General features: G+C 39.3%; 2 pseudogenes; one reads left to right on the forward strand and one right to left on the reverse strand.

Moving 5' to 3' along the window:
* Window positions 1-19380: 19380 nt before the first annotated feature.
* Window positions 19381-24225, reverse strand: LOC113900693 (annotated as a pseudogene).
* A 3462-nt stretch (window positions 24226-27687) lies between these two features.
* Window positions 27688-28362, forward strand: LOC113900694 (annotated as a pseudogene).
* Window positions 28363-72089: the final 43727 nt, after the last annotated feature.

Below are 72089 nucleotides of genomic sequence, written 5' to 3' on the forward strand. Positions count from 1 at the left end.
AGCCCAGGGATCAAACCCATGTCTCTTGTGTCTCCTGCATCAACAGGTAGATTCTTTACCACTAGCATCACCTGTGAAGCCCACAGTTGCAAAGTCCACATATTAAGTTATAAACAAAAGACAGAAAATGGTATTCAACTTTTGAAAAATAATGAGTTCATTTTTCTTGGAAGAAATTATGCAAATCATAAGTGGTTAACAGCAAAAGACTCATGGAAGTAATAACCTAGAAAAAAATTACTGACCTTAGACAAGCCACAAGAAGAGGTTATAGACTGACTGTTCTTTAATGAGTAAGCCTGATGAGATGACCTGTGAGGCTAGTCATGGAGTCTGAGAAATCTGAAGCTAGAAATAACCTGAGGCAATTCTGATCCATTTCTGAAGTAGAAAGTTGTCTATGTTCCCAAAGAAGAGAGTGTACCAAAAAAAAAAAAAAAAATTTAATGATAACATGCTAATTAAGAAGAAGAGGGAATTCATTGAACAGAAATGATCAAAGTAGAGTTTTGCTAAGTTCCTGATGAAGAAAAGATAGTATGCTATTCCTTAGGAGAAAAATTATATTGCCTTGTATAGCAGAGAGCAAAGGAGTCTAAGACTAGATATTGTAACATGACAGTAAAATTTTAATAATGAGCATAACTTGGTTGTGGCCCATGACCTAAGTAACATTTTAACATGTTTAGGTACATTTTCAAATATTCCTGGACAGGCTAGATGAATATTTTTTACATATACTCCGTTCTTCCAAATCTCCAAACCAATATATAAAGTATATTGAAATACAAACTTAACAACTCTCAGTTCAGAGTATGACTCTGAATCATAGTGCATTTCTTTGCTGATGATGATATTCATAGAGCATTATTTTAAATATTTAGCAATAGTACTATGCTGAATCATTCTAGTTCTAGTTCCTCTTCCCCCATCTTATAGATTCTTCTGTAAGCCAACATTTGATATTTGCTCTAATAGGCCGTACTATTGCTTCCAACATATCTCCCTTTTCTGCATCAATTAAATGCAAGCTGATCTCCTAACTAGAGATCACATGATCATACATAGAAATAAGAATTTTATGATCTGGATAATGAAAAAATTCAATTTGCCTCCTAATTTCTCTGTATCACACCCTGACTCAAAGAACTATGCTTACTATGTAAGGATTTAAATAATATTTTTTAAAAATTAAAGATCATTTAAGAAATTGATAATTTGTTGGGAAAACTAGCACACCTAACATCAAGCATCACAAGGTCCCTCTCTTTAAGGCAGGCTGTGTAGCAGAGTGAGATACACATGGACCAAGATTCCAGATTTACCTCTTCCAGTTATTAACCTCATGACCTTGGGCAAAACCCTCAATTTATCTGAGCTTCAGCTTCCTTGGTTTATAAATGAAGATTGTAATGTGCATGGGGTTCCCAGGGGCTGCATTATTCTTGTTCGTGTAGAATCCTGGATTGATCCCCATTCTCCTGGAAATTCTTCAAGTCACAATAGGTATGAATTACAATGATAGTTAAAAGGGACAAACAGAAGAAATATAAGTATTTTTGAAAGAAAAGTGATAGGACATGATGACTATTTAAAAAGACAATGGGGGACAATAAAAGAATAGTTTAACATTACTAATCGAAGTCTAGGAGCATGGTGTCTCCTTGACAAAGGGAGGGAATTTATATATAAAGGCTAGCAAATGGAGACTCAGAAAGGAAGAAGATATGTCCTTATATGAGTCTATTTAATCTGAATAGGCTTAATTCAAAATATAACATGAAAGTTTAGGAAACCATTTACTGAAGAGAGTTAAATCCTGTGTATGGCCATTGCTTTTGGATGAAGCACCATCATAATAAAAATAGTCACCATATAACTATTCTCTATGAATGTGAAATCAATAGTATCCAATTTCCACCTACATTATAACATATCCCTAGTTAGGTAAGTTTATTTCTCTTTTTTAAATGGACAGTAATTACCCTCCACTCAACTTTGGAAACAATGCATTGATTAAAGTAGAGAGAGTATAAATATTGTTAAAGTATATAAGCTACCACTGGTCCATATACATGAGGCAGTAAATTTTGTGAAATGTTTTTGTTTCATGGTGGCATATGAAAATAAAAGTATATATATCACTATTGAATTTGAATGCAGAACATCAATTAATTAGAGTTTCAGTTCAGTTCAGTTCAGTCACTCAGTCGTGTCCAACTCTTTGCGACCCCGTGAATCGCAGCACACCAGGCCTCCCTGTCCATCACCAACTCCCGGAGTTCACTCAAACTCACGTCCATCGAGTCAGTGATGACATCCAGCCATCTCATCTTCCGTCGTCCCCTTCTCCTCCTGCCCCCAATCCCTTCCAGCATCAGAGTCTTTTCCAATGAGTCAACACTTTGCATCAGGTGGCCAAAGTATTGGAGTTTCAGCTTTAGCATCAGTCCTTCCAATGAACACCCAGGACCGATCTCCTTTAGAATGGACTGGTTGGATCTCCTTGCAGTCCAAGGGACTCTCAAGAATCTTCTCCAACACCACAGTTCAAAAGCATTAATTCTTCAGCGCTCAGCTTTCTTCACAGTCCAACTCTCACATCCATACATGACTACTAGAATAACCATAGCCTTGACTAGACGGACCTTTGTTGGCAAAGTAATGTCTCTGCTTTTGAATATGCTGTCTAGGTTGGTCATAACTTTCCTTCCAAGGAGTAAACGTCTTTTAATTTCATGGCTGAAATCACCACGTCCAAGGTAAGAGAAACTCAAGTAAGACGGTAGGTGTTGAGAGAGGGCATCAGAAGGCAGACACACTGAAACTATAATTACAGATATTAGAGTTAGTGATATTAAATTTAATGTAGGGTGTGGTACAGGGACATAATATATATTTAAGACAGAAGATGAAGGGAAAGACATATATTTTGCCAACTAAAATATGCATCCAGGCTTTCTGGTTCCTTTGTTGGCATTTAAATTCCAGTAAGAAAGAAAGAAAGAAAGTGAAATTGCTCAGTCGTGTCCGACTCTTTGTGACCCCATGGACTGTAGTCTACCAGGTTCCTCCGTCCATGGGATTTTCCAGGCAGGAAAACTGGAGTGGGTTGCCATTTCCTTCTCCAGGGGCAAAAAAGTACTCTTTTATTAGCCACCTAAGAACTCATTTTTAGTTATAACAGAGGATGAGATGGCTGGATGGCATCACTGACTCGATGGACATGAGTCTGAGTGAACTCCGGGAGTTGGTGAGGGACAGGGAGGCCTGGCGTGCTGCGATTCATGGGGTCGCAAAGAGTCAGACACGACTGAGCTACTGATCTTATCTTATGTGTTGGATGTTATACAACTGGAATTCAAGAAATATCAAATGGAGAAAGAATGATGAGGGTCCATATTTGGAATAAGTAACTAGCTGCAATAAAGGAATGTGTTGGATATCTTCTGTTTGTCCCCCCATATCCACTTTCTATCAATCTTACTCTGCTCTTAGCTTCAGAGGTTCATCTGTTTGGAATGAATTCCCAGGCTTCCAGTTGGGTTTGGCCAATAGAGAGGCACCAGAGGGGATAAAGAAAGTGAGGTCAGGTGTTTATTTCCCTGCATCCTTCCTCCTCGCCCTCATTTAGCTGTATCTCTCTACTGAAGGCCAGTGTACCATTATGTGGTCCTTTCCTATAGCTCTCAATTCTCCATTCCTTTGCTTCTTCGGAAGTAGGAATTCACTTACTGCTGCGGCTGGACCTAGGGCATTGAACTATCCCTTGTTAGCTTCTGTAAGCCCTATTGCTGCATTTTGAGACATGTGCAAATCCTTTGGCACTCCTCCCATCACTCAGTGAAATACAGGACATTTTTGCTTGAACCTGGGCTGGCTTGGACAACTACTTGTAAGTAATAAAATGCAGCAGAACCAGTATTTTTTACTTCGGAGGCCATATGAAAGGGCTGTTCTGCTTGTGCCTTATTTCCTCAGAGCTCTGGGCACAGTATAAAAAGTCCCACTATCTCATCACAAGGTTGTTGTGAAGAAGCCCAGCCAAGCCACGTGGAAAGACCATATATATATATGTTCCATTCAACAGTGCCAGTCCAGGCAGTAAACAGGTGTGGGATGATGCCTTCAGATGAATCTAACCCAGGCCATCAAATTAACCCCCAGCTTCAGCCTTCTCAGCTGAAGCCACAGATATCACAAGGCAGGGAAAAAAAAAAAAAAAAAATTCATCTTTGTGCCCTTCTCTGTTTCCTGACACACGGAATCCATGAGTATATTAAAAGGCTTTTTACTTTATATCACTAAGTTTAGCATGGTTTGTTACACAGCAGTATAGATCAGAGCACCTGCTCACATCTTTGTAAATAGTCCTTTTGTTGCTGCTGCTGCTGCTGCTAAGTCACTTCAGTCGTGTCCGACTCTGTGCGACCCCATAGACAGCAGCCCACCAGGCTCCCCCGTCCCTGGGATTCTCCAGGCAAGAACACTGGAGTGGGTTGCCATTTCCTTCTCCAATGCATGAAAGTGAAAAGTGAAAAGTGAAAGTGAAAGTGAAGTCGTGTCCGACTCCTAGCGACCCCATGGACTGCAGCCTACCAGGCCCCTCCGTCCATCGGATTTTCCAGGCAAGAGTACCGGAGCAGGTTGCCATTGCCTTCTCCTTTACTCAACTCTTTACAAATTGTCCTAATTCGATGAGTTGCCTGTTTCCTAACAGAACCCTGAGAGATACAAAGGGAATTCCAAATAAATGCCCTATGAGCAGTATAAACAAACTCCTATAGAAGTGTGAAATAAGAAGGATTAACCTTCAGTTGGCTTAATCAGGGAATCCTCCATAAGAGCAGGAGCCATGTCTGAGATTGTAGGAAATCAATAATATCTGATGAAGTTTGCTGAATTGGGAAGTGAGAATTTTACTGGACCTCAAGAAACAGCTGTGATTAGGATGGGAAGAAACGGGGTGAGGTGGAGTATTGTAGACAGAATAGTAAAAATAAAGAACACAGCAGCAAGAATGTGCCTTCAAATAACAACTTCCATTATAGATCAGTCTGGCTGGAGCAGAGGCTCCACCCTGAAGCAAGGGCAGCTTCTGCAGGAAGCAAATCTCTCACCCTGTCTCTTCCTGCTACACAGCCTTTATCAGTTCTCCATAATTCTCAGGAGAAAATTCAAACTTCCTAACATTGGGCTTCTCTGGTGGCTCTGTGGTAACAATCTCCTGCCAATGCAGTAGACAAAGAGTTCAATCCCTGGGTCAGGAAGATCCTCTGGAGAAGAAAATGGCAACTTATTCCAGTATTCTGGTGTGGGAAAACCCATGAAGAGAGAAGCCTGGTGGGCTACAATCCACGGGATATCAAAAGAGTTGGATACTTCCGAGTGTTCAACAACAACATTGCTCTTGAAACTCTTCTGGATTTATATCTCTCTGCACTCATCTTTATGTACCAGGTCCCCCATTTGCACCTGTGTTTGTACCACATTACCCATCTTTAGAGTCAGACTTATGCAGCTTTATAATTTTGAACACGCTGCTTTTTCTTAACACAGACTATTCTATACATCCACCTTCCTCCTTCCAACTTGCAACTACCTTCACATCTCAAGACATAAATCCTCCCCTCTAGATAGCCTTCCCAGGCACTTATCATGTGAGGTAGTAATTCTCCCTAATTACCTATATGATTCTCTGTGCTCACAAATATGGTAGCCCTTATAATGGTCCTTTAGAGTATTTATTTTTTTGGTCCAGCTATACACCATAAACTCCTTACTCACGGACAGGAATTTGGATCTTGCTATGAAGAACTGTACAAAAAAGATCTTCACGACCCAGATAATCACGATGGTGTAATACTGACCTAGAACCAGACATCCTGGAATGTGAAGTCAAGTGGGCCTTAGAAAGCATCACTACAAACAAGGCAGGTGGAGGAGACGGAATTGCAGTTGAGCTGTTTCAAATCCTGAAAGATGATGCTGTGAAAGTGCTACACTCAATATGCCAGAAAATTTGGAAAACTCAGCAGTGGCCACAGGACTGGAAAAGGTCAGTTTTCATTCCAATCCCAAAGAAAGGCAATGTCAAAGAATGCTCAAACTACCACACAATTGCACTCATCTCATGCACTAGTAAAGTAATGCTCAAAATTCTCCAAGCCAGGCTTCAGCAATATATGAACCGTGAACTTCCTGATGTTCAAGCTGGTTTTAGAAAAGGCAGATGAACCAGAGATCAAATTGCCAACATCCACTGGATCATGGAAAAAGCAAGAGAGTTCCAGAAAAACATCTATTTCTGCTTTATTGACTATGCCAACGCCTTTGACTGTGTGGATCACAATAAACTGTGGGAAATTCTGAAAGAGATGGGAATACCAGAACACCTGACCTGCCTTTTTAGAAATCTATATGCAGGTCAGGAAGTAACAGTTAGAACTGGACATGGAACAACAGACTGGTTCCAAATAGGAAAAGGAGTTCATCAAGGCTGTATATGGTCACCCTGCTTATTAAACTTATATGCAGAGTACATCATGAGAAATGCTAGACTGGAAAAAACACAAGCTGGAATCAAGATTGCCGGGAGAAATATCAATAACCTCAGATATGCAGATGACACCACCCTTATGGCAGAAAGTGAAGAGGAACTCAAAAGCCTTTTGATGAAAGTGAAAGTGGAGACTGAAAAAGTTGGCTTAAAGCTCAACATTCAGAAAACGAAGATCATGGCATCTGGTCCCATCACTTCATGGGAAATAGATGGGGAAACAGTGGAAATAGTGTCAGACTTTATTTTGGGGGGCTCCAAAATCACTGCAGATGATGACCGCAGCCATGAAATTAAAAGACGCTTACTCCTTGGAAGGAAAGTTATGGCCAACCTAGATAGCATATTCAAAAGCAGAGACATTACTTTGCCAACAAAGGTTCGTCTAGTCAAAGCTATGGTTTTTCCTGTGGTCATGTATGGATGTGAGAGTTGGACTGTGAAGAAGGCTGAGCGCTGAAGAATTGATGCCTTTGAACTGTGGTGTTGGAGAAGACTCCTGAGGGTCCCTTGGACGGCAAGGAGATCCAACCAGTCCATTCTGAAGGAGATCAGCCCTGGGATTTCTTTGGAAGGAATAATGCTAAAGCTGAAACTCCAGTACTTTGGCCACCTGATGCGAAGAGTTGACTCATTGGAAAAGACTCTGATGCTGGGAGGGATTGGGGGCAAGAGGAGAAGGGGAAAATAGAGGATGAGATGGCTGGATGGCATCACTGACTCGATGGACGTGAGTCTGGGTGAACTCCGAGAGTTGGTGATGGACAGGGAGGCCTGGCATGCTGCGATTCATGGGGTCACAAAGAGTCGGACACGACTGAGCGACTGAACTGATGCTTAAGAAAATAAATTAATATAATGAATTAATGTTTAATCAGAGTAGCTTTTGGAGTAGTGAATAAAGAATCAACAAGTTTTGTGATTGATTTCAGACAATGTTGTTTTTTCTGTTCACTTCATTGGCCCTTATACTTCGAAGAGCACCCATTATTAATTATACTTTTTTAATGAAAAAAAATGAAACATGAATGAATGGATATAAGTAAGGAAGAGGGAAGAGTTGATGATATGACTGATATTACCATCCTTTTTTATATTAGCAGGAGACACAGACATTTAGAGTTTACATAGAAATTGTCAATCCCAAAACTCTTTGAAAAAGAAGTGTAGTTAATTAGATTGCTATGTTTCAGTCTATTTAAACCAGGAGGGAATTTTTAAAAGAACAACAGGATGATCTTTTTACTCTTCCTGTTCCCTGCTTCCTCTCTCATTGGTCAAGAACATAGTTCTGTCTCTCCAACATACATCACAGCAGGATTCTCTATGACCCACCTCCCAGAATATTGGAAATAAAAGCAAAAATAAACAAATGGGACCTAATTAAACTTAAAAGCTTCTGCACAACAAAGGAAACTATAAGCAAGGTGAAAAGACAGCCTTCAGAATGGGAGAAAATAATAGCAAATGAAGCAACTGACAAACAACTAATCTCAAAAATATACAAGCAACTCCTACAGCTCAATTTCAGAAAAATAAATGACCCAGTCAAAAAAGGGGCCAAAGGACTAAATAGACATTTCTCCAAAGAAGACATACGATGGCTAACAAACACATGAAAAGATGCTCAACATCACTCATTATCAGAGAAATGCAAATCAAAACCACAATGAGGTACCATTTCACGCCAGTCAGAATGGCTGCGATCCAAAAGTCTACAAGCAATAAATGCTGGAGAGGGTGTGGAGAAAAGGGAACCCTCTTACACTGTTGGTGGGAATGCAAACTAGTACAGCCACTCTGGAGAACAGTGTGGAGATTCCTTAAAAAACTGGAAATAGAACTGCCTTATGACCCAGCAATCCCACTGCTGGGCATACACACTGAGGAAACCAGAACTGAAAGAGACACGTGTACCCCAATGTTCATCGCAGCACTGTTTATAATAGCCAGGACATGGAAGTAATCCATCAGTAGATGAATGGATAAGAAAGCTGTGGTACATATACACAATGGAGTATTACTCAGCCATTGAAAAGAATACATTTGAATCAGTTCTAATGAGGTGGATGCAACTGGAGCCTATTATACAGAGTGAAGTAAGCCAGAAAGAAAAACACCAATACAGTATACTAACGCATATATATGGAATTTAGAATGATGGTAACAATAACCCTGTATACGAGACAGCAAAAGAGACACTGATGTATAGAACAGTCTTTTGGACTCTGTGGGAGAGGGAGAGGGTGGGATGATTTGGGAGAATGGCAATGAAACATGTATAATATCATATATGAAATGAGTTGCCAGTCCAGGTTCGATGCATGATACTGGATGCTTGGGGCTGGTGCACTGGGATGACCTGGAGGGATGGTATGGGGAGAGAGGAGGGAGGAGGGAGGAGGGTTCAGGATGGGGAACACATGTATACCTGTGGTGGATTCATGTTGATATATGGCAAAACCAATACAATATTGTAAAGTTAAATAATAAAATAAAAAATTTTTTTAATTAAAAAAAAATAATAATTCTTTTTCAAAAAAAAAAAGAACATAGTTCTCAAGCAGTGAGTTTAACACTTTGATCAAGGGCTTGATCTTTAGTCTCTTGTCTGAGATGGGATTCCTGTTTATCTTTCTGTAAATGACTGATTTAATTTACCTGAAATGTTTACACAGTTAATGTATATTTCAATCTCTGTTTGCTTTGATAATTAAATGTTTCCTACCTGTAAATGCTTCTATTCAAAGTATTAATTTGAATAGCTCAAATTAATGCAGTACTTTAGGTATCTTGCCTTCAAATACAATTTAAACACAGTATTATGTTAGAAAAATTGAAACCAGTGTTCTTAGTGCTGGTTAATTCTATTTACTTAATAAACTTTGATAGTTTGCATTTAAATTATTCTTGATTTACTGCTATTTTGATAAGGCTTTGTAATACCAAAAGCCAGATTTTAATCTTCTTTTAAATGAGGTTCAGTTTGAGGAAAAATGAACAATTAGCTTAACAATCCCATATTCCTCAGAGCAATGCTTCCAGTTTTCAGTAACCTAGTTGATCCTTACGAGTCTCGAGGATGATATTTGACCTTCAGTAAAACTGTACCATAATAATGATTTTTAAAACCTTACAAGCTACTTTGATTGTATTTCCAAGCTATCACAGGTGACTGGAGTTACTCAATAGTCAAATGATTGCTAATCAATATTGTGAATACATTTCACTTCATATTACTCAGACTGCCTCATACACAGCTGCTATTTTGAATGACTTTCCTTCAAGTCAACCTTATTTGCCTCATTTTTCTCCCAATACCTTTTGTTTCCTTTATTGACTGTATATCAATTTCCCTACAAAATTACCATCCACAGCTCTGAATCTTTGAGTTTAATGTTTGCTTCATGTAGCATCTGTTGACATTTGATTTATGATTTGTGCATTGAGACCTTCAAGAAATAATAAATAAGACATTCATTTCCTAGATATCCTCAGTTTGCTCAATTGATTAAAAATGCCCTTAAAAAAAATAGAGAATCAAAAGCAAATGAGATAGCTTGAGATAATGTCTGTTCTGCCTCAGAAGCAAAAGTTACCATTTTAAAAATTACCTGTAGCCTGTAAGCATTAAAATTTTTAAAAAGTGCCTGGAATCCAGCTGCACGCTTAACTTGCTTCTGTCTTCTACACTCTTCCAGCTGAATGTCCCACTTGTTCAGTTCAGTTCAGTTCAGTTCAGTCTCTCAGTCATGTCCAACTCTTTTCAACCCCATGGACTGAAGCAACCAGGCTTCCCTGTCCACCACCAACTCCCAGAGCTTGCTGAAACTCATGTCCATCAAGTCAGTGATGCCATCCAACCATCTCATCCTCTATCGTCCCCTTCTCCTCCCACCTTCAATCTTTCCCAGCATCAGGGTCTTTTCCAGTGAGTCAGTTCTTTGCATCAGTGGCCAAAGTATTGGAGTTTCAGCTTCAGCATCAGTCCTTCCAATGAATATTCATGACTGATCTCCTTTAGAATGAACTGGTTGGATCTCCTTGCAGTCCAACGTACTCTCAAGAGTCTTCTCCAACACCATAGTTCAAAAGCATCAATTCTTCAGTGCTCAGCTTTCTTTATAGTCCAACTCTCACATCCATATATGACTGCTGGAAAAACCATAGCTTTGACTATATGGACCTTTGTTAGCAAAGTAATATCTCTGCTATTTAATATGCTGTCTAGGTTGGTCATAGCTTTTCTTCCATGGAGCAAGTGTCTTAATTTCATGGCTGCAGTCACCAGCTGCAGTGATTTTGATTTCATTTGTAAATATATATTTTCTAATGGTAGCACCAAGGAAATACTATGTACTATATATGGAAAGGTCTATAGGTCTCAGCAAGGATCACAAAATTGCTTAGAAAATTAAACATTTGAAATAGTTGGTTTCTACTCATCTTAATTCTGGTTTTCAGGGCTGTGGAATTACTTCTGAATAGAGTAAGTGCTAAGTCATTTTAGTCATGTCTGACTCTCTGCAACCATGTGGACTGTAGCCCACCAGCCTTTGTCCATGAGATTCTCCAGATAAGAATACTGGAGTGGATTGCCTTCCCCTCTTCCAGGGGATCTTCCCAACCCAGGCGTGGAACCCATGTCTCTTAAGTCTCCAGCATTGGCAAGTAGATTCTTTACCACTAGCGCCCCCTGGGAAGCCCTCTGAATAGAGTAGCTGATTCAATTTATACAATGTAGTTTATACATAAAAGTATCTTCATGACACCCCAAATCACATGTATGAAGAAAGAAACCAAGCATTTTGGTTTCAACAAAGTTTGATCATCAAATGAAGTTCAAAGAAAGTGTAGTCAGGAGAGCTAACTTGTGACTAGTAGTTCATTTGATTAAAGAAGACCGAATAAGAAAAGTCAAGGTTGTCAATTCAACCTCCTAATTATTTGAGAGAATTATTCAGAAAATAAACTTGAAGTCTGACTTTTAACTGAATTCCTATCCCAGTCAAGTTACTTGAAAATTATATTCTGACACCTAAAGAAAATAAACATAAGGTTCTGTATTATTCAATATAAACTAACTAAAAAAAAAAAAAGAAAAGAGGCCAAATTTTTATTTCTGGCAAATGAGCACTCACATAGCCTGAAAACTAATCATCCTCCTGGAAACAACTACAAATAATGGATTCAGGAAAAGTGTTTGCTTTTACTTTATAAGAATACAAGAGATGTCCTCAGAGGCCAAAACCTAAATGAAAGCAGTAATCTAGAGAGTTAAGCAAACTCTAAAGCTGCTGGCTACTTTGAAGGCACCTGATAATCTCTGGTGACCTTGAGTCTCATTTTTGACAGCTGTGCAGGAGATGGGAGACAGGAAACAAACAAAGACTGGGACCTACCCTTGGAGTGGAAAGTGTTAGATTAGAAGAGTCCCAAATAATAAACTGTTGCATCTTTAGGGAAAAGCAGAGTAGTATCTAGGTGTTATATATATTCCTAGTCTGTTAGAAGTTATAGTAGAGTGTTTCCCATTTTTCTTTACTTCTCTGTCCAATTATTTGGCTTAAAACTCAACATTCAGAAAACTAAGATCATGGCATCTGGTCCCATCACTTCATGGCAAGTAGATGGGGAAACAATGCAAACAGTGAGAAACTTTATTTTGGGGGGCTCCAAAATCCCTGCAGATGGTGATTGCAGCCATGAAATTAAAAGATGCTTCCTCCTCGGAAGAAAAGCTTAGACAGTATATTAAAAAGCAGAGACATTACCTTGCTAACAAAAGGTCTGTCTAGTCAAAGCTAAGATTTTTCCAGTAGTCATGTATGAATGTGAGAGTTGGACTATAAAGAAAGGTGAGTGCTGAAGAATTGAAGCTTTTGAACTGTGGTGTTGGAGAAGACTCTTGAGAGTCCCTTGGACTGCAAGGAGATCCAACCAGTCCATCCTAAAGGAAATCCTGAACATTCATTGGAAGGACTGATGGTGAAACTGAAACTCCAATACTCTGGCCACCAGATGTGAAGAACCAACTCATTTGAAAAGACCCTGATGTTGGGAAAGAGTGAAGGCAGGAGGAGAAGGGGACGACAGAGGATGAGATGGTTGGATGGCATCACCGACTCAAAGGACATGAGTTTGAGTAAGTTCCGGGAGTTGTTGATGGACAGGGAAGCCTCACATGCTGCAGTCCATGGGGTCGCAAAGAGTTGGACATAACTGAGCGACTGAACTGAACTGATCCAATAATTTGAGTTTTTTCAGAAATGTTTTATTCAGAAAAATTAATGAAAAGGACAAAGCAGCTATGTCTGCTATAATTATATTGTATCATTATTACGTCTTCAAAAGAAAACCTGCCCTTGTTAATGAATTTTCTCTTTTCAGGATATATATTTTTTCCTAATACTAATATATATATATTATTAGTATTTCAGTAGTTTAGTAATTTGCTTTGTAGCAAACAATTTCAAAACTTAGTGGCTAGTAGCAACAACATTTCTCTTGCTTATAAATCTTCAATTTGGACTGAATTTTTCAGGGATAATTCATTTCTGTTTCACTTGACAGCAGTTGGCATAGCTCAATGGCTAGGTACTAAAATCATCAGAAATCTTTTTCACTCAAATATCTAGCAACTGATGTCAACTGTTGTCTGGGACCTTCATTGAGGTTGACTACCCTAACATTTATAACCTCTCATGCAGCTTGGACTTCCTGACAACATGGTGGATGGGGTCTATGTGTAAGCATTCTGAGAGACAGACACACAGAGAAGCCACATTCCATTTTATGACATAGCCTCAGAAGCCAAGTTGTATCATTTATGCAACACTGCATTCATTGAGGAAATCAAAATACTCTTCCAGATTCAACAGGAAGGGAAAAGAAATGTACTCCACCCCATAATGGGGGTGTGGGAAAGTTCCAAGAGAGGACACAGGATCAAAAATCCTGCTAAGGCTGTTTTGAGAAAAATGTAATATGTCATATTCCTCAATCTTATTATAGGATAATTATATTTGTTCAATTCAGACCCAAAACAAAGGGAAAAAGAAGCCAAGAGAGGGAATGTTTGTTGGAAAATCGTTAGCCAGAACATTTAAGTTCCACCCTTGCTTAACTGGATGCCCCTAGAAGTGGCCCCTTCCCTTCCTCTTCTTAGCACTTACACTCTAGATATGTTCCAGTCAGTATCTAGCTTCAGAGGCAGGTGTTCTTCCTCCTATCTTTGTTTGCTATCAGGGAGTAGTCATAAATGCTTCCTGAGTGCTTTCTGAGAGTCAAAGGGAAGTTCTTACAATGTGATGAAGATGGTAATAGGAAAATGTCACCATTTATATTGCATTAAAACTAGTTTAGAGATTTTTTTAAGACTAAGCCAAGGTCACAATAATGAATAAGAAGGGGAACAGAAAAGAAAGATATAAAATATGGGGCAAAGGATTTTCAAAAGGACTGAAACTGTGAAAGCCCAGTTAGATCACGGTTCCCTGTTTGAACAACTTTCTAAACTTTCTATTAGCAAACACACTACATAATAGCTTCACTTTTCTATACTTCCTGCAGTGTTCCTCCATGTCTTGCTAGCCTGGCATTCTGTGAAGCTTTCAGAAGAAACAACAAGAAAGTGATTTCAGTCATCTGAGAACATCAATATTCTTCATTCTACATGTATTCCATGTTAATTCTTTTTTAAATGGAAAAGAATTTACCCTTCTTAGAATATTTTATGGAATTCTCACAGTGGTAGAAGAAACGATAGTAATTCTTCAGGGGAGAGACCATAGTAATTCTTCTGTTGGCCCCTGAAACGGTACCTAAAAGGCGGAGTTACTGTAGGGAATTGTGTGGAATGAAGAGGACTAAGCGCATACTGATGACACAGGGAACAAATGTAAGAACATATCCTGAATCATCACATAGCAACTTTAGCACTGGAGACTAAAAAAGCTAAGGCCCTAGACTTTTCTGCTTCTTACAAGTCCATCCGAGACAAGAATCTCCTATCTACCTAGTATTTTTCCCTTTTCATTTTTCTATTTCTTAGTTGCTTATTTGCGTCAGGCAAACAGATATTCTTCTCTATCTAAAAGAGCTTTTTAGAAGAATTGGTTAAAAGAGATTTTAACTCAAAACCCAAATAAGAGGACATTCCAAAGTGACAGCGAGTAGATGGACTAGAGGAGCGTGGAAATGCAAAGGATAAGCCTCGGGTTCCCCTGCTCCACTGGATACAGTTTCCCCAGCAACTCATGCCTCAATCCATGACTCTTGCTCAGCTCCGGTTCTTTTAAATTTCAGTCTCACTTATGGAAACTCTTCTCTTTATATCCTTTCTTCCCTTCTCTTTAACACAACCATCATAATTAGACTAGTGTTGCTGTCACCAAAGATTTTTTCCAATAAAGAGCTGAAGCAATTTTCCACTGAAGTGTTTCCATCATTGCATCACAGAATGCATCTAATGAAATCAAGCAGATCAGCTGCAAGCATAAAAACAAAACAAAACAAAAAAAAAAACACACTGGGGGTAAAAAATTCCAGTAAATATTGATGCTAAATCAGATCCCATCTGAACGTATGTGTGTAAGCTTTTTAAAGCACTCAGGGAGCAGGGAAGCCCTAAAACAGAAGTGTGAATTAGGTGGAGTTTTTTTTTTTTTTTTTAATTAATTGATCACAACCCCTCATGGTGGCCTCACTCCCTATCAAGCATTCAAACCTCATGCTTGGTTGCCTTGAACTGTCCACAGTGAAACTTACAAGCCAACACTTTCCCTCTCATGCACCAAAGGACCACCTCTAAATCCTGGTCTCTGGAGCCCTACCCCTGACTTTAACAGCCTAATACACTATTTCTCGCTGGGATGTTTGAACCTATCTATGGTTAAATGATTTTTCACCCGCCCTTAAAATAAGGATTTCTAGAACTGATACTTTTATTCATTTAAGCAGACTGGAGTTTGGAACAATTAGTTAGAACACCATGAAGCACAATTCAAATCACACTGGGCTAAAAACAGGCTGATCTCTAACTGTAAGTGAAATCCTATTCATACAGCACTATATCACAGAAGAGTAAATAAACTAGTCTTTCCAAGCACCCTGTCCCCATTACTACTGACTCTGTACTATTGTAAATCAGGCAAAGTGTTGCTTTTTGACATATTTACGTCTATATTGCAATGACTTTGGCTACTCTGCCAGTATAAAAATTTCCATTATTCTTGTATTCAGCTTGACCTGGCATTACCGCCTAGGCTAATAACCAGTCTCTCTGTGCCTATCACTCCCCATTACACTCCAATCAACACAGCAGCCAGAGTTTTCCAAATGAAAATGCGATCATGTCAACCTCTCTGCTCAAAGCACTACAGTGGCTCCCATGTCAATCAGAGTCAAAACAAAGCTTACAAAGTTATAAAATCTAGTCTCTCCTACTCCCCACTATACCCCACCATTTGCTTTCAGGTCTTATCCTCTTTCTCACTTCCCTCCAGATAACCTAGCTTCTTACTGTTTCTGGAACTGTCCAGACACACTCTCATCTCCAGGCTTTCGCACTTGTTCTCTCTTCCTGACACTCCTTTCCCCCAGATATCCACATGGCTCACTTCCTTCATGGACATTTTGCTTAAATGTCATCTTCTCAGAAAAATATCCAATCATCCTACTTAAGTATGCAGCTACCTAAGCCCTCATTTTGCTCTAGTTTGTTCTATCATGCAATAGATTTGGTTTATTTAGTATGTCTATTTCTGATTTTCTTCTACTTGAAAGTAAATTTCAAGGAAGCAGAAAATGTTTGTCAATTTTCTCCTCCAGTACCTCCAGTGCCTATAAAACAGCATAACAAATAGCTGGTATACAACAGATTTATATATATTTAAGGAACAAACAAAAGGTTTTGGTATATTCTTTTCTCATTTCCTATCCTCCAGTTCCCTAAGAAAGGAAGTAAGCCTTATTTATGTTGCAAAATTAATGTCAGTTATACATGTGGACTTGGGTCAGTTCTATGGCTCAAAGCAAGTCTTGCTCCATCATGTGGTAAGAGATTTTAAAGTACATTATTTTCTCCCGTATAGCCTGTGCTCACCCAATGCAATAGAAATATATTTTATATCCTGGGCCTACCTTATGTGATTGCACCATTTCTGGGCACAGTGTCTTCTTTCTAAATGCCAGTGCAATTTATGGGTCCAGCAAAGCTCAACAGATTTGGGTCATAAGAAGTTATTTGAAAATAAGTGTGCCTGGGTGATTTAGCCCTTTACATCTTGTTCAAATATCTGCTTCATTATATACTGACATTATGGAACTGTGACAATACAGTCACAGATGTGCAAGCAAATATGAATGTGGATATATATATATATATACATATATATATATATAAACCTTTATATATATATATATATATAAATAAACCTTTATATATATATAAAGGTTCTCTCAATCCTTTAGGTATCATAGTCCTGTAGTAAAATCTTTCAGTCACATTGTTAGTTGCTGGTTGGGCTTTAATTCACAAAATCAAAGAATTTTACACAGACTTGCATGAAGTGGTATTTAGGATTGTGAGTAAGGCAGGAGACCCAGAATTGGCCATTGAAATTCAGGGATTTCAAGGCAAGCCCCACCATGCATTTCTGCCTAATTACAGAAGGCATTTTTTTATTTTGCTGAGTACAAAGACCACCCTCACAGGGATCAGTCTTGGTAGTACAGAGTTTTCAAAAGCACTCTGTCTGGATATACATTGGCATTATCCACACATAGCAGAGCTCCAATGTGTTCTCCAGGCCATTCACACCTCACTCTACTACTTTTTCACAGGAATGGATTAAAAGGCCACAAGTCTATACCTGTGCCAACACATTTAAAAGGATATCAAAGGGGAACTGAAAGCAGACACTGAATATATCAGATTCCTTTTAGGCATGATGCCCAACTTCACCAGAACCACTCCTTGAATTCCTTGAGACCTGCACTGGGGATCCCTTCCAGCTCAAAAACGCTATGCTTCACTGATTCTTTCAGACCTTCAGGATGTTGATATAAACTAATCTGCGCAGCTAAATTAGGTTGACATTCCTGATACTTACACAGTGACAATTTCACGGTACAAGAAACATAGGAATATGAGGGCTAACCTGGTGGGAAAGTGCTTATTCAGTCAGAATTTTGTTAAAAACAGAACAAAACACCAGCAGCAACTTCATTCAGGTCCCAGCAACGCAAATTTCCCCTGAGGCTGCCAAGGCCTGCACCATCCAAAGGGCGTGATCACAGGAACAGAATAAGAGATCCAAGGAAGAAACGAGGAGCACAAAAGATAGTAGGAACATCCAAGCAAGAGAAAACAAAGGGTGATGTTCTGCCACTGCATGGATATCAGTGTAATCTACTTCAATTGCTTTATCTCTCTGGTGGCTAAGATGGTAAAGAATCCACCTGCAATGTGGGAGGCCTGGTTTTGATCCCTGGGTTAGGAAGATCTGGAGGAGGTCATGGCAACCCACTCCAGTATTCTTGCCTGGAAAATTCCCATAGACAAAGGAACCTGGCGGGCAACAATCCATGGGGCTGTAAAAAGTTGGACACAACTGAGTGACTAAGCACGGTTAAGCTAAAAGTCAGTGTGGTCCAGTGGAGGAAGTATTAGAAGTCAGAAAACCTATAAGATGTAAACAATTAGTTCCTGCAAGTGTCTTAATTTCTCTGGCATTTATTCTCCTTAACTGTGAAATCAAAACATTTGATTCTGAAGAGTTAAATGGGGTTTACACATCAGAAGTACCTGGGTTTGAACTATGCCAGTTATGTCTAATGTGTGTGTGATTTTGGGCAAATTGTTTTTCCCTCTAAGCCTCAGTTTCTTCATCTGCCAGTAGGGAATAAATAACATCTAACTCAAAGTGGAATTATTTGGCTGGAATAAAAAGAATATATAAAGGTATTTGTCACCTATTGATTATTAATATTTTTTTAAAAAACAAATCTTAAACAATTTTGGGGAAGGGTCAGAAAGAAACTAAAATTACATTAAGATATAAGAAAACTCTGAAATTCTATTTTTCTTTTACTTTATTGTTGCATGTGATGTGATGCTATTAATCCATGCTAAATCATACATATGTAGCAGGTGATTTTACATGTATGAGAAATATTCCTTTTTTTTTTAAGTAACAGAAATCATTTTAATATATACATTTTCACTTTGGTCAATTCAACAATGATTTCTAATAAGCATGCATATCCATTTAGTTTGCTTCAAATATATTTATTTCTCAACATGCAGCAACCTTCCTTATGAGATAGTTGAGTTGAACTATTTATTCTTAAGGAGTAAAAATGTACCTTGTTCTCAAAGAGTTTTATCAACTTTAAAATTTTCAGTGAGCCTTATGAGGCTGCTCAATATGGTAGTTTTCCCCTGAAATTTCCTATTTGGAGGATGGCAAAACAGTCTAGGATCTTCCCCAGTCTACTGGTCGCTTGTATTCATATCACAGCTTGGCTGGCTAAGAGGTAGAAACTTAATAATATGTAGATAGTATTCAAGCCCAGTTGAGTGAGACAGCTTCATTTTTAGAAAGGAAACCAAATCATGAAAACCCTCCTAATAGTATGATTTGTTCCAGGGTTCTTTTAAGAAGGGACATAATCCTCATTCACAGGACTCTTTATGGCCTTCTAGAGTTTTCTGCTCCAGCCAGTGTTCTCTAGCCAGGTGACTTATTGCACTTGCTGCAGAATTGAAGGCATTAAGTCTCTGTCTACTTTCATAATTGGAGGTGGTGTTAGTCTTCTCATTTCTGGCCAAATGGATCAGACCACACTTTCAACCCTGGTGGCTGTACGTCTTGTTGAACAATACCAGCTCGATTTATGGTTTGTTCCTTCTTTTTCTAGTGCTCCCACCTTCCTGCTGTGTGACCCAGACTGGATGTGTATGCGATGGGAGGGAGTGTGAGCCAGTGGCTGAGGGCACCAAGGGGCCACAGGAAGTACGGGCTCCTCCCAACGCTGGGAACACCTCTGTTTCTCACCAGGGTGTGTGATGAAATCCGGGCAGCTTTTAAGTCTGTACTCTTTCAGCCGCAATAAGGGCCCGGAGTAGATGGGGTAGAAGGCGACGCCGTCATCAGGAGATGAAGCCGCCGAAAATGAGAGCAGTGCGCAGGTTCTGGGAACTGGCTCCAGCCGGGCTACCTGGTTTATCCTAGTGCCTGGGACTCTCCAAACCTGGCTCCCGCCGGCTGGGCCATGACCCGGCTCCAGAAACCTTCCTAAATGAAATGTGACATGTTGGAAGTTCTCATTAGCAAGAAATTATGAGCCAAGGCCAACTTTGAAAATGGATGGGGAAAAGCAGGCAGAAATAAAAGTCTGGTTCAATCTAGAGAGGAGCCAAGAGTATAGATTACCAAATCCAAGGGGTGTGGTGCTCTTGATTACAATCTGAGCCAGTCTTTAGGTCCAAGAGACCTGCCCTGTGGATGCAGGACAGGGCACAGCTACAGCAGGCAGAAGTTTTTAGTACAAGTAGAAACCTATACCAGAGCTAGGAATACAGGTGGGTTTTAAAAGAGGTGTTCAAAGCCAGGTCCAAGAGCCACGCCAGGAATTTAGGACCTCTAGGTCAAAGTCTGGGCCAGACCCAGAGGGCGAGTGGATTGGGAACCAGCAGCTGGAGTCCCAAGAAGAAGTTAAGCCAGGAGACTGGGCTATGTATGGGAAGAACAAATATATATGAGAGCTCACTTATCACAAAAGAAAGGAGCTGCAAAATTCCATCAGCCCAGCCTCTCGCTGGTTGAAGGGTTAGATAGTTCTGCACCTGTGGGTGAGGGAGTTTTAGGGCACACAACTGTGGAAAATGGCACGGGCCCTAATTGCTAACATCTGCAGATGCATCTGAGCACGTATTTTGCCACCAGTTGTAACATCCCCAATATTCAGCAACTGCAAATATGACCTACATCCCAGAAATCAATCTAACCATCTATAGTAGATGCACTATGTCTGGGAGCAGGGAATTCACCTCCACAAAGACCCAACTGAGATGTGAAAACAGAAGAGGGCCGTGTAGGAGGAGGTAAGTAGAAGATAGCCTCTCAAGACTTTGCTTGTGCAAATGTGCACCAGCTATCTCACACTACCTCTACTCACATGTCTCCCTGTGTCAGGTTTTCACAAATTGCAGGTAAAGAGGACATTTAAATTCCGATTCAACCCGCAGGCGTGTGCCAGAGACTGAAGGCGGTATTTGGTCTTTTAGACTAAAATGGAAAAGTAAATGCAGATGGAGATGTATCCTCTGCCAACCAGAGAGCAACAAGCAATATGGTTTCCAACCAGGCAGAGGCAGCACTTAAGCCATCATATTAAGAATTCCCTGCATAAGAGGAGACAATACCTCAGCAGATATGAGTCCTGATTATTATCAACGATAGTCCCCTGGCAGAGGGTGTGAATGATTTGCTTCTAAATGAGATCAAATATTTCACAAGCACAGTTGGAAGAACCTAGCTGTTTATGAACAATTAAATGTTTGGCTAGAAAAAAAAAAAAAATAGAAACTTTATTTAGGACTGAAGCCAGCTATGGTAGTTTGAAACAAACATAGCGTGTTTCATTATGGGGATCAGGAAGCAACATAAAATATTTTCCACCAAATTTGCCTCCAGGTAGTTGTAGTGAAATTCAGTCAGCAATTGCAGTATAATTTGAAAAGAAAGAACAGGAGTCCCTTTAGCAATTAAAGACACATCTCAAAAGATAAATAAAATGGAGTCAACTCTGAAGGTAATCCATCTTGCATGATGTTGAGAGCAGAAAAATTAAAGTAGTGGAGGAAACAACCCACTCTAGCTCTTTACAAAGGAGTTTGGTTCAGTGAGGGTGAAGAGTAGGGGAATGTGTGGAAAGGATGACAAAGTTATAACAATTGATTATCAAGCAGAATAAAAAGCAGAATAAGTGACTGGACACTAAATAGGGAAGAGTTAAGGGAAATCAATAGGTCTACACACAGATGAAAAAATACTTATGAAATTGATAATTACTGCTCCAGAGATGAAACAGGAGAACTAATTTTTATAAGGTTTAGACATAATCAGACTACCTATAGGCATCAAAACAGAAGTTCATGCAGTACACATTGAATATCTTGCTCCAAGATCCACAAAGGGGTACAGTCACAGTCCCCTGATGCCCACAAACATTCGTTTCTTAACAGTATATGGATATAAAGCAGAGATTTGAAACCACAGAGTTGGGGTTTAAACATACTTGTCTAAATTCCCAGTTATGTCAGTCAGTTCAGTTGAGTCTCTGAGTCGTGTCCGACTCTTTGCAACCCCATGAATCGCAGCACGCCAGGCCTCCCTGTCCATCACCAACTCCCGGACTTCACTCAGACTCACGTGCATCAAGTCAGTGATGCCATCCAGCCATCTCATCCTCTGGTGTCCCCTTCTCCTCCTGCCCCCAATCCCTCCCAGCATCAGAGTCTTTTCCAATGAGTCAACTCTTCACATGAGGTGGCCAAAGTACTGGAGTTTCAGCCTTAGCATCAGTCCTTCCAAAGAAATCCCAGGGCTGATCTCCTCAGAATGGACTGGTTGGATCTCCTTGCATTCCAAGGGACTCTCAAGACTCTTCTCCAACACCACAACTCAAAAGCATCAATTCTTCAGCGCCCAGCCTTCTTCACAGTCCAACTCTCACATCCATACATGACTACTGGAAAAACCATAGCCTTGACTAGATGGACCTTTGTTGGCAAAGTAATGTCTCTGCTTTTCAATATGCTATCTAGGTTAGTCATAACTTTTCTTCCAAGGAGTAAGCGTCTTTTAATTTCATGGCTGCAGTCACTATCTGCAGTGATTTTGGAGCCCAGAAAAATAAAGTCTGACACTGTTTCCACATCTATTTCCCATGAAGTGATGGGACCGGATGCCATGATCTTCATTTCCTGAATGTTGAGCTTTAAGCCAACTTTTTCACTATCCACTTTCACTTTCATCCATAGGCTTTTTAGTTCCTCTTCACTTTCTGCCATAAGGGTCGTGTCATCTGCACATCTTAGGTTATTGATGTTTCTCTCAGCAATCGTGATTCCAGCTTGTGTTTCTTCCAGTCCAGCATTTCTCATGATGTACTCTGCATATAAGTTAAATAAGCAGGGTGACAGACAATATACAGCCTCGATGTACTCCTTTTCCTATTTGGAACCAGTCTGTTGTTCCATGTCCAGTTCTAACTGTTGCTTCCTGATCTGCGTATAGGTTTCTGAAGAGGCAGATCAGGTGTTCTGGTATTCCCATCTCTTGAAGAATTTTCCACAGTTTATTGTGATCCATACAGTCAAAGGCTTTGGCATAGTCAATAAAGCAGAAATAGATGTTTTTCTGGAACTCTCTTGCTTTTTCCATGATCCAGCAGATGTTGGCAATTTGATCTCTGGTTCCTCTGCCTTTTCTAAAACCAGCTTGAACATCTGAAAGTTCCCGGTTCACGTATTGCTGAAGCCTGGCTTGGAAAATTTTGAGCATTGCTTTACTACCGTGTGAGATGAGTGCAACTGTGCGGTAGTTTGAGCATTCTTTGGCATTGCCTTTCTTTGGGATTAAAATGAAAACTGACCTTTTCCAGTCTGGTGGCCACTGCTGAGTTTTCCAAATTTGCTGGCATATTGAGTGTAGCACTTTCACAGCATTATCTTTCAGGATTTGAAATAGCTCCACTGGAATTCCATCACCTCCACTAGCTTTGTTCATAGGGATGTTTTCTAAGGCCCACTTAGAAGTTATGTGATCTTCAGTAAATCCTCTCATCCTGCTAAACTTCAGTGCAGGCAGGTGTCTTCAGAAGGAGACAAGATTTCCTTCATAAAAATGTTCTCAACATTAACAGATGGAGTCAGAGCCTATGAAATACTAATATGGATTGTTGAAAGTTCTTGAGAATATGTTATATACAAGTGAAAATGCTAAGCATTTGATGTATTTTTACATTCAGTCAACAAAGTTGTCCTGAGATTGAAGTGTGTTGTGTGATTTCACATGAAGAAAGTGAAGCTCTGTTCTCTTTCCAAATAATAACATCCTATCCGACAGACAGACAGACATACACACATACACAAAGGACTTCAAAACCACTAAGAATTAAAGGAACTTAATGTCCTGAGAAGCTCTTCTTAATCCTGGAACAATTCCCAATTCATCATTGCCTTTGATTTTCTTGCTTGCTTATTTATGCTTTTCCCTAGAAATTTGACCTTATTTTATCTTTCACTGATACCACCAATTCTACTAATCACTCACTTCAGTCTGTGTATGAAATATAAACAACATACTATTTCTTTGCTCCCTGTGGAACAATTTCAGTTTTTTAAAAATCTAGATAGAACAGAAAAACAGACAAGAAGGCAACAAATAAATGCTAGACCCTCAATGCAGAAGCAGAACAATCAAAGCACAAATCTATCAGTGATTACTAATACCCTGTGAAATAATATAATCTCATTTTCAGAGATTATATTATTTTCAGAGCTGTCAGATTTCCTTACAGCTGTCAAGAAGGCCTCTCCAATTTTTAAGACATTCATCTTTCAGATTCTTCCTTGTGGGGACAATCATTGCCATATCTGTGGAAATGGAAAACAGTTGGGTATGCTGACAGTGTCCTGGAGGAAAACCAGCTGGCTGCCCTGACAGGCACTATGTAAGTGACAGTCAAATGGGAGCATCAACATGGCTCATGACTTGGCCATGACCCAACCAGTTATTCCCATCTCACTTTATTTCTATCCTGTTTGCTCTGCCTGAAGGATATTCTCTAGCCAGTTATTAAAATTGAGCCACCATACAATGAAGTGAAGCATCTTCATTTATTACTCCCAGGAGACCAGCGTTACCCAGTCTCGTCAGAGTTACATGACCTCCATGCCACTTTGAGGTCCTCAGATGGAGTAAGATGACTGAACAGAGTGATTTAGATTCTATATCCACTCAGATACACAAGCCTTTGTTTTTGCTTTTAGTTGCATGTTTTTGGGGGTGAGTTTAGAATGTAGTCCATGAGTACATGGGCCTCAGGCCCTCCTAGATCAACAATAAAAACAAAACAAAAACTCTTAGTGAGGCATGTGGTCCAACACCACCAACAATACCTGTGGAGGTTTCTAGAACTACAGTACCTTAAGCCCAGCTCAGGCCTACTGAATTTGTATCTCAGGAATCAGATTTTAGGAGATATTATATGTATCAAAGTTGAGAAGTTCTATGCTAGAGACTCAGTCTTTAAGTCAATTGAGAATCATGCTACGAAGTCCAATTAAGTCAAAAGGGAAGAATGATCTGGAAAATGTCAAGAGTGTCTAGCACTATGGGACTCAACTAGTAATCGGTAGGAAGCTGTCAAAGGAAGGAATCCCCTTGATCTGATTCAGCTGAAGCACTGTGGCTTTTTAGTTACTCTTGCAGCCTTGAGTGGGGGGACCTCCCTGATACCTTAGCTAGAAGGCACCACCATGACCAGATCTAGGTGCTTTTTTAAAACCTGCTGCTTTCCATGAAGATGGAGTGACATGCTACTCCTACTGCCAAAGAAGGTCCACAGTCCTCTTCCACAGAAAGAGCCATGTTCCTGAAGATCAGCTCCAGGATAAATCTCTTTATTCTAGCTCCCTTCTTGGAGGATTTGTATACTACCAGGATCTGGTGTGGAGGTGACTAGTTTGACAGTAGTTGGGGAGGAATATTCAGAAGTGACTATACTTGGTTTGTAGTCTCCACAGCTGATTAATCAGAGTTCTGGGACTGAGAATCAAATATATGGCCAATCAGTCTGGAATTTAGGACAAGAAATTTACTGAAAATAGAAGTGAGGGATTCTGTAATAGATTCTCTGGTTTCACTGCATCAGTTAAAACTTTTGTTTGTTACAGGAAAACTGACCCTGGCAACCTACATTTGCTAGGATTCTTTATCCAGTGACTTCTGGTTAAAGTTAACCAGTGGGAGGCTCTGAAAGGGAATTAGACAGGACACAGGAGAGTAGGAGCTATAGACTTTCTCTTATGGCTCTAGAAACTCTTTGTGGTTCAAGCTCATTCGAGAAGCCCTTCTCAACACGTTTCCATTCATTCAAGTGACTCCTTCCACCTTGATTTTAGTACATCCACTTGCTTAGTAAAACCTCTGTCATCAGGATCCCAACTCTTTCCAGGTAGCCCAGACCTTGGGTTCTGGTAAAACCACCTCTTCCTTTTGTCCCTGAAACACTGGAGCTGGGGGTATCATCCTATTGTTGCTTCTTTGGGTCTTCCCAAACATTTTAAATGTGTTCCTCATATTAAACTTCTTCTACTGAACAATTTAAAATAGGTTCAATTTGACTTGCTTCACCCTGACTGACACATTGACCTTATATTCTATAGGCTTAAGCATCAAGGGCCTCTCTTTGGGAAATTAGACCCAGCGGGAAATGTCATTGAAATTAAACTTCAGGCATGGTATGAAGAATATAATATTTTGTTGCAAGAAAGAACTTGAGGCATCATCTAAGTCTGTCATTTCTCAATGAGGAGCTATTCCCCAGGAAGTGCCATGCCTAGTCTCACACAATTCTTAAATGGCAATGCCAGGACAAGCTGTGTCCATGTGCAGAGTATTTCCATTATTCCATATATCTTCTGTGATATGTTTGCCTGTTTGATACCAGACTCTGTATACAAATATATATTTAGCGTACTGAACAAAATTATATTAAAGAATCAATGGGCAATTTTATGGCTCTATCCTTTCTTTATACATATGTTTGTTTGTTTATTTTTACCAAATTTGTGAAAGCCAATGAAGGAGAGATGAGAGATGCAAGTTTAATCCCTGAGTTGGGAAGATCCCCTGGAGTAGGAATGGCAACCTGATTCAATATTCTTGCCTGGAAAGTTCCATGGACAGACGAGCCCAGTGGGCTACAGTCCATGGAGTTGCAAAGAGTCAGACATGACTGAACACACAAACACACACAAGTTCTTTAAGAACTAGCTATTACTATTATTATTACTCCAGATGGGCTTTTTTTTTTTTTTAATTCTGTCTGATACTGATGACTCCATCTACTCTATGTCAGTTAATGATGCAGAAATGTCTACTAAATAAAGTTTATTTCCCTAGGATAGTTGTTCTTAAACATCAGCAATGCATCAGAATCACCTGGAGAGTTTCTTTTTTTTTTTTAATTTAAATTTATTTATTTTAATTAGAGGCTAATTACTTTACAATATTGTATAGGTTTTGCCATACATCAACATGAATCCGCCACGGGTGTACACGTGTTCCCAATCCTGAACCCTCTCCCACCTCCTTCCCCATACCATCCCTCTGGGTCACCCCAGTGCACTATCCCCAAGCATCCTGTATCCTGCATCGAACCTGGACCAGCGACTTGTTTCTTATATGATATTATACATGTTTCAATGCCATTCTCCCAAATCACCCCCCCCACTCTCTCCCACAGAGTCCAAAAGACTGTTCTATACATCTGTGTCTCGTTTGCTGTCTCACATACAGGGCTATCATTGCCGTCTTTCTAAATTCCATATATATGCGTTAGTATACTGTATTGGTGTTTCTCTTTCTGGCTTACTTCACTCTGTATAATCAGCTCCAGTTTCATCCACCTCATTAGAACTGATTCAAATGTATTCTTTTTAATGGCTGAGTAATACTCCATTGTGTATATGTACCACAGCTTTCTTATCCATTTGTCCAGTGATGGGCATCTAGGTTGCTTCCATGTCCTCGCTATTATAAACAGTGCTGCGATGAACATTGGGGTACACGTGTCTCTTTCAATTCTGGATTCCTCGGTGTGTATGCCCAGCAATGGGATTGCTGGGTTGTATGGCAGTTCTGTTTCTGGTTTTTTAAGGAATCTCCACAGTGGTTCTCCATAGTGGCTATACTAGTTTGCATTCCCACCAACAGTGTAAGAGGGTTCCCTTTTCTCCACACCCTCTCCAGCATTTATTGCTTGGAGAGTTTCTTAAAACCCATTTTTTGGTCCCATCTCAGAAAGCTCTGGGCTTCCCCAGTGGCTCAATGGTAAAGAATCTGCCTGCACTCTCAAGCTCATGGCAGGGCTGTCACTCGTGCTGGCTGGATAATGCGGCTTCCGGCAGCCAACTTTGGCGTCTCTTGCCTCACGGATTCTGGGTTTGGTGCCCAGGGAAGGAGACCATGAGGGTCTTGCTGGGGCAGCTCTGCACGAAGCCAGAGGAGGCATGACGAGCCTCCGGGCAGGCTGGCTGCTGCCTGGGGAGCCACCCCCTTGACACTGTGATGCCGCCCCCTCCCAGGTCGTCAGGACCCCAGAACGGAAGGGCAGCAGAGACCCCACGTGCCCCCTTGAAGCCCGGGCCTGTTTCCTGGAAGTCTTTAGCCATCACATTTGCTATTTGGGGAGCTTTATTGGCTGGAGTGAAGTACTTCAAGAAAGAAAAGACAGAGAAACTGGAGAAGGAATGGCAGCGAAGCATTGGAAAGCCTTTATTGGGGGCCCGTTTTCCCTCACAACTCATACTGGCAAGTCCAAAACTGATAAGGACTACCTGGGTCAATGGGTATTGATTTATTTTGGTTTTACTGATTGTCCTGATGAACTAGAAGAACTAGTTCTGTCCAGAAGAACTAGAAAAAATTATTCAAGTCATGGATGAAATAGACAGTATTCCAACTCTGCCAAATTTAACTCCACTTGAGTATTTGCAATTCTAACAAGTTCCCAGGTGATACTATGCTGCTGGCCTAGAGACTATACTTTGAGATCCAGCACCCCTGGGACATGAAACAATGTTTATTCCTTGTGGTCTGCAAATCACAATAGAGAATAATAGTGATAGTAGCAGTGATCCTATGAAAATGGCAATTTATGGAATTTTAGTTATGCAAGGTGAATGTCCTAAAAATAAAATGTACACCATGGTACCTATAAGTAATAATACTATACTGTATCCTATTAGGTTCTCCAGAGAGAGAAAGAAGGGTCAAGATTTTATCATGGGGGCTGAGAAGTCTGATAATATAATATCTCCTAGATGGAGATATAGGGAATCTAGTGGTGAATTCTGTCTGAGTCCAAAAGCCTGAAAACCAGGGAAGTGGACAGAGAAAGTCCCAGTCTGACTCTGAAGGCCTGAGGAACAGAAGTACTGATAGTCAAGGGTAGGAGAAGATAGATGTCCTAACTCAAGCAGAGAGAGCAGATTTACCCTTCCTCCATCTTGTTCTACTCAGGCCCTAAATGGATTAGATGATGCCCACCTGCACTGCCAATCTTCTTTACTCATTCTACACGTTCAAATGCTAATCTCTTTCAGAAGCATACAGACACACCCAGAAATGTTTTACACACTATCTGGGCATTGGCCAATCAAGTTGACACATACAATCAACCACACATCCTTAAAGTTTGCTAAGAGGCTAGATTTTATTTCACTGTTCTTATCACAAAATAATAATAAATAAAGAGGGCAGGAAGAAACTTTTGGAGGGGATGGACTTATTTATGGCATATATAGCAGTGATGGTTTCATGGTAGGCTACTTATCTCCAAACTCATTATTTTATACACTAAATATGCACAGCATATTGTATACCAAACATTCTTCAATAAAATAATTTTTTTTAATGCAGTGTAGTTGCTTCCAGAACAATCTAGTAGCTGACAGTGCTTGGGAAGGTATTGCTTCAGCTTTATAAGGTTAAGCTTTGCAAAACTGATGACTTGTAATTTTAATAATAAAATTTTTAAATTGTAAAGAACAAATAATATTTGAATACTTAAAAATGGTAGTGGGAGAGAGGTTCAAGAGGGAGGGGACATATATATACCTATGGCTGATTTGTGCTGATGTTTGGCAGAAACCAACACAATTCTGTAAAGCAACTATCCTTCAGTTAAAAAATAATTTAAAAAGAAAAGAAAAAAATTGTAACTTATGGGCTGAAGTTCAAGAAACTACTGAAAAAATTGGAGGTGGTAAAGAATTTTGAATTTTAAAATGGTATTCCAGGTGGTGTCTATGTTTAAGGCTTCTTACCCATCCATTGCATTTGTCTGCTGTCTCTCTAGCTTAGCAAGTTTTGATGCCCCATGCTTGCTTTCATCTTATGCCACATTTTTGTTACTGAGAATGGCCTCTTAGAGCCAAACCATAGAATTCTTTTCTAAACCAGTTCCTGATTGTGTCCATCTGCATCATAGCCACAAGAGGTAATTATAAACAATTATCTGAATTAGAGTCTGGGGTGTGTCCAAGAAATTTACATTATTATCAACTTACCTGAATGGTTGACATGCACATTATGTTTAATGAAGCACTCTTCTCAATAATCCTCAATATTTCTCTCAAAAGAAGTTGTCCCAGCTCCACTCATTCTAAATTATCACAGCCACCTGGAGATTGTAAATCCTTAGATGGCCTGAACAGTTCTCATTCCCTTCACATTGCCCAAGGATACCAGTACCATGATTTATAAACACTGACACTCAAGAACAAAATCACTAAAAATTTACATGCTTCCCCAGAATGTGGGCCATTCATTCAATTCCCAAAGAAGTGCAGAGCTGACTTTGGACTTTCCTTCCCAGATCTCATTGATTTTACTAAAATTACCCTTTCTTCTGTGAGTTTCAAGAAAAGCAGCCACAGAAGACCCTGTGCGTGCATCTGGAAAGGAGAGTAATGTGACTCGGACTAATCTCTCCCTAAATACTTAAGACTTGGGATATCGTTTGTAATAAGGAAAAGTTAATAATGCAATTGGTAACCTGGATGATCATTTTTTAAAGATATCACATCTATTAGAGTCCATTCATACTTCAAGGCCCTTACAGCCACTTGATTAAATTTCCTCCATTTGCTTGTCCACACTGGGAAACATCTCACCGTGCTCATAAGCCAGTAAAAACTGTCTGTGGTCTTTACCAATCAGGAGGATGAAAGTACAGAACGACAGGAGCAAAAGCCTTGTTGCACGTAATGAAGCTGTGGAATTACAATTCTTCTCTCTAGATACCCAACTTGCTCCTGCATCACCATCACCAAGCAGCTCATTCCCTCCTCCCTGACCACCCCCTACCCTTGGCAGTGTCTCTCTCCTGTCCATTCCAACCTTCTGCTTGTCTGTGGAATTCAGGAAACAAGGATATCTATAAGACTGTAATAACAGCAATTACAGGTACACTCCAGTGCTGCTGCTGCTGCTGCTAAGTCGCTTCAGTCTTGTCCAACCCTGTGCAACCCCATAGACGGCAGCCCATTAGGCTCCTCTGTCCCTGGGATTCTCCAGGCAAGAACACTGGAGTGGGTTGCCATTTCCCTCTCCAATGCATGAAAGTGAAAAGTGAAAGTGAAGTCGCTCAGCCATGTCCAACTCTTAGCGACCCCATGGACTGCAGCCTACCAGGCTCCTCCGTCCATGGATTTTCCAGGCAAGAGTACTGGAGTGGGGTGCCATTGCCTTCTCTGACACTCCAGTGGGAAACCAATAAAAACCTTACTGTAGCATTTTCACTGGACTCAGCCTACATAGTCTCCTTTTCCCCCCAATATTGTCCATACTGCGATCCTCTATAGAGAATCCAACTTAACAAAGTTACAACCAAAACACAGAAGACAGAGGTACAGGGCAGGGCAGTGGGGTAGACAGGCAGGTTGTAAGAGAAATTTGAGCTCAGCTTAGGTTCACCAAAACTTTTTAATTCTGTTTCTTCATCTGTAAAATATGGGCATTTGCAGTGGAACACAAACGTGGAGCTAATGTAAAGCATGGTGTATTATGCATAAAAGAGCCAGCTACTGGGGCTTCCCAGGTGGCCCGGTGGGAAAGAATGTCTGCCAATGCAGGAGATACAGGAAATGCATGTTTGACCCTGGGTACAGAAGATTCTCTGGAGAACAAAATGGCTACCCACCCCACTATTCTTGCCTGAGAAATGAAATGCCATAGACAGAAGACCCTAGCAGGCTACTGTCCAACAAAGAGAGAGAGAGAGAGAGAAAGCCAGCTACTAACCACAAGGAACTTATAATTTAATAGTTTCCATAATGGGAGAAGGCAATGGCAACCCACTCCAGTACTCTTGCCTGGAAAATCCCATGGACGGAGGAGCCTGGTGGGCTGCAGTCCATGGGATCGCAGGGAGTTGAACATGACTGAGCAATTTCACTTTCACTTTTCACTTTCATGCATTGAAGAGGGAAGTGGCAACCCACTCCAGTGTTCTTGCCTGGAGAATCCCAGGGATGGTGAAGCCTGGTGGGCTGCTGTCTATGGGGTCGCACAGTGTCGGACATGATTGAAGTGACTTAGCAGCAGCAGAAGTTTCCATAATACTGAGGTAGCATAAGAATACAGAGCACATCTTGGCCTTCCTGGGATGCTGTAATATAACACCAGAGATTGGATAGCACAATACACAGAAATTTATTTTCTCACAGTTCTAGAAGTTGGAGGTCCAAGGTGAGGGTTCCAGTGTAGCTGGCTTCTGATGAGAGTTCTCTTCCCACATTGCAGATGCCTTCTCACTGCATCCCCACATGGTGGAAAGAAAGCAGGCAAGCTCTCTGGTATCTCTTCTTATACAGCTCCACTTTATAAGAGCTTTTCTAATCTTAGTTACCTCCCAAAGTCTCCAGTCCCCAAAACCATGACGTTGGGAGTGAGGACTTCACCATATGAATTTCAGGGGCCACATTAAGCCCGTAACAGAGAACCTCCATAGCCCATCTCCCATTTGACCCTAACCCTTGAGACCAGACCTGGATACTTTTAAATGGAAACTAGAACCAAAACTTCTCAGGGCAGTAAATTGGAGAAATCTGAAAATTGTTCTAAGAACATATAACCTTCTACAGTATCATATAACTCTCCTAGCCTGAGGAGCAAGCATTGTTAGTGCCTCTAATAGAAGGGGCTGGTGAGATGCTCCTTCACCATAGATTCAGGGTGAAGGGTAGGAGGCAGTTACATATCCTACTATTGTAGACGACTTCAGTTCACTTTGGAGAAAAGCCTCGTGAACACAGTACCAGTTATTTTACCCTCAGTCCATGTCCAGTCCCATCATTTCATGGCAAATAGATGGGTAAGAAAATGGAAACTGTGGCAGATTTTATTGTCTTGGGCTCCAAAATCAGTGTGGATGGTGAGCAGCCATGACATTAAAAGATGCTTGCTGCTTGAAAGAAAAACTATGACAACCCTGCTACTGCTAAGTCACTTCAGTCATGTCTGACTCTGTGCGACCCCATAGACGGCAGCCCACCAGGCTCCCCCATCCCTGGGATTCTCCATGAAAGAACACTGGAGTGGGTTGCCATTTCCTTCTCCAATGCATGAAAGTGAAAAGTGAAAGTGAAGTCACTCAGTTGTGTCCGACTCTTAGTGACCCCATGGACTACAGCCTACCAGGCTCCTCCATCCATGGGACTTTCCAGGCAAGACAACCCTAGACAGTGTATTAAAAAGCAAAGACATCACTTTGCCAACAAAGGTCTGTATAGTCAGTCAAAGCTATGTTTTTTCCAGTAGTCATGTTACTGATGTGAGAGACCATAAAGAAGGCTGAGCTCTGAAGAACTGATGCTTTCAAACTGTGGTGTTGGAGAAGACTCTTGAGAGTCCCCTGAACAACAAGGAGAACAAATCAGTCAATCCTAAAGGAAATCAACCCTGTGAATATTCATTGGAAGGACTGATGCAAAGCTGAAGCTCCGATACTTTGGCTACCAGATGTGAGGAGCCAACTCATTGGAAAAGACCTGATGCTGAGAAAGATTGAGGGCAGGAGGAGAAGGGGGTGACAGAGAATGAGATAGTTGGATGGCACCACCAACTCAATGGACATGAATTTGACCAAATGCCAAGAAATAGTGAAAGAAAAGGAAGCCTGGTGTGCTACAGTCCATGGGGTTGCAACGTGTCAGACATGACTGAGCAACTGAACGACAACATGTCATCCAGTTGTGCTGGGGCTTGCTAGGGCTGAAACCAAAGCTGCCAGAAATTTTCATATAAAGTGTTATGTGTTAAATTGTGTCCCCCTCAAAAAAGTATATTGAAGTGCTAGCCCCTTGTACCTAAGAATGTGACCTCTCTTAGAAATAGATTCTTTTTGGATATACTTAGTTAAGATGGAGTCACACTAAAGTGGGCCCCTAATTTAATATGACTGATGTCCTTATAAAAGTTGGCCATGTGAAGATAGACCACATGAAGACACCACGTGACAAAAACACCACGTGAAGACAGAAGATTGGAGGGATCCATCTACAAGCCAAGAAATACCAAAGATCGCTGGCAATGACCAGATGGTAGGAAAAGGCAAGAAACATCTAGGTTTCAGAGGGAGCCTTGCCAAAATCTTGATTTTGGACTTCTAACTGCCAAAACCAAAAGCCAACACATTTGTGTCCTTTTGAGCCACCCACTTTGTGGTACTTAGTTAAGGCAAACTGGGCAAAAAATACATAAGGAAACATGTCTGTAGGTTGAATGCAAGCAAAAGTTTCCCTGCCTCACATTGGGTAATAAAGGTACTACAGGACACTCAAAATAGCTCCTTTTCTTCTTTTAGGATGTTCTGGGTAAAGAGCAATACTAAAGACAAAGAAAAAAGGTTCAGGATTCTAGCAGTTTTGTCTTTTAGTGAGGAACACATTCAGGAGGCCAGAAGACAAATCTCAGTTCAATAGGGTCACTCACTGACACACATCTTTCGGACTCTGAAAGTCTCTGATTCTCAGAAATGGACAGCCTATGGGACATGGCTCATATTTGTATCTGGTCTGGCAGAGTGTCCTGAACATGCATCATTCCTTCAAGCAGTGCTCCTGGTAACTAAGAACTGGTGAAAGGTGGAAGGGGTATGAGATTAACTCTGATTTGGCTACACAGAACATCAGGGGTTACCTCCCAGCAGCTATCCTCTGAATACCCACCTCATTTTTTGAAGCTTGGAGACACCAAGTGTCCTTTCTGCTACCACTGGGCATTGTCTCCTGCCAAAGGAATGACCTGGGAAGACAGTTAAATAAGCCACTCTCCTCAGCTCTTGTTCATGTTCTTATTACTCTACTGCTTAACTTTTGATTTTCCATCCCCACTAAATCTCCAGACCCCTTATCTGAGACCTCAGGCTGGCTTTGGGCTTGCTTCTTCCCCTTCATTGCTTGGCAGCTCTATTCCAGTTTCCCAACCCCTGCTGTTCTCTGCTGTGGGTACCAGCAACTCTGCTGGAGTTGCTTGTTCAGCTCACCTCGCCCGCTGCTGAATCCTACCTCTCCAGTCCTACCAGTCTAATCTCCTGCTCACTGCTCAGAGGGTTCCTGGCACTCACATTCTAGCTCCTGATGTTATATCCTCCAGTTCCTCTTACTCATTTGCTTGTGCTGAAACTAAAAAAGCATCCATATCCCTTAAGAAAAGCACTCACAAAGTGGTGGTGTTTATCTCTTTAGAAGCAGACTAGCTGACCTCTGGCTGGGAAGTGCAGGGGTTTAGTACCTAGCAAATAGTCGCCTTGTCCTTGTTATACAGCTATCTGCTGGTATAGTTGAGCACAAGGACAAACAGATAAGAACCTTTTTCTTTGTTCATCAGATGGAAAAAAGACGTCATGCCTTTATTGACTGAACCCTACATAACCTGGACCAGCTCCAGACAGAAGTAAATGTATCCCAACTGGTTAAAAAAAAAACAAATAAAAAAACATTTCAGAAGAGGGCTAAAGATCTGCAAAGAGTTGACTCATTGGAAAAGACTCGGATGCTGGGAGGGATTGGGGGCAGGAGGAGAAGGGGACAACAGAGGATGAGATGGCTGGATGGCATCACTGACTTGAGGGACATGAGTTTGAGTGAACTCTGGGAGTTGGTGATGGACAGGAAGGCCTGGTGTGCTGCAATTTATGGGGTCGCAAAGAGTCAGACACGACTGAGCGACTGAACTGAACTGAATTGAAAGATCTGGTGACTGCTAAACTATCTTTCTTACTCATTTCTCTGCCCCTACCTGCTATATCACCATGACAACCTACTGGAGAAACTTCAAGAGCTTGCCTTAGAAAATGATAACTCATACACTGATTGCTATAGACTGAATGGTTGTATCCCATGAAAATTCATATGTTGAAGCTTTCATCCCAAGTGTGATGATATCCAGAGGTAAGACTTCTAGAAGGTAATTAGTTTAGGTTAGACCATGAGAGTAAAGGCCCTGTGATGATAGGATGATAGAATTAGTATCCTTGGAAGAGAAGTAAAAGAGATTAGACTGTGCTTGTTTGGCTGCCTCCCTCAACTCTCTGTCCCTGCCATATGAGGATAGTGCAAGAAAGCAGTCATCTACAAGTCAGGAGGAGAATTCTCTCCAGAGCCAGACCATGCCAATATGCTGATCATATAGCCTTCAGAACTATGAGAAATACATGTGTTGTTTAAGCCACCCAATCTACAGCGTTTTGTTATACCAGCCCAAGCTAAAGTACTAATAGACTGCCTTTATGTGTGATCAACTTATTAAAACCTATTTTCACCTAAAAAGAACAGTAAGAAGAGAGTGGCATAGATAACCAACAAGTTTGCAGGGACAGTGGAGTTGACAAGCCCTATAATAAAGCAATGGGTTGATGAACTGACACTATGGTCAAGAGACATGACTGCACTCTCTGATTATGAGAGCCCTGGGAATGCATGAAAGGCTGAGAAAGAATGGAAGGACAGTGAGAAGATAAAACATTTTGAATACATCATAGTTTTGCCAAGGGAATTATCTTTCCATATTTTTTGCACAACTTAGCTCCTTCCTTCCGAGTTATAAAACTCGGATGTTTTATAACCCAGATGGCTAGGTGAGGGCAGCCAGGCTCAGCCAGCCAAGGACTTCTGAATATTTGACTCGTGACTATAAATCCAACTCACTCTTTTTGTTTGTTTTTCATAAATTTATACAACTCAAGGGGAGAAAAGATACTTCCTCTTTATACTAAGTCTAGAGCTTCTGGCATTGATCTTTGTACCATGTGAGGAATCTCCTTAAGGGACCACATAGAGGACAGTATAAATGAAAGAATCCTGATGACATAGATAGAAACCTGTATCTAGACATTTCTGAATTCTCAGTGGTGTGTACTACTAAATCTGATATTTGAAATTAACGATGAGCATCCAAAAAGATGGGAAATTCCATGGACAGAAGAACCTGGTGGGCTACAGTCCATAGGGTCACAAAGAGTAGGACATGACTTAATGACAACCAATAACAACAATCCAAAAAGATACGACTTCAAAAAGAAGTCACAGATTTAAAAGGTTTTTTTATCAGATATTATTTTGGCTTAAAATTTAATTATTTATCCCAAAGTAATTTTGTTTCTAAAAATTTGAAGAATCAAAATTACAGTTGTGAAGTGTTGCTCACTCCCATTGAATCTATTTGGTTATGCTGCTGAATATCTGTTTTGTAAGCATTTATCACTTGAAAAGGAAAGGCCTGAAGGAGAAAAAAGGAGTACTTGTTAGGATTTATTTTATTTATTGTAAAAGTTTCTAGGCTGTCATTTCCAGAAATCGTCTCTTTAGCTCATGCTCCTAAGTCATATTTAATTTACTTCAGAAGCAATACATATTTTGTGTCACGTAGTCTATACAGCAGAGTTCGGTTGTTTTATTACCCAAGACTATTTCTTTCTGTGATATATACTCACTCACAAAATCTGAAGGACTATTCTTGTTATTTGCTGTTTTCTATGCAATCTTTCTTTCATTCAAAATGCATCTCTTTAAAATATGCATTAGATGTTTACTCCTAAGTATTTTATATCTAAATAATAAAAATATAAATATGGTAATCATAGGCCTCATGCCTATTAATTATTAAAAAATATATATTCAAAGCATTTTTCACTAATGATTTCACTATTTTTAATCATGCACATTGTGATAGATATTACACTGTTAAAGAACCTGAGGCTGTCATTGGTGCATAACCAAAGATCATGTTGTCATTAGGCTATACTCTATGCTCCCTGTCTTCTCCCCACCTTCTATAATCTTAGACTCTTGGGTTTCTACATTAATTGAGGCTGTGTTAGCTTTTTCCATTGAGTTAGAAACACTAGTTCATGAAGAAATGAATGTAGTGGGATCTTAGAAGCTGTGGTCTTACAGACAGACCATATCATGGCGGATATGCAGAACCAACTACAAGTCTTTTTAATATCCACAAAATTGTTGTGGCCAGTCATAGAAGAATATAAAAACAATCTAGCATTCAGTTAATGAGGAAGACTGCTACTTTCCTGAGATGTTGCAAACCAACTCAGAAGAAAAATAGTTGGTGAGATGTGACTGAAACCCAACAGAAACCAAGTGAATCTAAAGAGTTTAGATTAAGAATACCTGTTGTAAAAGCAACTAGAAGCAAGAGTGCATGTTATCTCAGTGGTGCAAGATGAACTGGCTTCGTTCAGTTCAGTTCAGTCGCTCAGTCATGTCTGACTCTTTGTGACCCCGTGAATCACAGCACGCCAGGCCTCCCTGTCCATCACCAACTCCCAGAGTTCACCCAAACTCATGTGCATCAAGTTGGTGATGCCATCCAGCCATCTCATTCTCTGTCGTCCCCTTCTCCTCCTGCCCACAATCCCTCCCAGCATCAGAGTCTTTTCCAATGAGTCAACTCTTCGTATGAGGTGGCCAAAGTACTGGAGTTTCAGCTTTAGCATCATTCCTTCCAAAGAAATCCCAGGGCTGATCTCCTTCAGAATGGACTGGTTGGATCTCCTTGCAGTCCAAGGGATTCTCAAGAGTCTTCTCCAACACCACAGTTCAAAAGCATCAGTTCTTCAGTGCTCAGGTTTCTTCACAGTCCAACGCAGGCAAAAAAACTCTCTCATCAACAAGCTGTCTCAGTTCTCATGGGCAGGGAAGCTCCAACTAACTTGGAACAGTAAAGCTATTTCCTAAGTGAGAAAGTGTCTTCTAACTCCAGCAAGTCATAGAATTAGGTATACAGATTATAAAATTTACTTCATCCTTTGAAAAATTAAAGGATGAAATAATTTAAACATATTTTAAAGGTTTAAAGGAATGTAATAGGTTAAGTCTAGAATGAGCCAGGTTTTTAAGTGCATTCATTTCAACTTGAATTGATTGAAAATTATCACCCACCCTCCATAGCAATCCTTCACATTTTCTAGATATAATCACATATGGACATTGAATTTAAAGGTTTAAGGAAAACCAGATTTTAAACTGTGCTTTTAATAAACTGAATTCTAATTTAAAGTGTTAAGTAACAATCATTCATTTACTTTCTGCTCACAAAAGCCTTCCAACCATCAGCCCTGGGAAAAACAAAAACTTAAACAAAAACCAAAAAGCCTCAGAGATACATGATATCTGGGTCAGGAAAATATCTGTCTGTTGTGTGTTGAGTAAATCACCGTTACTCAGGATGAGTGTCCACTGTCTAAAGGCCATCTGGAGCAGTAGGAGACAGTCTTCCTGCCCATTTTGTTCTCATTGGCAAAGAAACGGGGACAAAGCAGTTGTAACTTGACTTCTCTGAGTCCACAAAAAATGCTGAATTGATTACAACAGAAACGTGGGGGAGGTGAATGAGGTTGGATATACTCATTGTGAAAGACAAAATGCACCAGATAATTAAGACAATTCTACTCAGGCTCTTGCATTAGGGGGAAAACATCCATTAATGAAAAACATCTTAAAGAAGAGAGGGAAAAGCTGGGGTTTTATAAATGAAGGAAGATTTTGAGGAGGGGTGGAAGTGGGTCTTGTTTTGGAAGATGCTAGGGCAGGGTCTGTTGTTAATCTATTAATAACAATCTGTCAGAACAAAGAAGGGGGTGGGAGGGAATTTTCCAAACATTCTTATCTTACAGAAGCATAGGATCACTATTGTCATCATAAATACAATTCCATGAAGCTAGATTTTCAGCAACAGCTGTGACTAAAAAAAATCAGTGTCCTGAAAAAAAAAAAAAAAAAATGAACATTCGGCTTTCCTTTTTTCCTTCTCTTATTTTAGTTCCTAGGAAACTGTGTCAATTTGAAATACTTCTAGCACAAAAATACATACAATAGAAAATTTTGTGTAAAATTTCTGCATTCAAAATTAACAATACATGTCCTTTTCTGAAAAATACTGCCTTCTACTTTAAGATGATGTCCTCTCTATTTTTTTTCTTATTAAAAACTCTCATCATCTAGAGAATGATGATGATATATGATACATTTTTATAAATGTCATACTTTTAAGATAAAAAAGAAATAACTATATATTTATTGTCCTAATTTTTTGTTAATAATTCAGTCATTTGAACCCAAAATCAAGGGAGATAATTTTCTGTAAAATAATACAGTTGGAGGAGGCCAAAAAGTCTCAAAATCTACTCTCAAAAATCCCCTGGTACTCTTTTATCATGAAATATTCTAGAAGATTTAACATGTTATCATTAACACCTACAGTTTCCTTCTCAACTTACAATTGGGATGACTTGGGGCAGCTAAAGATGAAAGTTTTTGAAGAAAAAAGGAGAAAAAGAAAAGGGGCACCCTATGAAGAAGTAGAAAAATTCTCTTAATACACTTGCATTACAGTTTTTCCAAAGGTCACAATGAGGTACTGCTTAGCTACAGGTTAACATGTTAAATCTTTTACTCTTTTCTGCATAAAAAAGAAACCACCAAGTTATCCAAGCTTATTATCCACTATCCTTACTATAGGACATTTAGAGTACCTACTTGAAAGTTACAGGATGCAGTCAAGGAAAATCAGTTAAGGCAGAAAAAGTGAAAGCAGAGGTTTAGTCATCAAAAAATTAGAGGTAGATTGCTTGGGGGATTGGAGAGGCAGGCAAGATGAGTCCTATATCAGTCATGGCTAGAGACAAATAGTCAGTCAGGTATATTCATGGTGAGCAGGCTGACCCTAACATCTTACAGTAAGTATAAATACATGTCAGAAATCACTACTGGGTAAGTGAAACACAGTCAGGATGTCATCTCCCTAGTGAATTCACAGAACCCATTAGACTTCTAAAACCAAGAAATGCACTCAGGTCAAATGACATGAAAAGGGACTCTAATTGCCTGTAATATATGACCTGATAATTAGAACCACATCACCCAGTCAGACTAAGACCAACAACACAGCTGGCTTCATAGAGAATCTATAGTTCTACAAGTAGCTACCTTTTTCCCACTGGGAGCCAAACGAAATAGTTCTATAACCTAGAGTGGGGCTGTGGCTTTAAGTAAAGGTGATTGAAGTTGTACAAAATAGAGGAAACTATAACAGAAATGAACACGTGGTTTCAAAATCAGAACCACGTGACAATTCTTTTGGGTACCTGGAACAACACTATAGAGCAAACAACTGAACAAATTTTGGGGATCAGTAATCCAAAATAAAAGATTAGTATATATTACCCAAGTCACAAATTCTTTATAGATTTCCTATCCTGGAAAGGAACTGATCTCAAAATATAGAAAATTCAGACCAGAGTGGGGAAGGAAGAGGAAACATCTGAATAAAATGAGGAGATGTGACATATTCTAAGGATTTCATAATAACTCCTATGTCCTGAGTAATATTAGAAGCAAGAAAGTACAATAGGGAAAAAAAATATATATATATACTTATATATATGTATGTATATATATATATATACATACATATATTCCCTGGTGGCTTCCCTGATGGCTCAGATGGTAAGGAATCTGCCTGTAATGTAGGAGACCCGGGTTTGATCCCTGGGGCGGGAAGATTCCCTGGAGAAGGGCATGGCAACCCACTCCAGTATTCTTGCCTAGAGAACCCCATAGACAGAGGAGCCTGGCAGTCCATGGGGTCACAAAGAGTCAGACATGATTGAGCAACACATGCACACACAGACACACACACACAATATTTTGGAAAGATCTGAATGTCCTAATCATGCTGACTAAGTGGCTAAGCTAGATTTAAGCGTAACTATTTTTTTTCCCCCAATGGATGCCAAGCTGTTTCTATAAAATTTTTCTATGAAGAGATTCAACTGAAAAAATATTCGGTTGATTAAGGTTAACCATACAGCCTTTACCCCAGGATATTGTAAAGAAGTTCCTTGTATTAAAAGTTTCTACTTAATACCTGAAAGATAATATAGCCTTGAGCTGATTGAACTGAGTAGACACCAGAAGCTCTATTTCACTAAAGCAATCACTTCCATTGAAGCGGCAACTAAACACAAAGGCTGGCCTTTTAAGTGTATTAGAATATGATCTGCTATGCACAGCAAAGCACATGGACCATTGAATTAAGAATTACTCCTCCTCCCCCTGAAAGTCTCTTCTTTGACTTATTTGATACTACAGAAGAAAAATCAGTTAGATGAAAGAATGAAGGGGAAATAATATTTATTGACTGTCTATTATAGAAAAGGCAGATGTTAAGGCAGTTTTCTTTCATATCTCATTTATAATTCAGATATTCCTAGATGAACTATCTCAATTATTCCTCATTAAGCACTGGTACATGTATTATCCCACTGACTCCTTGTAAAACCCTAGATGTCAGGTGTATTTATTCAGACTATATAGATGGAAAACTGATACTTAGGTGTATTAGACAACAAGTCACAGTACACAATCAGTGAGTGCCAGAGGGAAAACATTATAAGCTAGACTTACTGGACCTCAAAATCTAACATTTCTAACATTTTGCTGTCATGTACGAATCAACTCTTCAAAGCAGGCATTTGCACACAAGAGTCAACCTGAGTATGAGATAATTTTCTGATCACTCTAGTAGTTGATGTCAGTAAGGCTACTAGGAAATATAATAATATAAATGGATTTAATTTGGAGTGTTGTCCCAACTCCATTCTTCCCTTCTTCTCCCACTTCAAACATGTCTCCTTCCTGGGGACTTCCCTGGTGATCCAGTGGTTAAGACTGTGCTTCCAACACCTGGGATGCAGGTTCAATCCTGACCAAGGGAACTAAGATCCCATATGCCACGCAGGACAGCCAAGAACTTAAAAATAAATAAATGAAATTTTTTAATTAAATAATATCTTCCCTTTCTTAAAACATTTCCTGAAGTTTGCTGCCTGCCTCCACATGTGTGACTCCTCTACATCATACTCACATATGTTTGAAGACCAGTATGTTAGTTAGGATTATGTGTAGCTACATAAAACATGAAATCCAAATGGCATGTTTACATCACACAGAAGTTTATTTAAATCTCATATAAAAGAAGGCCAGAGGTAGGGCTTCCAGGACTAGAAAATCAATTCACAATACTGCCATGTCCCAGACTTCTTCCAGAGCTCTTCACCACCAACTTTAGTGTGTACATCTCATCCTCAATATGCCATGTGATTCAGCATGCCATCTGGGGCTCAGGGTATTAGGTCCAATTGTTGTTCAGTTGTGTTCAACTCTTTGCAACCCCATGAACTGCAGCATGCCAGGCTTCCCTGTCCTTCACTAACTCTCAGAGTTTGCTCAAACTCATGCCCATTGAATCAGTGATGCCATTCAATCATCTCATCCTCTGTCAACCCCTTCTCCTCCTGCCTTCAATTTTTCCCAGCATCAGTTTCTTCCAATGTGTTGGTTCTTCACATCAGGAGGCCAAGGTATTGGAGCTTCAGCTTCAGCATCAGTCCCTTCAATGAATATTCAGGAGTGATTTCCTTTAAGATTGACTGATTTGACTCCTTACAATTCAAGGGACACTTAAGACTCTTCTCCAGCACCATCATTATGTCCATATTTCTGGCAAAAATGTACATCATTTTAAAAGGAATATTATCAAAAATCCTATCTGACTATTTTTACTTATACTTCTGTGTTAGTTTCCTAGGGTTTAAATAACAAATTACTGCAAACTGGGTGTCTTAGAAAAAAAGAAGTTCATGTCCCACAATTCTGGAGTCCATAAGTCTGAAATCAAAATATTAGCAGAGCTAGGATCCTTATGACTTCCTGGAGAGAATATTTCCTCTTTCTAGCTTCTGGTGTGACCATCAATTCTTGATGTTCTTTGGTTTACAGCTGTGATTTACTTGAATTGCTATCTCTGCTGTCATATGGTGTTCTCTCTTTTTCTATGTTTTCCCATGTTATTTTCTTCCTTTGGTCTGAGTGTCTTCTCTTTTTATGAGTATACCAATCATTGGAATCAAATCCTTACTTACTCCAGTATAAGTTCATCTTAACTTATTACATGGGCAACAACCCTATTTACAAATACGGTCACATTCTGAGGTACTAGAGTTAAGGAATTCAACATATCTTTTAGGGAAAAATAACTCAACCAATAACAACCTCATCAGACAGAGTTTAGTCATGTGTCCACAACAATATGCAAGCATGAGGGAAGTGCCATGATTGGCTAGATACTCTCGTCCCAAATTAAACTGCTGCTGTTACTAAAAGAGAAGAGATTAGATGTTGATAGTCTGTCTTATCAATTTGTATTCATCATTGAGTACCTACACACCATCCAGTAGGTTGGGTGGCATGTAGTAGACCCTCACTAAATATTTTTTGAGCAAACAAGTGAATGAATAACCTAGAAATGGCAATGGGACAAATGAGACAATAGTTATAAAGCACAATAAACTGTAAAGTCTTACCTAAAACTTTACGCAGAGAGGATATGCTCTACAACACTTGGAATTATCTTAACAATCTAGAATAAAGTGCCTGTCACAGATTTTGGATGCATTTGCTCACAATCTGGAAATACTGCAAGCCCTGGGCAAAGAAGAAGGGGGCTTTTTACCTGTATCCTATCAGCAGGCCTTAATTACTAGAAGTGTTTAGGCCTACAAAGCCGAGCACACAAGATCTAAAAGCAAAGATGGTAGATGGGAGGCCCAAGAACCAAATTCAACTTGCAGAGATCCTTGGTGGGCACAAGTGTTTTTCAAATTTTTAATTTATTGCCAAACTTTAAACAAGGAGACTCTTGCCTGGCAAATCCCATGGACGGAGGAGCCTTGTAGGCTGCTGTCCATGGGGTTGCTAGGAGTCAGACACGACTGAGCGACTTCACTTTCACTTTTCACTTTTATACATTGGAGAAGGAAATGGCAACCCACTCCAGTGTTCTTGTCTGGAGAATCCCAGGGATGGGGGAGCCTGGTGGGCTTCCGTCTCTGGGGTTGCACAGAGTTGGACATGACTGAAGCGACTTAGCAGCAGCAGCAGCAAACAAGGAGAGGTTTCAGATAGGAATTTGTGTTTCCAACTTTTTTTGGAAAACCTGAAGATTTGGTATTATTGAACCTAAATAAATATATAGCAATCATTGACTGAGTCTGAGTACCAGCTCTTCACTTCAGATGGGGAAAGCATTCCTTATTTTTCCAGTTGCCCTTCTTCATGAATGTATGCTTCTTCCCTGAACTCTTAAGGCGTTTGACTTTGTCCCTCTTGGTCTACTGCTGCTGCTGCTAAGTCATGTGTGACACCATAGACGGCAGCCCACCAGGCTCCTCTGTCCCTGGGATTCTCCAGGCAGGAATACTGGAGGGGGCTGCCATTTCCTTCTCCCACTCTTGGTCTAACATCATCTAGAAAACCTAGTGTAGGTGATTTCATGTACATAATGTCTTTAGGTTTAAAGTATCAGTATTTATGGCAAATAATCAAAAGCACTGTAGCTGTGGGTATGGAATGACATGGAAAAATAAGCTGATATTTCCAAATCATAAAATATACTGCTCAGGCTCCTTTCTCATCAGACTGCTAACAGCAGAAAGAGGTGCCTTTTTCTTCATCTCCCATTTTGGTGTCAAGAACTGTTAAGTTGGCTAATGAATAAAGGAAAACTAATGGGTTGGTCATAAAGAAACAATATATGGAGACAGAGATATAGGCAAATATATACACTAAATTGTTGAAAAAGTGCTTGTTTTTTTTCATGCATTACTCATAATGTTGGATTTTAGCAATAAAAAAGTAGGTCTGAATTCCTGCCCTCCTAGATCTTCTTGTCTAGTGTTAGTGTTTAAGAAAGAAAAGAAAAAGAAGATAATAAAAAAATTTTTTTTCAATTTTTTTTCTAAATTTTATTTTTAAACATTACATAATTGTATTTGTTTTGCCAAATATCAAAATGAATCGGATTCACCACAGGTATATATGTGTTCCCCATCCCGAACCCTCCTCCCTCCTCCCTCCCCATACCATCCCTCTGGGCCGTCCCAGTGCACCAGCCCCAAGCATCCAGCATCGTGCATCGAACCTGGACTGGCAACTCGTTTCCTACATGATATTTTACATGTTTCATTGCCATTCTCCCAAATCTTCCCACCCTCTCCCTCTCCCACAGAGTCCATAAGACTGTTCTATACATCAGTGTCTCTTTTGCTGTCTCGTACACCGGGTTATTGTTACCCTCTTTCTAAATTCCATATATATGCGTTAGTATACTGTACTTATGTTTTTCCTTCTGGCTTACTTCACTCTGTATAATAGGCTCCAGTTGCATCCACCTCATTAGAACTGATTTAAATGTATTCTTTTTAATGGCTGAGTAATACTCCATTGTGTATATGTACCACAGCTTTCTTATCCATTCATCTGCTGATGGACATCTAGGTTGCTTCCATGTCTTGGCTATTATAAACAGTGCTGCGATGAACATTGGGGTACACGTGTCTCTTTCCCTTCTGGTTTCCTCAGTGTGTATGCCCAGCAGTGGGGTTGCTGGATCATAAGGCAGTTCTATTTCCAGTTTTTTAAGGAATCTCCACACTGTTCTCCATAGTGGCTGTACTAGTTTGCATTCCCACCAACAGTGGAAGAGGGTTCCCTTTTCTCCACACTCTCTCCAGCATTTATTATTTGTAGACTTTTGGATCGCAGCCATTCTGACTGGTGTGAAATGGTACCTCATAGTGGTTTTGATTTGCATTTCTCTGATAATGAGTGATGTTGAGCATCTTTTCATGTGTTTGTTAGCCATCTGTATGTCTTCTTTGGAGAAATGTCTATTTAGTTCTTTGGCCCATTTTTTGATTGGGTCATTTATTTTTCTGGAGTTGAGCTGTAGGAGTTGCTTGTATATTTTTGAGATTAGTTGTTTGTCGGTTGCTTCATTTGCTATTATTTTCTCCCATTCTGAAGGCTGTCTTTTCACCTTGCTAATAGTTTCCTTTGATGTGCAGAAGCTTTTAAGGTTAATTAGGTCCCATTTGTTTATTTTTGCTTTTATTTCCAATATTCTGGGAGGTGGGTCATAGAGGATCCTGCTGTGATGTATGTCAGAGAGTGTTTTGCCTATGTTTTCCTCTAGGAGTTTTATAGTTTCTGGTCTTATGTTGAGATCTTTAATCCATTTTGAGTTTATTTTTGTGTATGGTGTTAGAAAGTGGTCCAGTTTCATTCTGTTACAAGTGGTTGACCAGATTTCCCAGCACCACTTGTTAAAGAGATTGTCTTTAATCCATTGTATATTCTTGCCTCCTTTGTCAAAGATAAGGTGTCCATATGTGCGTGGGTTTATCTCTGGGCTTTCTATTTTATTCCATTGATCAATATTTCTGTCTTTGTGCCAGTACCATACTGTCTTGATAACTGTGGCTTTGTAGTAGAGTCTGAAGTCAGGTAGGTTGATTCCTCCAGTTCCATTCTTCTTTCTCAAGATCACTTTGGCTATTCGAGGTTTTTTGTATTTCCATACAAATTGTGAAATTATTTGTTCTAGCTCTGTGAAGAATACTGTTGGTAGCTTGATAGGGATTGCGTTGAATCTATAAATTGCTTTGGGTAGTATACTCATTTTCACTATATTGATTCTTCCAATCCATGAACATGGTATATTTCTCCATCTATTAGTGTCCTCTTTGATTTCTTTCACCAGTGTTTTATAGTTTTCTATATATAGGTCTTTAGTTTCTTTAGGTAGATATATTCCTAAGTATTTTATTCTTTCCGTTGCAATGGTGAATGGAATTGTTTCCTTAATTTCTCTTTCTGTGTTCTCATTATTAGTGTATAGGAATGCAAGGGATTTCTGTGTGTTGATTTTATATCCTGCAACTTTGCTATAGTCATTGATTATTTCTAGTAATTTTCTGGTGGAATCTTTAGGGTTTTCTATGTAGAGGATCATGTCATCTGCAAATAGTGAGAGTTTTACTTCTTCTTTTCCAATTTGGATTCCTTTTATTTCTTTTTCTGCTCTGATTGCTGTGGCCAAAACTTCCAAAACTATGTTGAATAGTAGTGGTGAAAGTGGGCACCCTTGTCTTGTTCCTGACTTTAGGGGAAATGCTTTCAATTTTTCACCATTGAGGATAATGTTTGCTGTGGGTTTGTCATATATAGCTTTTATTATGTTGAGGTATGTTCCTTCTATTCCTGCTTTCTGGAGAGTTTTTATCATAAATGGATGTTGAATTTTGTCAAAGGCTTTCTCTGCATCTATTGAGATAATCATATGGTTTTTGTTTTTCAATTTGTTAATGTGGTGTATTACATTGATTGATTTGTGTATATTGAAGAATCCTTGCATCCCTGGGATAAAGCCCACTTGATCATGGTGTATGATCTTTTTAATGTATTGTTGGATTCTGATTAGGTAAACTGTGATGGTCCATCTAGTCAAGGCTATGGTTTTTCCAGTGGTCATGTATGGATGTGAAAGTTGGACTGTGAAGAAAGCTGAGCGCCGAAGAATTGATGCTTTTGAACTGTGGTGTTGGAGAAGACTCTTGAGAGTCCCTTGGACTGCAAGGAGATCCAACCAGTCCATCCTAAAGGAGATCAGTCCTGGGTGTTCATTGGAAGGACTGATGCTGAAGCTGAAACTCCAATACTTTGGCCACCTCATGAGAATAGTTGACTCACTGGAAAAGACCGTGATGCTAGGAGGGATTGGGGGCAGGAGGAGAAGGGGACGACAGAGGATGAGATGGCTGGATGGCATCACTAACTCGATGGACATGAGTTTGAGTGAACTCCGGGAAATGGTGATGGACAGGGAGGCCTGGCGTGCTGTGATTCATGGGGTCCAAAGGGTTGGACATGACTAAGTGACTGAAATGAACTGAACTGGTGATGGTTTTAAGAAAATAAAGCAAGAAAAGGGAATAGGGAAGTCTGGGTCAATACAATTTTTTTAAAGGTACTTAGGGAAAGTATCACTTAAGAAGACAATACTTGAAGGAGATGAGAAAATAAGCCATGTGATATCTTGGAGAAGAACCTTCAAAGCAGAGGGTAAAACAAGGGCAAAGGACTTGAGATGACAAGAACATCACTGGCATGTTCAAGGGATGTAAAGGACAGCGGAGGATCTGGATGAATGAGCAAGAGAGCAGAAGAAAAAGATGAGGCCAGGGAAGTAGTAGGAGGACAAATCACGTAGGCTGATACATGCCATTTTAAGTCTCTTGGATCTACTCTGAGGGATATAGAAGCCAAGGAATATGTAGAGCAGAGATACGATACCAGTTGATATTATATTTTTAGGCATCATCTGGCTGCTGTGTTGAGTTAGACTGGAGGAGGAAAAGAGTGGAAACAGGAATATTACCTAATAAGCCTGTCCAGCAGGACAGAATATTGGCTTGGACCAAGATCAAAGCAACAGAAATGGTGAAGAGTCCTCAGATTTGGAATGCATTTTAAAGTAGGATTTGCTAATGGAGTATATGTTGCATATAAGAGAAAGAAGTCAAGGGTGATCCTTGACTTTTTGGCCTGAGAAACTTGAGGGTAAAGTCACCATTTACAAAGATGGAGAAGATGGAATTAATTCCACTGTGGGTGGTGTGGAGAAGGGGGCTTGATAGCAAATACACTTTAAGTTTCAGATGCCTGTTTTATTCATATAAGCTAACGATAAAGACATCTTTAGCTAATTTGAAGATAAATTTGGGTATTCCACTGTATAAAAATGATAAATAATGAAACTGGAGGGTATGAACCAAGAGAATGTGTAAGATAGGTAGTGTTTTGGCTACTGAACCAGGGTACTTTAGTTAAAGTTTGAGAAGATAAATAAGAAGAAGCAAAGGAGCGGCAGTGAGTTAGGAATGAAACCAGGAGAGTGGTGTTCTAGGAAGCTGATTTAGAAAATATTTCAAGGAGTAAGGTTGACAACTGGGTCAAATGTAAAGGACAGGTCAAGAAATATCAAGACTTAGAACTCATTCCTGGATTTAACAAAGCAACAAAATTTGGTGCCTTGAAAAGAATAGTTCTGGTAGAGTAGTAGATGGATGCAAAACCTGAAATGAGACATTTTCAAGACAGAAGGTGGAAATCAGAGGGACAAAGTATAGACACTGATCTCAACTGTTAGTTTCTAAAAGGTGGCAATGAAACTGTAAGAGATTAGAGAAGAATGAGGAGATTAGGGAAGTTCCTGATTTTGGTTTAATTTAAAGATGGGAGAAATTATAGACAGTTATAAACTGATTAGTATCATCTAGTAGAAAGGGGAAAGTGTTTACATCAAAAGAGCAGGAAGAAAATGTTTACACTCATTCTGGAGCAGGTAGGAGGAAAGTAGTTCAGATGCCCAAGTGGATGGTTTACATTTACTAGGAGCACGATCAGTTCATCCATGGAGATGGAAGAGTGAACGTGAAAGGTGAAAGTGAAAGTCACTCAGTCGTGTCTGACTCTTTGCGACCCCATGGACTATACAGTCTAGGCCAGAATACTGGAATTGGTAGCCCTCCCTTTCTCCAGGGGGGCTTCCCAACCCAGAGATCAGACCCAGGTCTCCCACATTGCAGGCAGATTCTTTACCAGCTGAGCCACAAGGGAAGCCCAAGAATACTGGAGTGGATAGCCTATCCCTTCTCCAGGGGATCTTCCCAACCCAGCAATCGAACCGGGGTCTCCTGCATTGCAGACAGATTCTTTACCAACTGAGCTATCAGGGAGATGGAAGGCATAGTGAAAAAGTGAAAGTGAAACTGTTAGTCATTCAGTCATATTCATGTGACCCCATAGACTGTAGCCTCCGAGACTCCTCTGTCCATGTAATTCTCCAGGCAAGAATACTAAAAACTGGAGTGAGTAGCCACTCCCTTTTCAGGGGATCTTTCCAACCCAGGGATCAAACCTGGATCTGCCACATTGAGGGCAGATTCTTAACTATCTGAGCCACCAGGGAAGACAGAAAGTCATAATATATAGATGCAAATGTAGCTAAATAGGTAAATGTGGTGTTGAAAGCCTATAGATATTGTCTTCTGATTTGCATTATTTTCTCAATGTATTAAAGCAATCAGTTAAGAATAAAGATGGAAAACTGCAAGCTTGGAAAAGAGGGGAAAGGCAGGAAAAACTAACCAGCAGAGTGAGAATGAATGAACTAGGGCAGTAGAGGACAATGACTCAGCACTGAGATTCCACTGAAGCTTGTCCATTATGAATTTGAAGTGGCACCTGAAAGTCTTGTTTTTATGTTGCTCCAACTGCATTTGCTATGCAGGTGCAAGGACAATGTAGGTGGACAAGAGTAGTTAACCAGATTTGGCATTTTGCCAGGAAAGTATGGTAGTGTGAGATTGGATAAGGAAGTTGAGGATATATGTAAAGGAGAAATGTAATGCCTAACAACAGTATATAACTTGGATAAAGAAGCATCTACAGACATAAGAGGGTGATGAGGAGAGCAAAAAAAACTAGAAGGATCTGTAGATTATGCCAATAAGCTCAAAGAATTGTTGCATTGGGGCTACTAGAAAAAGAGAGTTGAAACGATATGAAGGAGTGCTGGAAAAGTAGGACGCCTGAAGTGAAGGCTACCGAGGTGTCACTTTTTGCAACAAGGATGTCACCATCTAGATTATAGCCACAGAACTGAATGGCTGTGGAAGTGTAAAGAACAAGATCATTGAAGAAGTAGGCAAAGAAGTTTGAAGCCATTTCACTAGAAGAATCATCCAAGTGGATATTGAAACTTCCACCAAGAAACTTCACATTTGGCAAGGGGCTAAAATTTCCCAGGAACAAGGGGGAAGATGTTGGGGTCAGTGGATGATGTTTTAAAAAGGGGTTAGTTTATGATATGTGATGATCATATGATATTCAAAATTTAGTGATTATAGGGAGGAAGAAGGGGAAAGTGACAAGAAGCAGTTATAATGAGCAAAGACATCTACCCCATCTCAAGATAAATGTTATAAGGAATGTGGAAAGAAAGTTTTTTCCACCTGAGAGCACAACTACAGAAAGAGAAGAATCAGGGCAAAAGATTTTTTAAAAAGCATTCTGAGAACAGCTTGAAAGTGTGAGATATAAGCTCTTAATATAACTCTTGAAAGCTCTTAAATAACCATGAATTCCAGAAGGCAGGGTGAGAGTTAAGGGAAAGTTAAATGGAATGAGACAAAGAGAAAATCATATGAGACTGACGCCAAGAGGATGAGATCTAATATTCCTGTGGTAACTTAAGCAAACAGATTAAAAACATGAATTAATCTTAATGGAGCTGGGACTATGGTCAGGGGAGAACATGGCACTGGCTTCCAGGGGCAAAATTTAAGAGTGCACCAAATTAAAAAAAAAAAATCTATGATGAACAAATGAGCAGAATTTTAAATACAAGATTACTATTAACTGATTTTTCATTTTGCCTCAGACCTATTCCTCTGACTAGGCATGGCACTGTTATTAATCCATGGATTTTTATGTTAATCTTGAGTTTTAAAAAAATATTTTATTCAAATAGTATATCACTGTGCTTTTCTAGGATCTCCTTAATTTTGACCTCTTAGATCAGTGCCTCATTGGCCAAAATAGTCCTGCCTTGAGGCTTGAAAAAGTGATAGGATAGGGGACTGTGAATGCTTTCAGAATGCTTTAGGAATAGTTAAAAGCAAAGCATGCTGAATTCTGTGTTCATCTCTGCCAATGGTGGTATGGTTGTTTTAGCTGTAATCCACAGATCATCCTGATTTCTGACAATGAAGGAGTTGATGCCAGGGAAACACCCACCCCAACATCACTGCAAGTTCATTGTCTTTTTAGGAATCAAGGATCTGAGACCTGGATTCAGAGGACACGATGTACTAGATGTGCCCTAACAAGATAGATACTGCTTGATTGTCCATCAGAGTGAGAGGGAAAGGATCACTTAGTAATGGCCTACATCTACACTACTGCTTCTTATTAATAAATATGAGTCACTGCCTGTAAATGAGACCAGAAGGGTTCTGAGGAAAATATAACCACAAAGATGCTCATCTCAACTTAACTTGTCCAAAATTTCTCTTATTTCCCATCCCCACCCTAAACTTCTGCTCCTGCAGTCTTCCTCATCTCAGTAAATGGTAACTCCAATTTTCACTGCTCTTAGAGTGAAAGTGTTAGTCCCTCATTCATGTCCGATTCTTTGCAACCCCATGGACTGTAGCTCACCAGGTTCGTCTGTCCTTGGGACTTTCCAGGCAAGAATACTGGAGTGAGTTGCCATTTCCCTCTCCAGAGGATCTTCCAGATCCAGGGACTGAACCCAGGTCTCCGACATCGCAGTTAGAGTCTTTACCATCTGAGCCACTTCTCTTAGGACACACTCAATAATGGTGACTAAAACATAACAGACAAACAAATGAATATAGTATGTATTATAAACAAGGTAATGTTTTATCTGAGATAGAAATAACATGATTAAAGTGTGAAGGTTGTCATTGGAAAGCTTAGAATCAAGTTGAGTTGATAAGAACAAGTATAAAATCATACTATATGCATATCTCCAACCTACCAAAAAGATATAAATCACGCTACACAGATATATGCAATAAAACTAGATTAAATTTCTGAAGAAGACTGGGAGATGGTAAAATAAATTTAAGAAAAAGAGACAAAGCTACAAGTATACCAAAGATACAGCAAAAGGTCTAGAAGGTTTTATAGAGAAAAGTAGCAAATTTAATTCTGAGCTTGATGATACTCAGTGTGAAGTAAAAGCATATTTAAATGCTCAGTTTATAGTTCTTGCAGTTCTTATATTTAAAATACTTAACAATGAATAAAATACATCTTTCTTCAAAGAAAAATCAACTGCGCTTAACAGTGAGACCTTAGGAAACTTCTTTCCATGGGTCCTCCTAAAGGGGTAGTATAACTACAATAAATCAGGTTCTCAGCAACATTCCTGAAGTACACTTAGAACTGATTTTCAAAGGTCTATTCTGGAAGTTCCTTCGATGAAGTATAATTCGTTGTTTAGTCGCTAAGTCACATCCAACTCTTTATGACTCCATGGACTAGAGACCACCCCCCAGGTTCCTCTGTCCATGGGATTTCCCAGGCAAGAACACTAGAGTAGGTTGCCATTTCCTTCTCTAGGGGATCTTTCTGAACCAGGGATAGACCTACATCTCCGGCATGGCAGGTGGATTCTTTACCACTGAGCCACTTGAGAAGCCCAATGAAGGATGATGGCTACCTTCCCTGGTGACTCAGACAGTAAGGATTCTACCTGCAATGAGGTAGACCCAGGTTTGATCCCTTGGTTGGGAAGATCCCCTGGAGAAGGGAATGGCAACCCACTCCAGTATTCTTGCTTGGAAAATCCCAAGGACAATGGAGCCTGGCAGGCAACAGTCCATGGGGTCACAAAGAGGTGGACATGACTGATTAACACTGACACTGAAATTACAACTCAATGAAAGACCAAATATTGTGCTTCAAAACAATAATGCTTTAATATCCAATATTATTCATAATGGAAATTCAAAGCAGCTAAAGCAGCAACTGTTTTCTCATTAAAGTTTCTGAACATCTTATTACCTCTTGAGGTACACTGTAACTCAGGAACCTAGTTTGAGAAACACTATTCTAACACTATATAGATACACTATATTCTCCAGATAACCTTCTACAACCAATCCTTTGATAATCATTCTTCAGGACAATTTTGTCATAACCAATATTCTGACAAATATCTGGTAGCAAAATCCTAGGTTATAATCTGAAAAATATGTGGATTGCCATATTCTGTATTACAAACTTAGTATGTATTCTTTTATTTGACAGTAAGCTAAAATGAGAGCAGAGTTGATAGCCACTTATGATCAGTTGAAGAATCTAACCATAGTTTGTGCCTTGGTAATTGGTCATCCATGATTCCTTGTAACAATTACTAAAATACAATATAATGAATAGGGAGTGCCATCTTCAAGACTAAAAAACACCCCACAAAAAGCCTGTATTTAAAAAGAGTCATATAGTTCACTTTGAAGGAAATGTCTAGATCTGGGGCTAAAAGAAGAACGCTTTATAAATATACTGATCCATTTCAGAGAATTTTTTTAATTTTTAATATCTAAAAATAATGCACTTATTTGGTGATAAGATAGTCTCCAGCAGCTCCACACAAACATAAGCTAGTCAAAAAACACAAAGAACCCAAAGCTTCCCAGAGTTTCAGCTCACAGTTTGACAGTCAGGCAGCAACTGACACGCTCTACTCATCAAAAACAAAAAGAACAGTTACTTCATTCACTTTTATGTCTTTATGACAGGTGAGGTGACTGTGACATAGATATTATGAATGAGGTGGGAATAGTTCATGGTCTATTCACTGAAAAATCAATGAGGTGAGAGCAGATAAGTTAGTACATCCCTTTGTGCACCTGCTCTTCCTAGACATGAAATTAAACATTTAGCTGCATGAACCAAGCCCTCCTGCCACCTCCTTCAGCTCTCACAGGCTCCAAAGATACTGTTTCAAAAATGAACAAATAGTAGTTTTTTCTTCTTTTCCATATAAACCCTCCTACATATTTTCAAGCATGTTATGCAGCTGGGACTGGCATTAGGAAATACTATTACTAAAACTTTCTGAAAAACCCATGTTAAGAATACAAGAAACATTTGGAGCAATTCATAATAGTCATACTGATGTTAAGAAGTGATGCTCTGAACCTACACATTAAAGACAATACAGAATTTATTTAAATGATATTCAACCTGCTTCTTAAAATGTATTTTGTTTTCTACTCAACATACCAGATCATTTAAGACTACTAATTAGAGGTAAAATGTCTGAAACATAGATCAAGTCTCAATAAATCATTCACAGGAACTTCTTTGAACTAGCAAAATATCTTTTTTTAACTGAAGGATAGATGATTTGCAATCCAATACAATTGGATTGTATATATATTTTATACAATCAATAATACAATTTATATTAGTTCTAGGTGTACAGCATAGTGATTCAATATTTTTACAGATTATACTCTGTTAAGAGTTATTGTAAGAATGGTTATTCTTCCCTGTGCTATATGTAATATATCCTTGTTGCTCATCTATACTATACATAATAGTTTGTATCTTTTCATTCCATTCACAAAATATCTTCATAGTTGTGGGCCATATGAGCATTGCAATTGAGAAGATATTTTAGGAGAATTTGTAAACATAGAGTCAATTATCAATTGTCTATCAAAGATCTGGGCTTCCCTGGTGGCTCAGAAGTTAAAGTATCTGCCTGCAATGCAGGAGACCTGGGTTCGATTATGTATATAGATAATAGTATATAAAAGTATATACTACTCTTCACTTAGTATTTAACTTCTTTGTATAGAAGTGTAACCATTGTTTCTATACTTAGAAGTCTCAGTTCAGTTCAGTTTAGTCGCTCAGTTGTATCTGACTCTTTGCGACCCAATGAACTGCAGCCCGCCAGGCCTCCCTGTCCATCACCAACTCCCAGAGCCTATCCAAACTCATGTCCATTGAGTCGGTGATGCCATCCAACCATCTCATCCTCTGCCATCCCCTTCTCCTCCTGCCCTCAATCTTTCCCAGCATCAGGGTATTTTCAAATGAGTCAGCTCTTCACATGAGGTGGCCAAAATATTGGAGTTTCAGCTTCAACATCAGTCCTTCCAATGAACACCCAAGACTGATCTCCTTTAGGATGGACTGGTTGGATCTCCTTGCAGTCCAAGGGACTCTCAAGAGTCTTCTCCAACACCACAGTTCAAAAGCATCAATTCTTCTGCACTCAATTTTCTTTATAGTCCAACTCTCACATCCATACATGACTACTGGAAAAACCAAAAACTTTGTTGGCAAAGTAATGTCTCTGCTTTTTAATATGTTGTATAGGTTGGTCATAACTTTCCTTCCAAGGAGTAAGCGTCTTTTAATTTCATGGCTGCAGTCACCATCTGCAGTGATTTTGGAACCCCAAAAAATAATCATCCATTGTTTCCACTGTTTCCCAATTTATTTGCCATGAAATGATGAGAACAGATGCCATGATCTTAGTTTTCTGAATGTTGAGCTTTAAGCCAACTTTTTTCACTCTCTTTCACTTTCATCAAGAGGCTCTTTAGTTTTTCTTCACTTTCTGCCATAAGGGTGGTGTCATCTGCATATCTGGGGTTATTGATATTTCTCCCAGCAATCTTGATTCCAGCTTGTGCTTCATCCAGTCCAGCATTTCTCATGATGTACTCTGCATATAAGTTAAATAAGCCGGGTGACAGTATACAGTCTTGACATAGTCCTTTTCCTATTTGGAACCAGTCTGTTGTTCCATGTCCAGTTCTAACTGTTGCTTCCTGACCTGCATACAGATTTCTCAAGAGGCAGGTCAGGTGGTCTGGTATTCCTATCTCTTTCAGAATTTTCCACAGTTTATTGTGATCCACACAGTCAAAGGCTTTGGCATAGTCAGTAAAGCAGAAATGTCTACTTTTGTCATTAGTCTGTTGTGACTTGATTCTCTTTGTTCTCTTACTTACTCATAATTTATGAGTCCCTCTCTTCTGTAGCCCTCACTCAGAGGGAGAAGCACTTTCCAGTAGTGTCCCTAAACATCGTGTAGGTTGGATTCTTAAGTTTAAAATTGTCATAATGGAATAAGAAGTTTAAGTTGCTGTTTCTCAGAATTGCCTGTTGTTCCTTTCTAGCACTTCTTAGTTGGAAATATTAGTCATAAGAGTAATTGAAATGTAAACTGTTGTGGCAGTGGGGTTGCCAGAGGATGCTTGTTTTTACAAGGCCTGAATTATTCCAGGTACCCACTAATTTAAACTATAACCATTTTTTATGTAATTAAAATGGTCATGTGGCACAGACAAGAATTAATCAGATGGTCTCCCTTTCTTGCTTATCAGAAACAAACAACAATTATAGGATGCCTTCAGCAGTTCATATGACAGGCATTTCCAAATTTATAAATGTAAAACAATAATATTCCTTTGGGGCAAGCTTGTGTTTTGCTAGCACAGTCATAATAGCAGTAGTGATGAATATCAGAGAGAGAGAAATACTTTGTAATGTTTCAAGAATAATATCCCAACAATTTCTCTCTTGCTAGGAAGAACATAGGGCTTCTCAGGTGATGCAGTGGTAAAGAATCCAGCTGCCAACACAGGAGACATAGGAGACACGATTTCAATTCCTGGGTTAGAAAGATCCCCCGGAGAAGGAAATGGCAACCCACTCCAGTATTCTTGCCTGGAAAATCCCGTGGACAGAGAAGCCTGGTGGGCTATATTCCATGAGGTCACAAAGAGTTGGATACAACTGAGCACTCACACATGAGAGAGACGAAGTGTATAATATACAAATAATATATTCAGGTGAGCCTAACCAACTGTGAGAACCAAGATACAATACTGAAGCTGCATAGAACAAAATAATTGAGACTTATTTAAGGAATATGCTCCAAGGTGCTCCAAGATGCTCATCTGGCATGACCGTATGAGGGTACAATGGGGAGATGTAAAATAGTCCTCCTAAAGCATAAGCTTCAGAAGATGGAACCATTACTATAAACAGAGATTTTCTCATACTAAGATGCCCTCCATCCATGTTCTAAGCAATATTGAAACCTTTGGCTGAAAGCTGTGAAGGGCTAGATTTCTGCAGAAAGTCATATATTCCATATGCAGAGTTAAAGAGTAGAATGAAAACAAAGGTACAAATACAAAGGGGAAAGCAAGACATCAGCTGGCAGTTACAGGCCCATTGAGAAGTGTCTTTCTTCTATCCAAAATTAGCATAACTGGAAACCTAGGAACAATGATAGGAAAATCCCAGGCATGTGACTTGCCCTTTTTTCCTGTAGCCTTGCCCTTGCCATAGTATGCAGGATGGCCCATGAGAAGTGGCTTCACACAGTCCAAAAATCTCATGTTGGAGAAAATATCCTGCCATTTACAGATGTCTGAAACTTCATCTTTCTCCTTCTCAATACTCTCTCTGCACAATTTGAGGCAAGAGGGGTCCATTGTATTCATGTTTTACTCTAATAAAGCTAGATTTTGTGACTACAGAGGATAGAGGAATTCCTTGACCCTTTTATCCTTCTTTTTGTTGTTGAAGCCCAAGCCCTCGTTTATAAGCTTATATTACAAGCTTGGCTCCAAAAGCTGGTTTCTTTCAGGTACTTGGCAGCCTGCTTTTCTTTAATCTTTCATTTTTTTAAAGAGTCATTTCAAAAGGAGCTAAATGAAAAGTCAAAGACAGTAGGAAAGAGGCTATTATTCCACTAGCTAAAGATATTCCGCATGTTCTGGGAGGCACAGACATGGACAGTTCCATGTGAATACAACAGAAGAAAGAGCAGGCTGTTTCCCCTCAACCTCTCACTCCCACAACAAGCTCATCACAGACAGAAGTGAATCTGCTCACCCAGTGTCAAGTGATGCGGATTCACCCCTCCTTGTTGGTCTGAAAGTATAAGATGCTTTTTCTCAGTCATTCTACCTAGCAGACTCCAGGTCCAGCCTCATATGAAGGCCATAGGAAGTTTACAAGGAATGTGATACGGAATTCACTTGACCTTCTAAAGTTATGTTCAAATGGCAGACAGAAGACTATCCATTATGGGTCAAGTTTGATGCTTGGAAAGACACCATCACATCATAGAAGATACAAAATAATTGAAGATAACTGATCACTGAAGTTCTTGCACATATACAAAGCAGGAAAAAGCTGGAAATAACTGTGAAAAAACACTATTTCTGATGAAATTGTATATTGCTTGCCTTAAGAGAGATTTCCTAGGTAAGGCACTTTTTCCAAGTAGAGAATTCAATAGTGGTGGTGACATTATTTACAAATCATTGTAATGGGGTTCTATAGGCATATTACCACACTCCAAAGCAATTTCCTGAATGTACCCAAAAGCCAACTAAAATATGTCTAGACACAGAATTGCAACAACAGAGTGAAAAAATACTACTAGAACTTAAAATAAATTGTGCACAGTTTAAGTATAGATACATAGATCTATTTAAGTATGCTGTCATTAGTGCTTCCAGATATTAGCTGCATCACTCAGTTGTATTACTAAAGATATTACTACACATATGTAATGGATTTTTCTGTTATATTTGATGTAATGTGATCAGTTCCAGTTCCATATCTAGAGCTCCTATGATGAGCAACTCTATTTCATCATCAAAACTATTTCTCATCTGAAAAAATAAAAGCTGTGTAGACCAGGGCCTAACTCTCAGCAAAAGAGTTCATGTACAGTTTCCTCTATTACAGAAAAGGATTTTCCCATCAACACCGTCAAATACAAACATAATAAAATTCTATGCAGGTGTCTATCCATATGCTATTAAGCCACAAATATGCTCACTGAAAATTAACAGATCCTGTATATGGTCAGATTCATTCTAAGAGATTATTAAGTTTCCTTATCTTTCCATAAGGGATGGCAAGATATAGTACTAAGTATATGGTGCTCTTAAAATATATTTCAATAATTGATTGCACATCATCAAAAATTTGATGGTCACATTTCTGCCATGGAGCAGACATTGACCACTATTTATCCAATTTCCCCTTCTTTTTCCTCTTAACTAAATCCGGTTTTGTTTAGTCCCCTCTAAATGGCCATAATTTTCAGAGGCCAGCTTCCAACAATAATTGGAGGGAATAAATCTGCTGATTGGTCTAAGCCTGTGGTGGGGTGTCATTCCATTTCTTGGAAGATGGGTTCAGGTGTGAGCATGGAATATAATTTTGTGATTTTTCTCTTCTCACAGTCTTTGGATGCTGCTTTCTCTAATATCTGAGAAACTGATAGTCGTCTGGGACATGAGGACAGATGATGGCAAATTAATAGCAACTGAGCTCTAGGTAAGGCTTCATAGAGAAGTTTGCATTTGAATCAGAGGTATGATGAATTCCCTAAGACAATACTTCCAGAAAAAGGCTTCTTAGATTTTGCTCATTAATAAAGGCAAAAGGAGGAAAGCAAAATCTAGTTTATAATAAGAGAGAAAGAAAGCAAACAGATGCCATCTCCAGCAGTTCTCTCACTTTGGCTGCAGTTCACTTACCTGCGTCTTTGGAAATTTCCTCAATGTAATCCAGAGCTACAGAGCAAAGTAATATTTACTATCTAAATTCATCATAGTTAAGAGAGGGATGGCAATTATGTCACATTTAGAATGCCAAGTCTAATGAACTAATCACATCATCTAAAATGGCACATTAGGGAGGATGCTAATGTCCAGCCTTTGCCCAGTTGAAAGGAAAACTGTATTTAAGGATTTCTGCCTAGAGCCCAGCATAGAAAAATAGTAGCTAACTTGCCAAGTCTTTGTCATCTTTGATTTTGTTGATTAAACTGTGTAACATTTGTATGTTGCGTGTGTGTGTGTGTGTGTGTGTGTGTTCAGTTGCTCAGTCATATCCAACTGTTTGCAACCCCATGGACTGTAGCCAGCCAGGCTCTTCTGTCCATGGAATTTCCCAGGCAAGAACACTGGAGAGTCCTGCCATTTCCTACTCCAGGGTAACTTCCCAACCCAGGGATCGAACCTGCATCTCCTGCATTGCAAGCAGGTTCTTTACCACTGTACCACCTGGGAAGCCTTACGTATATTGCCCCTCTACTGAATCCAAAAATATCTGGTAACAAGTATAAATATGTCTAAGTTTAATTCTGATCATTACTCATTTACATCTGGAGTAACTATATCGAACGAGGACAAAAAGAGACCATCCATTATTTATAATACAAGAGAAGTGATAACTGTTAAGTGCTACAATAAAGGCATGAAAAAGGCACATAATTTTCTAATCAAAATTAAACAATTTATACCCTTCTCTCTGAGATTTGATAGTTGACCCCTCATGGTATTTTCAGCATTTTAGACTCATTTACCCTTTACAACCAAATAAACTTACAATTATGCCTCAGCCTAAAGAATAATCAAGGGAAAGTAAAAAAAAAAAAAAAAAAAAGGAAAAGAAGTAAACAGAAGGAAGGATACAGGATAAAGGAAACCAAATGAAAGAGGCAAAAAGAGGTGGGGAAATACAGGAAATGGTCACCAACAACTCTTCATGTGACATTTAACAACCATCCAGAAGCTTCAGCAGGATCTTCACAATGCTAATTATAATGTTCATTATTTTTCCCTAAGCTTCCAGGGTACTTGATATTTTTTGGAATAAAATGGTTAAGACTGCATAGTGAAATGATTCCTTTGCTAAAAGTCATTTACCGTACCCTCATAATTGTTACCAAATCACTGTACAGTTTAGTCGCTCAATCATGTCCGACTCTTTGCGACCCCATGAACTGCAGGCCCCCCTGTCCATCACCAACTCATGGAGTTCACCCAAACTCATGTCTATTGAGTGAGTAATGCCATCAAACCATCTCATCCTCTGTTGTCCCCTTATCCTAAGGCCATCAATCTTTCCCAGCATCAGGATCTTTTCAAATGAGTCAGCTCTTCACATCATGTGGCAAAAGTATTGGAGTTTCAGCTTCAACATTAGTCCTTCCAATGAACATCCAAGACTGATTTCCTTTAGGATGGATTGGTTGGATCTCCTTGTAGTAAAAGGGACTCTCAAGAGCCTTCTCCAACACCACAGTTCAAAAGCATCAATTCCTCAGTGCTCAGCTTTCTTTAAAGGACAGAAATGGTATGGACCTAACAGAAGCAGAAGATATTAAGAAGAGGTGGCAAGAATACACAGAAGAACTGTACAAAAAGATCTTCACAACCCAGATAATCACAATGGTGTGATCACTCACCTAGAGCCAGACATCCTGGAATGTGAAGTCAAGTGGGCCTTAGAAAGCATCACTACAAACAAAGCTAGTGGAAGTGATGGAATTCCAGTTGAGCTATTTGAAATCCTGAAAGATGATGCTGTGAAAGTGACATACTCAATACGCCAGCAAATTTGGAAAACTCAGCAGTGGCCACAGGACTGGAAAAGGTCAGTTTTCACTTAAATTCCAAAGAAAAACAATGCCAAAGAATGTTCAAACTACTGCACAATTGCACTCATCTCACACGCTAATAAAGTAATGCTCAAAATTCTCCAAGCCAGGCTTCAGCAATATGTGAACCGTGAACTTTCAGATGTTCAAGCTGGTTTTAGAAAAGGCATAGGAACCAGACATCAAATTGCCAACGTCCAATAGATCATCAAAAAAGCAAGAGTTCCAGAAAAACATCTATTTCTTCTTTATTGACCTTGCCAAAGCCTTTCACTGTGAGGATCACAATAAACTGTGGAAAATTCTGAAAGAGATGGGAATACCACACCACCTGACCTGCCTCTTAAGAAACCTGTATGCAGGTCAAGAAGCAGCAGTTAGAACTGGACATGGAACAACAGACTGGTTCCAAATAGGAAAAGGAGAACGTCAAGGCTGTATATTGTTACCCTGCTTATTTAACTGGAGAAGGCAATGGCACCCCACTCCAGTACTCTTGCCTGGAATATCCCATGGAAGGGTATGCAGAGTACATCATGAGAAACGCTGGGCTGGATGAAGCACAAGCTGGAATCAAGATTGCCAGGAGAAATATCAATAACCTCAGATATGCAGATGACACCACACTTATGGCAGAAAGTGAAGAGGAACTAAAAAGCCTCTGGATGAAAGTGAATGAGGAGAGTGAAAAAGTTGGCTTAAAGCTCAACATTCAGAAAGCTAAGATCATGGCATCTGGTCCCATCACTTTAGGGCAAATAGATGGGGAAACAGTGGAAACAGTGTCAGACTTTATTTTTCTGGGCTCCAAAATTACTGCAGATGGTGATTGCAGCCATGAAATTAAAAGATGGTTACTCCTTGGAAGGAAAGTTATGACCAACCTAGACAGCATATTGAAAAGCAGAGACATTACTTTTCCAACAAAGGTCCATCAAGTCAAGGCTATGGTTTTTCCAGTGGTCATGTATGGATGTGAGAGTTCGACTGTGAAGAAAGCTGAACACTGAAAAATTGATACATTTGAACTGTGGTGTTGAAGAAGACTCTTGAGAGTCCCCTGGACTGCAAGGAGATCCAACCAGTCCATTCTAAAGGAGATCAGTCCTGGGTGTTCATTGGAAGGACTGATGCTGAGGCTGAAACTCCAGTACTTTGGCCATCTCATGTGAAGAGTTGACTCATTGGAAAAGACCCTGATGCTGGGAGGGATTGGGGGCAGCAGGAGAAGGGGACGGCAGAGGATGAGATGGCTGGATGGCATCACCGGCTCGAACACATGAGTTTCGTTGAACTCCGGGAGTTGGTGATGGACAGGGAGGCCTGGAGTGCTGCAGTTCATGGGGTCGCAAAGAGTTGGACACAACTGAGCGACCTAACTGAACTGAACAGCTTTCTTTATAGTCCAACTCTCACATCCATACTACTGGAAAAATCATAGCCTGGACTAGATGGACCTTTGTTGGCAAAGTAATGTCTCTGCTTTTTAAAATGCTGTCTAGCTTGATCATAACTTTCCTTCCAAGGAGTAAGCGTCTTTTAATTTCATGGCTGCAATCACCATCTGCAGTGATTTTGGAGCCCAGAAAAATAAAGTCTGACACTGTTTCCACTGTTTCTGCATCTATTTGCCATGAAGTGATGGGACCAGACGCCATGATCTTAGCTTTCTGGATGTTGAAATTTAAGCCAACTTTTTCACTCTACTCTTTCACTTTCATCAAGAGACTCTTGTTTTAAACAAAAATAAATAAATTCCAATTGTTATAAATATGTAATTCCAGTTCTGAAGATTGGACTCCAGTTGTTTTAAGTAACAAGCTATAACGTACAAGTAATAGGTATCAATCAGTCAGTTCAGTCTCTCAGTCATGTGTGACTCTTTGCGACCCCATGGACTGCAGCACTCCAGGCTTCCCTGTCCATCACCAACTCCTGTGCATTTAAATTTTGCTTGGTAGTTTGTAAAACTACCCCATCCTAGATCTCTGTAATATTCTTATGGGATACTTGGATAGGTCCTTAAAATTACTTTTTTAAAATAGTTAAGGAAAATAAAGCTAAGCAAAGGCTGAGTAAATTACCTAATTTAAATTAGTAAGTAGTGAGAAAATAACCTGGGAATGGAATGTTTAACTTCCATGCTCTTTTAGGTGTATCTGCTGTTCACTTTGCAGTGTTATAAAAGCAGCCTTGGATGTCATAAAGCAAACATGAGAGGTATTCCAATCCTGGTTACCAGAAATAGACCTCAGTAACCTCTGAAGAATAGCAGGATATACCACTTAGTATTACACATCATTAAGTTTGCAGTTCTTTAAATTGCTCTCCAGTGGTCTTAGGAAGTTAATGTAGCATACTTAGTTCACAGTGCCAGATCAGATCAGATCAGATCAGTCGCTCAGTCATGTCTGACTCTTTGCGACCCCATTAAACCCAGCATACCAGGCCTCCCTGTCCATCACCAACTCCCGGAGTTCACTCAGACTCATGTCCATCCAGTCAGTTATGCCATCCAGCCATCTCATCCTCTGTTGTCCCCTTCTCCTCCTGCCCCCAGGCTCTCCCAGCATCAGAGTCTTTTCCAATGAGTCAACTCTTCTCATGAGGTGGCCAAAGTACTCGAGTTTCAGCTTTAGCATCATTCCTTCCAAAGAAATCCCAGAGCTGATCTCCTTCAGAATGGACTGGTTGGATCTTCTTGAAGTCCAAGGGACTCTCAAGAGTCTTCTCCAACACCACAGTTCAAAAGCATCAATTCTTCAGCGCTCAGCCTTCTTCACAGTCCAACTCTCACATCCATACATGACCACTGGAAAAACCATAGCCTTGACTAGATGAACCTTTGTTGGCAGAGAATTGGCATATTCTCTGCTTTTGAATATACTATCTAGGTTGGTCATATCTTTCCTTCCAAAGAATAAGTGTCTTTTAATTTCATGGCTGCAGTCACCATCTGCACTGATTTTGGAGCCCAAAAAAATAAAGTCTGACACTGTCTCCACTGTTTCCCCATCTATTTCCCATGAAGTGATGGGGCTGGATGCAATGATCTTCATTTTATGAATGTTGAGCTTTAAGCCCACTTTTTCAATCTCCACTTTCACTTTCATCAAGAGGCTTTTTAGTTCCTCTTCACTTTCTGTCATAAGGGTGGTGTCATCTGCATGTCTGAGGTTATTGATATTTCTCCTGGCAATCTTGATTCCAGCTTGTGTTTCTTCCAGTCCAACATTTCTTATGATGTACTCTGCATATAAGTTAAATAAACAGGGTGACAATATACAGCCTTGACGTACTCCTTTTCCTATTTGGAACCAGTCTGTTGTTCCATGTCCAGTTCTAACTGTTGCTTCCTGACCTGCATACAGATTTCTCAAGAGGCAGATCAGGTGTTCTGGTATTCCCATCTCTTGAAGAATTTTCCACAGTTTATTGTGATCCACACAGTCAAAGGCTTTGGCATAGTCAATAAAGCAGAAATAGATGTTTTTCTGGAACTCTCTTGCTTTTTCCATAATCCAGCAGATGTTGGCAATTTGATCTCTGGTTCCTCTGCCTTTTCTAAAACCAGCTTGAACATCAGGAAGTTCACGGTTCATATATTGCTGAAGCCTGGCTTGGAGAATTTTGAGCATTACTTTACTAGCGTGTGAGATGAGTGCAATTGTGCGGTAGTTTGAGCATTCTTTGGCATTGCCTTTCTTTGGGATTGGAATGAAAATAGTGCCAGAGTAGGTCTCTTTTCATGGAGAAGGCAATGGCACCCCACTCCAGTACTCTTGCCTGGAAAATCCCATGAATGGAGGAGCCTGGTCGGCTGCAGTCCATGGGATCGCTAGGAGTCGGACACGACTGAGCGACTTCACTTTCACTTTTCACTTTCATGCATTGGAGAAGGAAATGGCAACCCACTCCAGTGTTCTTGCCTGGAGAATCTCAGGGATGGGGGAGCCTGGTGGGCTGCCGTCTCTGGGGTCGCACAGAGTCGGACACGACTGAAGCGACTTAGCAGCAGCAGCAGCAGGTCTCTTTTCAAGAATAACTGAGTTCTTCAAGAAATAACTTCTCTAAACACAAGGTATCAATATTATTGCATGATATCAATGACAAGGGAAGCATTGTTACCAACACTCAACAGAACACCATATTTATTGTCAGTGAAAATCACTAAATAAACAAGTAGTTTATGGCTTTATAAAATGGAATAAAATTTATCTCTAACTTCAGTGCAGTATTTTTATTTCCCTGGTTGAGCAACAGCTACAGCAAAAAGATAATGGACATATTTGATCACTAGTTGACACTACTGAGAATGAAAGAGGAAATATGAAAATGATTAAACATGATACATCTTTAAATAACATTTCTGAAGATGTAAACTTGTGAATCAGATTGAAGGGTTTACTCAAAGCTACTGTTAAAATGTTTTTGAAGTTGCTTTTGTTTTCAATCCAGGAGGAAGTTTACATACGGGCTGCATTCACTGTTATTCCGTTTGCTTTATTAATTTCACTTGATTTGTGTTCTTCTTTTCTATTCTAATTTAGCATTGTGAGCTTTTTGATGAACTCCTTGAGGATTATCAAGGATGTTGTCTCAATAGCTCTCATAGATCAATATAGCATGGATGAAAAGATAATGTGCTAAACCAAGCTTTTGAGTTTAAGGTAACTTTAGTTCTTAAAGCCATAAAACATATTTTAGAATTGATAAATACTATAAAGATTATTTAAAGAGCATAGACAGGTAAGAAGAATACACAAATTGTAAATATAATTTGATTTCAAGGGTGTAACTCCTGACTTGTAAATAAGTTTTTAATTTTGTTTGTTATTTTGTTTAAAATTTTAAGATAATTTTAGACTTACAAAGAGTTGGAAAATATAGTGTAGAGAGTTCCCATATACCCTTCATCTGATTTACCCTATGTTAACATCACTGACTCGATGGACATGAGTTTGCCTGAACTCCGGGAGTTGGTGATGGACAGGGAGGCCTGGCCTGCTGCACTTCATGGGGTCGCAAAGTGTCGGACACGACTGAGCAACTGAACTGAACTGAACATTCACATAGCCATAGAACAGTAAAAAAAACTAAGAAATGAACTTTGGTATAAATAAAACTAAGCCGCAGAATGTATTCAGATTTCACCACTTATCCATCATGTCTTTTTCTATTCCAGGATCCCACATTGCACTCAGTTGTCGTGTCTCCTAAGTTTCCTCCAATGTGTGAACCGTCTATCCTCATCTTTTACAACCTGGACATTTTGAAGTAAACTCATCTCATATTTTGCAGAATTTCCCTCAACTTGAGTTTCTCATTATGAAATTGAGGTTATGTGTTATTAAGAAGGATATCACAGTGTTATGCGACCTTTACAAGGGGCACATAATGTTGCTATGCATTACTAACGATATTAACATTAATCACTTGAAATGTCTACTAAGATTCTCCACTTTGCTCTGAAGTTTGTAAGTATCTGGGGACATACTTTGAGAGTACCCAAATATGTTGTCTGTGCTTAAAATTTTGCTCACTAATTTTGGCATCCAATGATGGAACTTAATTGTGGCAATCATTACTGTGATGTTCTAATGGGAACTTTCTATTTTCTTCATTCTTCATTTATGAATTATAATTCTTGCATAAGGGGAAGTTGTCATTTCTCCTCTATTTTTTATTAATCTGGTGATTTATTTATATTAGTATGAACTCATTAATACATACTTAACTCTTTTGAGTTATAATACAAACTATTGCTATCTATTGCTCAGATGGAACATAAGTTATCAATTTTTTATGATGTCGAAATTATCTCTTTTTTCCTTCTTTTTATGTTTAGTGTTTTCCATCTGCTAATAAATCTTCATCTACTTCAAGATTTGAAGATATTCTCCTAGGTTTTCTTCTGGAAGCATTGGTGTTTTAACTTAAACATTTTTGTTAAAGTCAATCAGTATTATTTAACTCAATCAATTTTTATGTATCATATGAATGAAGTGTTGAGAGTCTTCCTCCTCCTCCCTGCATCTAATTGGTCTGACAACTTTTTCTGAAAAGACTTTGACCCCTCATCGAATCTTTGATACTTTGATTGACAAGTCATTTGAGTACACTTGCAGGAGTATTTCTGGACTCATTTTGTTGATCTCTTTGTGCTTTCACTAGTACCACACTCTCTTGATAACAGCTTTGTAGTAAGTCTTAAAGTAAAAGTAAAACATTCAAATTTGTTTCCTTCAAGATTATTTCTGTTACTTTAGGTTCTTTTCCTTGCAACTTAGACTTTAGAGTGTGCTTATAACTTTTAATCAAAGCAAATAAAAAAACTATTACAGTTTTATTGGATTTTCATTGAATCTTTACACCAATTTAGGTGAACTGACACCTTAACAGTGCTTCTTCCGATCCATGAACTCGTTACATATTTCCCATTATTTAGAGTATTAATCTCTTAGAAATGTTATAGTTTTCCATGTGCAAGTCTAAAGTATTCATCATTAGATTTATTTCTAAATGTCACATGCTATTGCAAAGAGATTATATAAATATCTCAGTTATACTTTGAAAATTTAAAGAAAATAATTGATTTTTGTGTACTGACTTTCTTTGGTGTAATCTTGCAAAATTCCCTAATTAATTCATAGGGCAGGTACTATAGGTTCCTTTGGATATTTTATGTATAGTTGGGTTGTCTATGAATAATGAAAGCTTTTTCATCTTTTCCAAACTTTACTTATTTTAGTTCTTTTTCTTACTAAATTGCTGGAATTTTTATTACAATACTGGGAAAAAAAAAAAAATGAAAGCAGCTTTTTCTTTGTCCCCTGAGAGAATGGGACTAACCTGAATGTTTTACTTTTATTTCAAGATTTACTATTAAGACATGTCATCAGAGGGTGTTGTATTAGTGAAAGCACAAATTGATCAAAATACAGAATGGGAGTCCAGAAATATTCCTGTAAGTATGATCAAAAGACTATTGATCAAATTACCAAAGTGATTCCGTGTAGGGACAGAAAGTATATTCAGAAAAAGTTGCTGGATTAATTGAATGGGAGTGGAGTGAGGAAAGAATCTCAATCCTTGCTGTTGTTCAGTTGCTAAATCATGTTCAACTCTTTATGACCCCATGGGCTGCAACACGCCTGGCCACCCTGTCAATCCTTAGCTCCCAATTAAATCTGACACTGTGAGTCTACTCAGTTGCTTCAGTTCTGTCTGACTCTTTGTGACCCTGTGGACTGCAGCCCGCCAGGCACCTCTGTCCATGGGATTCTCCAGGCAAGAATACTGGAGTGGATTGCCATGCCCTCCTCCAGGGGATCTTCCCAACCCAGGTAGCCAACTGGCAACTCTTGTGCTTCCTGCATTGCAGGCAGCTATAACGTTTTCATAGGTATTCTTCACCAATTTGAAGAAATTTTATTCCACTCCTGGATTATTGCTGGGATTTTTTTTTTAATCACAAATTGTCATTGAATTTAATAAATACTTTTCCTGTTCTATTGAAATGGTCATGCGATGTTTTCTTGCAATCTGTCATTCTGTGACTCACACTGATTGATTTTCATATGTGAAGCTACTTTGAATTCCTAGTATAAAACCTATTTGGTCATAATATATTATTCCTATTTTCTATTGGTTATACTTTAAGCATTTTTGCATTTATATTCACAAGAGATATTAACCTGTAGGTTTTTTCTTGGAATTTTTTTGCAATACCCTTATGTAATTTTGGTATATATAATTATTAAAATTATGCTGGCTTCATAAAATTAATTGGAGGGTTATTGTCCTAATTGTCTTTACATGTGTTCACATCCACTTAGTATTATTTTTATCCTTTGAAATGTTGGGGGTCTTTTCACCTGGCCCAAAATGTGGTCTATTTCATGAAAATTCTTTTATCATTTGAAAATAATCCACATTTCGTTTGGAGGGGTTTTGTGGGGGTTTTTTTGGTGTGTGTGTGGTAATGTTTTGAAAATCTCAATTAGGTTAATTTGGTTGATAGTGTTAACTAACCGTTCTATATAACTAACTATATGATCTATATGAATTCATGCTATCAATTTCTGAAACAGGGTTCCTTGAAATACTCAAATAATATTGTGGATTTGCTTATTTTCTTTTTAGTTTTGACAATTTTTGGTTTAGAAAGCTTAGAAACTTTGATATTACATTCAAACACGTTTAAGATTAATTTAGATTCTTGATTATGACACTTTCATCTGATATGCACATCAGCTTTCTTATGCTTAGTATTTGAAGGGAAAATATGTATTTCTGTCCTTTAACTTAAAGCCTATGTTTCTATACCTCTGTTTTTAAAGTCTTTCTTATAAGCAACATGTAAATTATGCTCATTTTTTTAAAATCCTGACTAATAATCTGAGTCTTTTAATCAGGTTCTTTAATCTATGTATATTTCATATAATTATTGAGAGTATATTTAAGTGTATATTTAAATCTATGATCTTGGTGTTTTCTATGTGTCCTATATTTCTTTGCTCTTTTGCTCCTCCTTCCAAGCATTTTTATGAGAAGAGGGGGCAGCGTGATGTATTAAATCAACTATCTTTTTAATATTCCATTTGTCATCTACTCACATTTTACCTATACTTCTTTTTTATATTTTTTGTTTTTACTGAATAGGTTAAAATGTGCATGAAAGCATGTTCAGAAAGTTGAAAGTTAAAAAGTTCAGATAGCATGATTTTGCACATACATGAACAGGTTCGCCCTGCATATGAAAGTGAAAGTGAAAGCCACTCAGTCATGTCTCTTTGCAACCCCATGGACTGTACTGGAGTGGGTTTCTGCTCCCTTCTCCAGGGGACCTTCTCAACCCTGGGATTGAACCCAGGTCTCCTGCATTGCAGGTGGATTCTTTACTGTCTGAGCCCAAGGAAGCCCTTTGCACATGGTGTTCCCTTTTTCTGGAGTGCATTCTCCACAGATATCTAAAAGATTCTCTTCTCACTTCCTTCAGGTCACTGCTCAAATGTTATTTTATCAGAAAAGCCTTATATAACACCTTTATATAAAATTGTAATGCATCTCTTTGAGTTGCCTTTTATATTGTGTTCTGTTTTTTTCCATTACATTTTTACATTTAAGGAAATTTGAGTAACTGAGGTAATAAATGAGAATGATTGGGGGGGAAGGGATTGGTGTGTTCAATCTGAGCTTATTCAAATTAGTAA

The sequence above is a fragment of the Bos indicus x Bos taurus genome, chromosome 11 (assembly GCF_003369695.1).
Source record: "Bos indicus x Bos taurus breed Angus x Brahman F1 hybrid chromosome 11, Bos_hybrid_MaternalHap_v2.0, whole genome shotgun sequence".
Lineage (NCBI taxonomy): Eukaryota > Metazoa > Chordata > Mammalia > Artiodactyla > Bovidae > Bos > Bos indicus x Bos taurus.